Source organism: Bombus bifarius, unplaced genomic scaffold (assembly GCF_011952205.1).
Source record: "Bombus bifarius isolate JDL3187 unplaced genomic scaffold, Bbif_JDL3187 scf7180000007970, whole genome shotgun sequence".
In the NCBI taxonomy this organism is placed as follows: domain Eukaryota; kingdom Metazoa; phylum Arthropoda; class Insecta; order Hymenoptera; family Apidae; genus Bombus; species Bombus bifarius.
In genome coordinates this window covers 7009589-7081677 of record NW_022884356.1, presented here as the reverse complement: position 1 = coordinate 7081677, position 72089 = coordinate 7009589, and the positions used below count along the sequence as shown (strand labels likewise).

The window sequence follows — 72089 nt, the reverse complement described above, 5'->3', positions numbered from 1 at the left end:
AAATTTCCTTTCTGGTCGAAAATACGAATGTGTGTAAGAACTCGTATAGGAAAAGACGGTCAATATTTTAGCGATCCCGAAAGAAAGCTAGGCCAAGCTGCACAAGTGGCCCGTATTTTCTTTTCTCTCAAAAGGGCTGCATATAGCTGTCTCTTTTTAGAATCAAACCGTTGCTCGCCATACTTTTCTTCAAATCTGAGAACTATACGTACGAATATGTACGCTATAAAAGAATATTTGTATTCCTGTTATAACATTTTGTTTCTTTTGTGCACGCAAATATATCGAGACTTTCTTAACTTGTAACTACAGACGTCGATATTTTTCTCGATACTTATGTTAATATCAATGGATAATGTTAAATCGTAAATCAAAGCTGCCTGGGAAAATTATCCCATTTCGTAAAAATATTTCAATGCAACCTAAACATATCTACTATGAAAATTTGCATTGTTTAAGAACAAAAGCATCAACGGTACGTGATAGTTGAAAATCAACTTACCACACTTGGCAGCAATCCCCCAATCTCGTGATCCGATGAGCGACTTTTTTCTTCTGCAGGCAGTTAAAAGTTGAATAGTGAGGAGCGTAATTCGCAGGGGATGGCTGTCCCCAAACTCGTGTAATATCCACGTACTTATCGACCCACCTATCCTTGTGTCCTACGCTTTCAAATTCTTCCCTAGCAGACGCTCAAAATGGTCGCAAGTCGACGAAAACTAGTCGTGCGAAGGATGTTTTATGAAAGTTTTTCCTCTCATAATCTCGAGCTACCTTCCCACCTCCCTTTTTCACGCCCGATGTCCAACACTTGTCAACTTCGCGATTTTTCCTTCGTAAAATATTCCTTCGTTTGAGCTACTTCCTTTCACTATAGGAACCCTCTTCCTTACGTTTCACCAATAATCGGCGGCGATTCGACGCTTGCTGGATAAAGACCGGATCGTTCTTGACACCTAGGATTTGCACACTTTAATCGTTGAGTTTATTCAAACTGTTGAGTCGAATTAAACGGAAACCTCGATGAAGGATTTAAAACACACTTGGTATATTTTAGGAAAAAGCGATTTTCAAATTAGACTGTTCCACAAGTTTCAAAGACCACAAAGAAAGAAGATTGTGTCCATAGAGAGCGCAAAGTTTGAAACATTCTTTTCACGAGAAATCATTAAACAATTTGAAGACTATAAAAATAAAAGCGTTTTTAAAAATTCTTCTTATAATAGGAAAAACGTAGTACGTACAATATATAGGTTTGTGTAGTGCCAAATGAAGTAAATGAGATACAATTTGCGATAACAGTTGTTACAAGCTTTCAGGTATTTGCGTATCTTACTATAAAAAGGCATTACACAGAAATGATTTGTATATTATATATGAAATAACATTTCATGACAGAAACAGACACTATAAGTACATTCCCGTTACATCGCTGTATTCCTGACTTTCTACGATCCAAGTACGAGAAAATATTAAAAAGATAAAGAGAAAGATTCTTTGTTCAAACAAAGTTCTGGAAACCTCTCTTGACCGCTTCTCTGTTTCATTTCAAAAATATTACCGGCATAAAAGTTTCCCGATAAAAAGGATCCACGCAAGGGCTGTTTGATCAACTTAAAACGAATGAAATTTTTATTGTAAAGAAAGTTTGCCGAAGATCGAAATAAATGTCGAGGGAATATAGTTGCCGAAGTCTCGTACCCCTGTTCCTTTTATTCCCTGTTCGATGTTGATTGCAGCAGAATATCGCAAGAACCGCAGAAACATGGAATCGAAAGGACGAGAAGATCAAAGAAGAGAAAACTTACACTCTTTTACGGCATGAATAACTCGAAAAATATTTTTCACTTGGTGAAAGTGCCGTACAATTTCCCAAGCCGGATTAAGGAAAGTCGACACGCGTTTACTCGAAGTCGAATCCGATTCAAACAGAATATTCGTGGTCCGTGAAACGAGAGTGGCTCGAATCGCAATTCCGAGCGCAAATTCAACCGCTTTCCCGAAACGTGCGAATACGAAATAGCCACGTACATCGAATTTGTCATTTTCGATTTCCTGAAATCTTTATGATGTATATAGATATCGTGTACATCCCTCAGGCTGCTGGTTGGTGCACGATTTTCGGTGGATTTCGATTGGCGCGAAGATTGATCGCAAAACGTCAAGGATTTCAACTGGCAAAGATATTCAGCTCGGTGAAAATGTCCAGATCCAATTTATTGGAATACGCTGAAATTAGATTGTAATTTTGCAAGTCAATCTTAATCTATCTGACTGACATCACCAAGTTTTTTAATCGCTTTGAATAATCCGCGAAAATTCTTACGAAGTCTGCGCCGATTTGCGCGAATCGAGCATAAAACGTATCGATTCGTGATCCGCTTAGTGAATATAGAGAGTTTTTGAATTGAAAATATGATATGTTCGCTTTTTAAAACAAAACGTTAAAAATTTGTTTGTTGATTGGAAAAGTGTCCCGAAGAAACCATAAATCGGAATAACACGTTTGAAAGTGGAAATTCGCGTTAGATATGAACAAATCACATGGAGTTTAGAATATCACTGACCATAATATCTCGTTCGTCTTCGAACACGACTGGCTGCCAATTTGTTGCCTCCGCTGCAAGGGCCTAACTGGCGCATAAATATTCCATAAGGTGGATCGGTTGTAGCACGAACAGGTTAAAAACAGGCTGTACATACGAAGGACGGAACGAAACAAATTGCAGCTCGCCCGGCACTGAGCGAGATATTCCGGGTCGAATGTAAATTTTCAGCTGTGCTCTGGAACCGCGTGTCGCGAGAGTCAAGGAAGAAAAAGACGCACCGAGATCCTAGGCGAAAGAGGAAATACAGAGAATAGAAAGAGAAAGAGAGAGAGAGAGAGAGAGAGGAGAAACGGTGAAAAGCGGGAGGAGATTCGAGAAAGACAAACACTTGCGACAACGCGGAGGACGCAAGTTAGACGAGGAAAAAGACGAGGCAGAGTTAGAGGGTTGAAGTTAAGGCAACAGCCGTGTGAGGTATAAGGTATCCGGAGAGTTATGTGGCGACAAGCCGACAACCCCTTAGCACCCAGTGACAAATACGAGGCGCGCCGTGCCTTTTCTGCCTTTTCGCGACACTACGCTCGCTTGTCCATGGTAAGAGGCGGAAAAGGAAAGAAAGGGCGATAGGACGTTCACTTTTTTCCACGCGCGGTGAGTCACTCAACCAACGAGTTAGAGCTGCGACTGACAGACCCTCCTCTAACTTGTCTATAACCGATCCACGAATATTTTTTCGTAGCCTGCCCGCTTTCGAGGCTGCTTATTCTTTTTCCCTCGTAACTCTTGCCATTTGCATTTCTTTGTAAGCATTTCGTAGGGTAGGCATAATACGAGCTATAATTCAGCCTGAGAGAAGTTTGCGAAGTTGCGCTCTCTTTCGTTTCGGACGAAACGGATTCGTAGACGTTATTCTTATTATTTATCTGGACGATTTTTCCAGCAGAAGACGTACGACTGGTTATTACGCTCAGACGCGAATATTCGTGACTTTGAAACTGAATAAGCACGGATCGAAGAGAATGGAGGAATATTTCGTGGCGAACAAAGGTGAAAATTTGAGGGAAACAGGACAGAGATATCTAGTAACGCTACTGCTGCTGCTGCTGCTGCTGCTGCTACGGTTTATGGGGCTGAAAGATTTTAGAAGGGTTCTTTGGGATCGCCCAAGCAGATGCATAATAAAGGAAAATCAGGATATACATGGCACGGTGCCTGGGTTAGGTTCCAAGTTATAGCGATATTGTAGCATTCTACATTCTACCTAGCCGCTTGCCAAGAGGTTTCCTTACTTCACGTTCGAGGAAAATAAACCTAATAGTTGTGAGGGCGTATGTTGGCATTGAGACGGTTGAATCAAATCAGATTATGATAGGTGTATAATATATCGAGTTATTTGTGAAAATTCGAATTTGTGAGATTCGAAGACGTAGTCGACTCCAAACTATATTCTTTCGAATGGTACAAAAATCGCTCACGCTCGACTTCCAAATCCAATAAACAGGGAGTAGATAACGTGAAAATTATTCATCCCTAAAGCCACGCTCGATTTCAAAAGCTCCGTCTCTCCTCTGTCGTATTTAATATTTAAAAAGCAAGCGAGCGTACGTGATGTATATACATACGTAGGTTCTTACAAAAGTAAACACGATGGAAGAGGAACGAGAGACAGCCCTACTTCTCGAAAAATAAACCCAAAAAGGATGTATTAAGAACCTAGGGGCGACGGAGGTAGGCAGTACGATCGAGTATTCGCCGCTATAATTTCGACGAACGAAAGAATGAAGAGGTGGTGTGGTTGAAACCGGAGCTCTTGCCGAACGAAGCGTTCCATTTATTTGCGCGATGATTTTGACAACGAACGTGCATCTTTTCTGTCCGTAAACAATTTAATTGTCGTGTAAGATTAATTGCTGACGCCGGAATTAATAAGAGGAATACGTTTATTTCTGGTAGGAAGCGGAGCACGTAATTAATGAGAAGGACGGGGCTTAACGTGTTCTGACAAACCGTGCCTGTCCACCACACTTATGACGACCACGGCCACGACCACGACCACGACCACGACCACGATCACGCGCATGGGAATCCTAGGGGCAGGGACAAAGGAAACTCCGTAGTCAGCCAGAGACAACGTTAGGGGTGATTACGCAAAATGCTTAATAATAGTGCGACTAAGCCGTTTTCTCCGCGTTGCGTCACCGCCATTACTTCTACCCTGATTCTTCTGGTATGCGATAAAATTCGTACCAGGATGATAGTTTGTTTCGCGAAAATGCCGTGTCATTGCTGGAATGTATTGTACATAGATGCAATGTGGTAGACACTGTCTTGTCAGCTTATTGTCAGATGTCTCTAATCTAGTAGTATCGTAAAATTGTATAGGAGGTTTGTTTGTTATCCTTCGAGGTAAATGCAACTGTTAATGTATTTATTACAGGCGTGATAGCTTAACTTGTCGATTTCAGTGACGGTAGGCTGTGAAATTTATGCGTCTCTAATAATATTATCAATCTGTAGCGATATACATACTCGTATACGCGTTTTCAGATAATATATGAAATTTCAACTGCAGACATTTCAGATTTGTCACTTACTGATTGGATCGTGTCTAAAAATGTATCATCTGCTTGCAATATGTTTCGTATAAAATTGAACACCGATTTATGCTCTTTCGTTTCATGTTGTCCTTCTTTTGTTAGGAACGAGGATTATCAAAATATTGATTCAAGTGTTACGCGTTGGAGTAAGAAGTAAAACAGACAAATACCAATTGTACAGGATTATATGCATCTGAGTTATGAAATTTAAAAAAACGCAAATAACGTACACAAATATTCGTGCACGATATTCTAGTTGAAGTATCGCGAGCCATTTTTTCCGAGATAGCGGTAAAACTTTTATTTATTTATGGTCTGTTGCATTTTTTCATACTACTGATAGAGTATTACTCTTAAATCCTATTAATGTGAACGACTGTATACGAAAGTGAACCCTGCATCCTTTTTAGGATGAAACGATGAACGTAAACTATCACAATTTCGAGTGATTAATTGAAATTATATTAAGAAATTAATTGATTGCTACCGTTTACTTATTGAGTATCAAAAATAATACTTTAACAGTATTATTGGCACTGCTATAACCGATAACTTGTTGATATAATATTGATAAGGATATTCCTGACGAAATAATGAAAGTTGACATTTTAGATTACAGTATAATTTGATGAAGATAATATAGTATTATAGTTATAGCTAATCTAGTTTACTTTCAATCTATCAGCCATAAAAGAAAATTGGTTTACAGTTACCCCCTCTATTGCCTTGCATTCACATTTATCCACATTCATACGTACACTCACATATCCAATCTTATTTTACGCTTCTTTTCTATTATACATATTTATATACTGTCTGTCGACTTTTCAGTTTGGTTCGGGGCGAAGGTAACACGCGGACGGTGAGCTCTGGAGAAAAAGGGAAGCGCGAAGGGAAAAAGAGGAGGAAATACAAAGTGACACGAAGAAGGGAAAATAAAGGGTGAGAATACGAGGAGAGAGTGAAAGAAAAGCGAAAAGAAGTCTGGAACGAGAGAGAGGTACGAATTAGAAAACTAGAGGAGAAGAGGTTAGGAAGACAAAGGAACACGGGCAAGTCTGGAGACAAGGATGACTTCAAAAACATATACTGTCTGTCATCTATTTATGTCAGTTTCAACTATTATATACATATTATCTGTCATCCATTGCGTTATATATACATACATCTTTACCTATTAGACTTATTTACCTATTTAGCTAGGTAACCCCTCTCCATGCAGATAATGTAATAAAATGGATATTAATTCACTTCAATGGGCGAAATAAAATAGGTTAAGCATGATTTTCAGAATAGAATTCATAATTTCGTTTAGCATGGGATCATACATTTCGATAGGTCTCGGTAATATTAAAAAAATTGTAACGATCCAGCAGACGTTTTAAAAGTTCTTTGGCAACGTACTATTTAGAACCATTATAGCTGGATAGCGTCAAAAAGAAACACGAAAAGAACCAGCTTAGTAAAGTATAATTCGTAAAATGTGAACCTAATAGATATAAGAAAATGGTGTACTAAAAGTTGCTGCTAATAATCAATCTTGATTAAAAATATCTCTGTACGAAAAGAAAACTTAATTGAAAGTATACGGTATCGCGATCACAACACGTCTGATATACAGACAATTATACTAAAAGCACCGATGCATTGTCATCATCTTCTTTTCTTTCGTTTGAAAAAACATCCAAGTAGATATTATCAAGAATGCTTCTTACGGGTGATGGTAACATCGAGATTCAAGCGAAGATTAATCGAATGACAATGGAACAAAAACGCGAAAAGGATCGTTGAGAAAGAGATACAATTGAATTAACGCATTCTCACTGCGAAGATTTCTCGTGTTGAAAACGACGGACGGTCTTGAGAGTCCGTAACATTTTCTGTAACGATCGTTGAAAAGAATTTAATCCCGTTTCTTCGGTTGTCGTCCACTTCGACGAGCGACGAACGAGCAAGAAATTAGGGCAGAGCTTTCGGCATCGATCTCTTTCTCATTTTTTGTCTTTCTCCGTGTCAACTCCGTAAAGACAATTTACCGGTCGACAAGATGGCGACCAGGACTTGGCCGATCGACACTCAACGAAAGGTCAAGTGAATACAGTTAATACTTTTCGCTAGGGGCACAAGCTATTCGCATTTACCTCCTTTCGAGTATGTTTACGTGGGTAATCTTAATCGGTGGAAGAAGGAAGCCGGCTCAACTGGAGAGGTCGAAAGCAGGTTGAGTGCGAGACAAAGCAGGGACAGAAGGGAGAAAACTTAGCGGGAGGTTGAAAAGCACTAGACCAGCTATTGGCCACTCGAGCTTGATTCGTCGCATGCTGTACAATCAATTTTTTAAGCGAATAAACGTCGATGGCAGAGATGTTTCGGTGTCCACGCTGAAAAACGGATAGCTCGTTCTAGTTTCAGTAAAACGGAGAGCGTTTTAATATTTTCAGAGAAACTTCAGCACGAGATTAGAATTTGAAATATTTCTTCTATTCTCTCTAAGACATTCAAATATAAATGCAAACAATTCTTTTATTACGAACTCGCATTTTATTCGTTAAAATACGGACAACAGATATCTGCTGAAAAATGATATATATATGTATATATGTCTAGTGTAATCGATCGACGCAAAACATGGAGAAGATAACTTTAAGGTTTTTAAAAAATTAATTTCACAGGAGAAGTTGATAGAACATAGCTAACAGTACTCGCTTGTGACGCGTCACTGTATCATCACTATCAAACTCACTCCCGTTTGGTCCTATGGCACGGTATTCAGAGAGCACACCTGACCTATAATATCGATCAGTGACCACCTCGTGTATGAACGCTGCGCGATAACTTTTCTCGTCCACTATTTATCATTTTAACGGTGGTAGAAGGGGTGGGTACAGAGCGAACAGCGACATACAAGCGCTGGAAATCAAGCTGAAATAACGAGAATAGTTTTTCGTGCGCCACTACATAGAAACAGTTCTGTAACTAGAGACAATTATATAATACGTATTTTGAACGGTGTTATGTATCGTTGCATGTCTAACAATAAATATTGTCTGAATTAAATTCCAGATGGAAGATGTTTCATGAAATAAATTGAGAATCGCTCAGGATATCGTAAATGTGAAAGTGTTTTTGAAAGTGACTTTTCGTTCGTGTAGTAATTCACGTTTAGATAAATGGTTTTAATCTGCAAATGTTCGTTAAGTCGAGCAGTAATTAAAACTCTACAAATAAAAAACGGAGTTGAGACAAGTGGAATTACATCGTAAGGTAACAATTAACCAATATCAATACGCAAAAGATGTTGTACTATATTGACAATGCAAAATCTTCTTTGAATAAGTCACCTAACGTGTTGTGGAAAACCATTAAAATAAATATGAGAAGAGGACAAGCGATGAATTAAACAAAGCTTTCTCGTCATTGTTACGACGTGAAAAAATGGATGACAACTTGAAGGGTGTGGTGAATAGTTTGCACGCAAATTGAACGTGAAATATTTAAATACACCCTGAGAAGAGACGATATATCGATGGTTGGCAGAAAGAAATATTCAACCGTCGCGATTTATAACCCAGCACTCGAACTCGCTCGCATCCGATTAGCCGCGAAACAGTTGCCTAGCTGTTTCACGGTTTTTTTTTTTTTATTCTGTCTGTCGTCGATCAAACGTATGCAAATGATCGAGCGTTATCGAATAAACGATGTTTAATTTGGGTAAATTGTGTCATTTAATGCGACACTTTATGCGATCGTGTGTCTTGGAATAAAGGATAACACGAGCATAATCGATATAATCTCGAATTAGCATGAGCTACACAATGGTATCGCGCGTATCTGTTACTGAATATTCGAATCCCCGTGCGCGATTGTTGCGGTACTAAAACATGAATAACATATTAAAATAATCCGATTCAGTCAACAGAACAGTTCGACGTTATCGGTGGTAATAACGTGGAACTTGTGATTACAAATTTAACGGAGCCGACAAAGTGTAATTACCCGGTATGTCGCTCGGCTGATACATTGTTCAACGGTTTCGGTCATTATTATTAATGTATTGGAGTCGAAATACATACCATAGAAACGATAAAAGTGATCCGTAATCGATCGCACTCCATTTTACGATAGAGGACGCATTCGCAAGATTATAAATAATAGATGAAGTTACGATGAAATTAAAGATCTCTAAAATTCATGAATCTTATTCATAGCGTATTTTTATAGAAACTTGTATGAAATAATAATTGAACAGAGTCGCTACGAAATTTCTTTATGCTTTGACAGTAAATGGATAATAATATTGATATTAATATTTATTCAATAATAAATTATTCGTCTGTTTTTTTCGTAGTTTATTTTTAGGAATATTTCAAAATCTGCAATAATAATATGTTTCTTTAAAAAATTAACTAATACTAACTGATATCGATACAGATATTCATAGAAGAATGAATGTTCAGCTATTTGATTAATACACATCGTCAAGCAGATACTTTGATTCTCACGCATTTGCTACGGATGAATCGATGCATCATAAAATTATTTGTTTTAGAATAACAAAATTTCTCGACGAAATTTTTCTGTTTATTTCGATGGAAGGTTAATACTGCCTGCTTGTACGTAGTATACCAAATCTTTCAAATTCGACTGTTTTATGGTCCCAATTATAGTTAAAGAAGTGCGTTGTACACCATAAAGTCGTCGAAAATGTACATTTTTCCTTTCCTACAGTTTTAATTATTACCCGGATTAAATCGTCAACATTGTATTATGTGAATATTCTAAACTGATCAGCTATTGTCATTTGACTGTCCCACGGTCTTAGTCGCCACTAGAAAATTGCACTGCGCTCGATAAAATCATCAAAGGTTTTGCTACATTGTTACGAAAACCAATTGTCATTTCGGAATTATATTTATGCTTTGATCTATTATAGTACATTAACTTTGAAGAACTTCACTATGGTTGAACATTTCTTCGTTTCTCTTCCATAAACGTTTCACGAAAATAATCACGAATCATAACTAACGACACATTTCACGCGTGGACTGTTATTTCGAGCAAGGAAAGAAAAATAACAGAAAACGAAGATGACAATAAATGTTAAGCACATGGACGTGCATTATTGTCGATATAACTGTTGATTTTCATTGATAATTATACAGGAAGATGCGAACATGGATACTTGCGCGTGCAATTACTCGTTGCGGGCGCATTTTCGCTGATTTTATCGTTTGCACAGCGGGCAGGGACAGTGGACCCACATTATTAGCTCGACAAATAATCCCTGTGGATTTCGCAGTGACAAATTATCTAGGACGAGAAGCAGTTTATTCGAATAGGTACACCGTGTCCGTTGGTATTTGCAAACGCGTTATCCCCAGCATTCCCATAACGATCACGAACTCGAATGGACTATTGAGATCTTTCTGTTTGCGGTGAATCGATAATCGGTGTCTCTCTGACTTTTCCAACTTTTTTCCTGTCGCCCTTCTATTTTTTCATACACCAAATACCCGATAAAACCATACAGAAGCCCTCTATCTCTCTCGCCCCTTCTTTCTCTCTGTTACACGTGTTTTGCGCTCACACGGATTACGCTTCATTTTATTTGCAATAAATAAAGTAAAATCCAATACAGATTATTTGCATCGAAAGGCACAATAGAAAATAATGTCTCTTTGATCTGTTTGGGATAGGCTTTAGTGGATATCTGCTGGAATATTTCGAAATATCGAATACCATGGTACGTGTGTGCGCATATGCATGAAAACGTGTAATGGTAACATAATTCTCGCAATGATCATAAAATAGAAAGATTTCAAAAGCATACAATCCTTCAATATGACCAAAACGAAACCAAGGGAACCAATTACACAGAGGGATACGAGAGAGATTAAAAATATTCTTTGTGATAAGGGCACCATACCGCGAAACTGGCTGTTTAATAAACGAATTAAAAACATATTTGTTAACATTGAATATATTTGACAAACATAACAAAAATAATGAAAAGGATTACGCGAAGAATTACGAGCATTATTTGATGCTGTTCGTTGTCGTGTAAGGACAGATCATTTTCAATAAACCATGGCGAAAACCACATTAACTAGATTCTTTGGCGCGTAGCCACATCGTGCGAGTCGAAGCAAAAATTTAGGCCACGGGCATGCTGACATAAACGTAAACCAAATCATGTACGGGCGAACGAACCGAATGGAAAGTGGACACCGCTATTTCCAGGTGTATTCTTCATTGTCTCGGTCGATAAATCCGATTATCTGTGCGCGCGTTCATCGACTCGGAATAATTCTCGCCATGGATTAAGAAAAAAGTAGAAGCCAATAGGAAAACGACAAACGAGAGAAAGGAGAAAAATAGGAAGAGGCCATGAACGACAAAGAATAGCGACAAAGAGACACAGAAAGAGAGAGAAAATCAACAGAAACGAGATAGAATGACTCGCGAGGGAATTAACTCGCAACGTTTATTTCCCATGACCGGTCCTGTATCGCATTAATTAAACAGGTGAACATCTTGTGACATGTGGAAACTCGTCGGTACTCGAGAGCTTTCTCGTCTCTTCATCTTAAAGCTAATTTTTCAACTATTTTCTATCTTTCTTACATCAACGATTAGGTTCTCGCTTCGTAAAAACACGCGACTCTTTGAAGAAAATCGTTCTTGACAGAGTTAGTCCACGCAACAACGCTCGCAAAGAAATTGCGAACACTTTATGGCAGAGCGCTAGCTTAAACGACGAAGAAATTTCATGAAATTTGTGCTCCTGTCGCGACGTACGACTCGAGAATTTTTCTTCTCCTCTGGGATGATATACAATGAAAGCAGTTAGTTCGTGGCTTTTCAGTTTCTACTATTAATAAATATTGTTCAAATAACAAATAATTCATATTTATATAGTTCATATACAAATAATTTTGTATTAACGATTAATTTTCTACAAATATAAATATTTGTATAATAAAATGTTTCGTTTCCTAAATAATCTTCTTTCTGCAGAATTTTATGGAGATTAGTATCCTATCTAACTTGGAGACTAAGAAACAGCCTGGATAAAGTGGCGTACGAAAGATACTGCGAGAAAACAGTAAATTGACTGAAAGAACTAGAAAAGAAAGAGGAAGGCAAAGAAAACCGAAGGTAGGTAGGTTAGTTAGTAATAAAATAGTAGTAATGAAGTAGTAATGTAAGTAATGGAATAGAAGAAATTAAGTAAATAAGCAATTAATTAAGGAGCGATTGTAAGACAGGTAGTATAAGTACGGAAAGACGAATGAAAAGTATTGTAAGCCATACCCATTACTAGGCAGATGAGACCGAAATTAAATAAGATAATGATAATATTCTATCTAACTTTAGTTCGTAACGCATATACACACGCACACACGCATACACAATATTTTCAGATTCAGGAGATATTTCAAAACAAACCCAAAAATCGGTCTGTCGAAAACGTAAAAAATAATCTAATGTTGTTTCGTAAACGCCGTCACCATGTAACACAGTTTGTTACGTTTAATTCACTTTTTACTATATTTTTACCAATTTCTGTCGATGGAGTTGAATGTACTGCAATCCGATGACCCACTTCCCGTCGAACCGAACTCGCCACGATTTCCCGGTAGCGAAAAAAAAGGCGAAGAGCGAAACAAAAAGAAAAAAAGGAAAAACCGATGGCATGTGACTTGCGCGCATATACCTATGTCAAAAAATTGCCGGTGCTTTTTCAGGAAGGATTATCGTCGATTTTTCAACGCGACTTCGATACAAACGCGCTTACAACGGACCGACTCGTTAGCAGAGATGATATATACACACGAGAGAGACGGTTTCCCGCGAAAGGAACTCGTAATTACGCGGTGGTACGATCACTTTGAAAGAAGCTGGTTCCCCATACAAAGGGGAAACTATAACGAGAACCGAGAAATGGATTGACACACGTGCACGAAGTCCGGTTGGAAGAAGATAATCTTGGAAACTCGTTAAGCCCTTTGAACCTCACCACGATAAGAATTGTGTTTCCTTGCACTTGAAGTAGCACCGACGATTCTTCTATCTTTGCAGAAAAATCATTTTCGAACGTCTTGTAGGAAACGTTATCTTGTGAGTTATTTATTTCGCAGGTTCGATTACTTTTTATTGGAAATCATGTTTCTCTGCTTTTAATCTTTCATAATTTTCTCATCGTGAAATAGATAATAGAATCTTTTATTGTACGCGTTTCGATCGTTCTCGAAACTTACCTATGTTGTTACCCAATTAATTGCTATTCATGTCGCTCGAATCTAATCACTGTGCCTGAAAAAGAGGCTCATTATCCGAACAGCGTATCCCTGAATTACTTCCAACAATCGAGACCCCGCAGCGCTTCACTGAATCCGTCGGTCGCTCCTAAACAATCGCCAGCGTGAAATCTGATTTGTACGCGTTCGAAAATTTATGCAGATATAAACGATCGTTAATCGGATACAAACGACGGATTAACGAGCGATCGCGTGCGCGTTCTCACGGTTCGATCGCGCTGCCCAAAAATCCACCGATAATTACAACCTACTCGACCCGAATGCCTTAGCCCTGTCAGCGATTTTTCTATCGTCACTGAGCTGAGACACGGGCAAAATTAGGTAATCGTCCGTTCTACTATTAGTAAAATTACTATTAAATACAAAATATTCATAAATTTGTTAGATTCTTTGTATAAATAAAAACTTTTCTAGCGTTCGATAAGAAAAGGTTCATATTTTATGAAAACGTGATTTCTATATCTTTGCGAACATTCCAAGAGGATACAGGTAGTTTGAAAATGAAATTACAACCTGTACGTAGATATATAGCCGCCAATAGAAGCCAATAGAAGGAATGTACGAAAAAAGAAAATAGAACGAACCCACAAAAATTATGTATGTCATGTATACGTATCTACAATACGTACATAAAAGTTTTCTATGGTTGTAAGTAAATATTTTTGTGAGGCAGTGTACATTACTCTGTTTCAATTTCCACTCGCTGCAGAAAATTCCATCGCTCCTACGATATTGCTTGTTGTTCGAATTTTAATTTCCAAAGCAACTTTTCACTGTGGCCTCCGACACCCTTAACAATACCTGTCTCTCTCTCTTTCTTTCTTTCTCTCTCTCTCTCTCTCTCTCTCTCTCCCTCTCTTTCTCCGTTCTACCGCCAACTACAGACACCGTTTTGGCTTACTGTTGTCATCTGCCACCTCGGTCGCGAGGTCAGCTACCTCCACCCATTTGAAACTTCCGTTTCACGCTCCTCCTTCGACAATTGCCACCAACTCCGTCCCTCTCATAGCGCAACCCTGCTTGCGTTTCCGTTTATGTTTATGCTTTATGGAAGTTCCATATTAAATTTATGACGTCGCTCCGAGTTTTATGATTTCGTGGTTGTAAACACCCTTACAGATTTACGTCCGAAATTGGAATTAAAATCCGCGGACTGACATCGAACAGCCCTCTGCGTTGTTTATCGTCGATATTGGGCAGGGGTGAGACTGGAGAGTCGAAAGGTTTTCCGTAGGGTGAGGTAGAATAAGGTCGAAACGGAAGGACCAGACTCTGATCGAACCCGAGGACCATTGTCCAACTAGAAATTAGATCGCCGTTGGTCCAACCGAAATAATGCCGCTTTTAAACAATCCCGCCCGATAGATCTTTTGCGAATCGATGGTAGAATGGAAAACGATAGCTCCGAACAGTGAATTGAAACTGCGATGTCACGTCGAACCTTTTATAAATCAATGTGCCTGTTTAATAAAAATTTATACGTGTTTCGTACGAGTGAAATAGTAGAATACAAGTTCGTTTGTGAACTTGTATAGTATTCTTAAAGGCTATGAACATTAAAATTAAATTAGAAATTAAGGTATTGTATATAAATATATACCTTTTGTCTTCTTTTATAAGACTAGTGTCTTAATACTGTCAGAGCTTCTACTTCGTAATTTATAAGTAGCTTAGAAGGTACTAAATATATTCTAAAGAAATAAAAAGGATTAAATATTAAATTTCTGAGAAGTATATCGATTAAAAAGGATCTTCGTGAAGTTCAAATACTATTTTAAGTGAAATGAAACTCACTAAATTTTTTTTTATTTTACTCTTATTGAACATATACACAAAAAGTGTTTATTGAATAAACACACATAAACCTCGGCAAATTAAAGAATTCTGTCAATAAATATTAGAAATAAGAGGATACTATTTTCCAATCCCAAGTAGCTTTATTTATAATTCCCAACGCCTAACACATAAATCCTTGTTTCTTCTGTTAACTCTATGTCTCTTAAAGTTTTGCGATTGTCGTCACGAATCCAACGTGAGACAAGTTTATAGCCTCATAAAATTTTCCAAGATCATAGTGTCCATAGTTTCCAAGATCATATTTTCCATAATAGAATTTACGAATCACGAATAGGAAGCAAATAGAAACGGATGGATGATAATATTGATTTAACCAAAAATATAATAAGTACTCGATATTAGATGAGTGCAAACATCCTGTTATGAGTTATCTATCAATAGAATTGCTTTCTCATTCACGTCACGATGAACTTAAATACGAAATTAATTTGAAAAAAAGAATAAAACTAATAAAAAATAAAGAACATATCAACGATGGTTTATTCGTTTTCGTCCTGATATATTTCGCTTAAACATCCACCACCATTCAATCTCCGAAAACATTCATAAATGAGGATCAAGTCAAACTTGAACTATCGATGACTTTACATAGACTTTAAGAATCGTCGCGGAAGATGTAAATTAATTAAGAAATAAACGGAGGAGTGTTATAGAATCAAACTGTCCATACGCAGACGCATGAAAATATTTAAAATATTATACTTATATTACGTAATAAATTCTACGTGACAGTTCTTTCTTATACTCATGTTAACGAAAAACTTCTAAGAGGAAGGAACTTCCAAGAAAAGATGCGAAAACGAGAATGAGAAATATTCGTGTTAGAAAAAATTGAGAAAGTTTGTTCTGAAATTGAATCCAAATCGTCGGAACACGCATGCTTTTCAATGAAAGCTATTGGAACGTTAACATCGTTATTGTTCGCGAGAACACGAATTGTTCCATGGATTGAACGAATACTAATTGGGCAGTATCGAAACATTTGAAAAAAAAGAGAAAGAGAAAAACACTATGCGTGAAATGGGCGAAAACGCGATTGTTCCAAAACCACCTGACCTTTTTGCGTCGTCACATGTCGACCGGAGCTTGTTAACATTGTTGTTTTGAGCCCTAGCCGAGCGAAAGCCGCGGCTATCAGGTATTTAAAACGAATTTAACCGGGATCCGAGTCGTTCATTAGTACGAACGTTCCGGATAAAACGAACAAGCTACGGCCACAATGGACGAGCTGCAGGAAATGATGGTGATGAGTTTTAAAATGCTCCAATTACCATTCATTTTCGCGGCCGTTCCTCTCTCTGTCTACCAAACCCATTTCCCACAGTTTCAGTCCAAACGATTTAACTCTACAAGAACAGGCGATAAGTCTCCTGCATCTTTATTGTATTTCACTTATCTCGATACGAGATATTCACGCTTGACGCGTAATTACGTTAAATGATTCGGCGAGAACACGTTGTGTCTGCAGTATGCGTAATTCCGAAATGTAATATAAGTACATGGCAGTCCGTTTTGTAAATTTACTTGTCGGTTTATGTTTTCGTTTTAAAATAGAATCCAATGGAAATTTGATTTTTGTTACGTTGAGAAAGTTGTTATCGAACAAATTTACGTCTACAACATGACCTATTGCGACATATACAGTTGTTGTGTTTTTTAGCGTAGTATAAACGTTCGTGAAATTAATTTCTTTCTCTACATTCTCATTTTTATACCTATATACGTATATGACAATTTTTACAAACTTTCTCAAACGTAAAACGCGTCACAATCTTTTTTCCTCATTCTTACCTTTCAATATCAATTCTTTACAAACGACCATCTGGAAGCATCCGTTATCTCCTCTTTAGTCATTTGTTCAGCGTTCGTCGCTAAAGACTGGCTAAAGTTGCAAGAAGTTTAAGGAAGTAGAATGAGAAAGGACGTTGTTAGATTGATAGAGCAATATCCGACATTGTCTGGCTTGATTACACCAGACAGCTTAAAACAGCCTCGTTCGAGTTTGTCATAATGAGCTGATGTTGCTCATTATAAAAACAAAAGCTGCTGTGCTTCTCAATTTCGCGACCTTTCAATAATTAAAACTAATAGAATTGTCGCACATAAAAATGTTGTCGTTGATTTTCTTTCCTTCGGAATCGATCGAACAAAATTACGGCAGGGCAACGAGTTTAAATTTGACGTGTTCTCTTAATCGGTCAGCGTGGTTGTGCACGGTGATACACGAACGTTCGCGTTGGAAATTACGGTAATGCAACCAGCCTTATGGGAATTTGAATATTTAATTACGGAGTTATTACGAAGCCAATCCTTATCGGATAAATTGGCTCTTTATAGAACGATTTCGTTATTCGTATAGAATAATTCTTTATGTCTGTTAAGAGCACTTTTTAGACTTTGATAGGATAAAGGTTTCGAACTATACTAATTTTCAGTTGAAAAGACAAACTTCAAATAAAAGCATTTTATTGTATCGCGTTTAATCAATTTTTCTATATGAAATCAGCTTCTATCCATTTAGATCTTTCAGTCGCTGAAACTATTCGACTGACCTTATGTCAAACCTTTTACGTATCGATATTCAGCGACATTGTGTTATGAATATCTTCATTGTATAATAATTCCACGTTTAATACGCGCATTGCCCAACTAAACATTTGCCGTGTACTTTATGCAATTTACCGCGGTGACGCGACGGAGAAGAAAGGAAGAGGGTGGCGCAGGTAAAAGGAGAGGAAGTCTAAACTGTTGGGACTTTACATGACCCCGTGTGCACCAGTATCCATGTGCACCTGCATCCATGTGCACGTACATCGAGTGACTTTGTAGCCGAGCCGAGAAAGTGCTTGCATCCGTACTAAAGAGCGCCAACAGCAGCCACGGCTGTTGGAACAGTTTAGTTATGCAAATAGTAAACTTGGACCAGGGATATGGTAGGATGAAATGAGGTAGTGGCAAGAAGCAGTTTGATTCCCCTGTGTGTTCATCCTAAGGATCGAACGTTTACTCCCACGCGTCATGATTCCTCCTCCTGATCAAAGTTTCAGATATCAGGTACCGAAATATTGAATTAGGTGTATCGAACAAAGTTTTCAAAGTATTCAAAAATTTCCTGTAGTTGTGGAAGATTTGTTGTGCCTAAGAAGTATGTACGTGTAAGTATGTTCTTTTTAACGTAGCTAGCTATTTATGGTTACGAAGTTACCAAATAAAAATAAATTAGTACTTTCCATCAAACTACTTGCAAATAGGGAAACTCGAATATATATATATATATATATATACATTTTCTCTTCTAAATATAAACGGCCTGTTAACTTTCTCACGATGAATCATAGCAATGACTCACCAATACAGATATTGTTTACCCAAATAAACTATGTTTCCACTGAACGAAGTGGGCGTTTCGCTTGGCTCTTGATAGCGACCCTTGTTCAGAGGGAGGTTCTTCAATCTCTAAGGACTAACCCCTGTGAGAAGCTTCCCTGTCGATACTATTTTCGCTAGGACGCTGCTACGAATTCCATCTGTTTGTTAAATCGAACAACCCTCGGGATGTTTCGTGTCGTCTTTTGTAACTGGACTTGAAGAATTGTCGAACGTTTATCGTGCTCCCTATATAGAAACTGTTAGGATTTTGCTTAAGACTGCATTCCCGTACCGTACCGAAGAAACTTCGACAATGTCTATTTGTCTGTTTATTATTTGTCTATTTGTTTTTATTTGTAATATATGTGTAAGCGTGTTTATAGGGTGGAAATAAAATTATAATGTTAGTGTGTTATATGTAAGAAATGTAATGAAATTTAAAAATGAAAATGTTGATAGAATATTAGAATCAATATAGCGTTTTGATGCAATATTACTCGAGAATCTTACAGCGACCAAAACTTTCTTTGATTATCCGTGCATAAGCACTTATATTGTTTCCACCTACGGTATAATACATGGGCGTTATTCGTTATAATACTCGTAATACTGATTTGTAAATCAGTGGCAGCGGAACAAGACAGTGATCGAGTCCTAGCCGACAAAAAGTGAAATTATTTCAGCTACGAACGAAACCATGGTAAATCATAAAAGATGGTAGAAATGAGACGAAACGGGGGGAAGAAAGGGGAGAAAGATAGGCGGACTCTGGAAAAAACCAAAGAATAGAAGGATAGAAGACAGAACGAAAACCAGTGGGTGCTGGCTCATAGCCGACTGTAGTTTACTTTAAATCTCCTAAATGGTTCCTCGTACGCCTTCCCAGTTTAAGATAAGCTACAGGGTCCGCCCGGAAAACGGAAGTAATGGTTTACCAGATATTATCAACTGCTACACGGTGCATCGTAAAGGGGTGGCGCTGCACATTGGAGAACCACTCCCTATATCCTACGTTACTTTTAAGGCACTGCTGTACCGAAACTAGCAGACACCGTAAACTTTTCCGCGTGGCTTACCGCATTACGTGCCGGAATAAGCGGCTTATTGAATTCCGGGGCGCTGAACCAAAAGGGGTGGCCTCGGTGGCCTTGCTGAAAGCTTCCTCCTGTTTAACTGTATCGACCTCCTTTTGTATACTACACGTTGGTTTTACATGTTTCCAGTTGGTCACTGGTCAACGTTAAGGGGTCATAGGAAATTACGTGTCTCAAATTCTTAGGGAGATCGATCTTTTGGTACTGTAATAAAGCGACCATTGATCATTGAAACCATTCCGTTTAATAATTCTTGTACTATCTACTTAAATTGAGTCAACAAATATTGGTCATTCGACTTATTTCAAAAAGTACAGTTTAAAAATTTCATCGGAGAGGATTGGAGCATTCAATTTCGTTAAAAAGCGTAGACACGGCAATGGACCGTGTGCTTTACACAAAAATGTAATAATTCGTCGGTACTTTCGGGTTTTCCATTTATTGCATTCTCCGATCTTCATCCCAGAAAGAATCCGGTTCGATTACGTTATACAGAGTGGTAGAAAAGTGAGCGATATTTATAAGACGCAATGAAATTGCATACACGAAGACAGTGAAACAGTGACAGTATTTTTCAAGTAGTAGACAATGTAATTTTACGCTAGTAGTGCAAATCAATATATCAAATGACAGATCTTTGTTCTATTCGCGTTTCGTGTTCTTCACCCTGAGAATGCCTACGAAAACAAATAACACTGGAAATTTGGTAATAAAATTTAATCGCCTTATGTCTTTTTGCTCATTATCGACCCAATTAAACTTTTCTAACGTTAAAAAATATCTTCAGCTTAGACACAATATGAAAGACACCTTATGGGTATGCTTGATTCCATTATTTCAAATTACATTTTATAAACATCGTCCGCTATTTCTTTAACACATTGTACAGCCAGAAGTAGAACAAATCCCTTTTGTATAAATTAATATTACGAAAGCTTCTAGCGAAACCTGTCTGACGTTTCGTACAAACGAAAAGAATCGAAATAAATCTTGAGTATCGAGAGATTTATTGAAACAGCTAGATTGGATCCAATAATTGATTCTTTTGCTATAGAAAAAATGGAAACTTGACATTTGAGTTATTAATCGAAGGTCGAGGGATGGTTTTTTTTGTATTAAGAGTCATGGATTGTCGTTAAGCGCGTCAAACACAAGCGAAGGTAGATGAAAGATTAGAAAAGGGTGAAGAAGAAGGTTCACTTAATGAGCAAGAGCAAACTGCGGTACAACTTTAATGGTTTGTTAACAAAGATGGAGATATCAGAGACCGTTTGCCTGCCGGAAGCAGACTCGGATGAGAAGTCATAGAAACTCTTGGGAACGCAGACATTTCCTGTTTGCCGAATAGCTTCCCATCTTTATTCCATCTGCAAAGGGGGTGCTTCTTCGACTTCATCTGAGGCTGGGAATTATGATTTGAGATAGAGCGCAGTTATACAACGTTTAAAGGAAGCTGCATCATCTGATAAGAGAAGGAATATTCGACGGAGAAGGGAGTATTTACCGATGGCTTTAGCTCGAGTGTACTACTTGCCTCTGAGCACCGTGCCTGAACCGTTGCGGCGGCGTCATTGATATATTGGATTTTTTTAATCCTTTCTTAAGAATATTTAGTTTATTCGAGATGCACGAAGCAACGAAAAGAAATGAATGAATTTATTAGCTTATACGGGATTGGATTACGAATTATATTATAATTGTAATATATGACTCTTTTATGAGAATAGGCTTATTAATCCTAATAGCACAAAATACTAGGTAACTAGAATAGATCAACAAGTTGTTGTCTGTACTCAGCGAAAGGCTGAGGAGAAAGATGAAGAAATATCGCAACTTATTTAAAGATATAAAAATCGTAAAATTATGCAGAATTAGAATTAAACAATTAAATTATCATGGGAAAATCTGTTTAATACGGATGGAAAGAATCTGTATAATTACCTTTTCACAGATTTTATTTCTCACGATTCTGTCATAAAGCATTTTTGTTTTTTCAATGAAGCAAACAAATTTCCACGTATTACTATTTTTCACAGTTGTCGAAATGTGATTTCATGTTGCGAACCAAGTTGAGATATATTCGCGTCATAGGTGGCTCGAATTTTGGAGAGAATTCGGGTGGATCCAGCCTCTAAATCTCTGTGGAATGGAACAAACTTTGTATCTTGCTGTTTTGTCTCAAATCACTCAAAAACAGATCGAATTTCCACGGTAGATTTCGTTAGCTCAGCAACAAGCCGACAGTGAATTTTGTCTCGTTTCGCGGGAAATATCGTAATTTAGATTGGACGGTCGCTTTCCAGGCCACGATATTCCAAACTGAATCATTTTCAGTTTTCACGATGTTCTTTGTCAACGACGACATCTCGAACGTTGTTAACTTTATAATGGCATTCCCAAATACTTAATTAGCGGTTATTAACACGTTATATAACAGTCGTGAGATACCTTGAGCGGACTAATTGCCCTGAAAATGTTATTAACGGCCTGGAATGCTGATAATATAATTCTACTGGGTTAGCAGTTTGACTTAAGCGAGATAACAATGCCTTTGTGCGTGTTTACCTGAATTGGAATTGTATTTTACGAATGGAATAAACGACCGAAAAATTACTTCATTTGTAATAAACCAAAGCTGTATAACTATATCATTTTAAGAATTTGTAAGAGTAGCTTACATTTTATTCGATACACTATATCTATAATACAGCGAAAAAAGAAAACAGAAAATCGAGGTAAGTTAAAGTGAAATTGTTTCTTTTTTCTAAAATTACTGTAAACATTGATTTCAAATTTTTGTTCATTCCAGATAAAGGAAATTTTTTCTGACTGATGTAGATATTTTTTGCAAAATTAAGGTTGCCTCAACTAGTTTATTTATACATCGTAATTTTTATATAGTGTAAATATTTCGATACACGTCAGAAATTGATTATTCCAAACGTTAAGCAGCTAATCTTTTTTTGAATCATGAACATTGATAATAATATAATATTTGACGTACGATTAGAAGATCTCGAAACATAATTCTATAATTTCTGCGACTGGTGTATAGTTAGTCGGACAAAGTATCGTCAACTTTGAACGAAACTCAGGTCAAACCTAACTTTCCTAAGAGTTACAGGCACGATCGTTAATCATGATTCTTAATTGCCTCACGGCCACCTACATCAAGGTGAACGAACAATTTAGGAACCACCCCATTGATTTATCAAATAAATCGCGATATCGACCATCGCCGAGATTATGGAGTGGATTCTTCGTCGTCGTCGTCGTCGTCGTTGTCGTCGTCGTCGTCGTCGTCGTCGTCGTCGTCGTCGTCGTCGTCGTCGTGAAAACGATTTAATCCTCCTTAACGATCCCGATTCCGTTGAATTAATTCCATTCAGTTCTCCGTTGGCGAAAAGCTCCGGTCGGGTTGTTCGTACAACGCAATCACAACGGAGTTTTCAGCTCGTTGTGGAATGAGTTATTTGACTCTGCATTTGCGGCAGCACCGCTATTAAATTTATCCATTCGAGGAAGTTTTTCCGCATCCTGATCTCATCTATCATACAGGAATACCACGTTTGGGGATTTCTAACTGGTTACGCTTATATGGACAGTATCCCGTTTAGTTTGATCATGATAAATATGTTTAGCTTTAAATAAATCAAACAATATGATAAACAAAATTTATCATAAACTTGTAATAAAATTATGACAAATTCGTTAAAGTAGTCTGATACATATGGAAGATAGTGAACAACATTCATCGGTCATCGATGGATATGATATACTCTGATATAAAGATCCAAGAAATCTCGGAACTCTTTCAAACTGGCCTCGTACACGTTTCCGTTCAGAGAATTCTTTCACCTGTATGAAACGAAAAGTAATCACTTCGAAACGCTTTAAGCGAACATGTTCGTGGAACATGTACTTCGTACTCCATCGATCTTGCGTTCGAATCGGCAAGAGCCAGGGGAGCCAGAAAAAGGCAACGATCTCTCAGAGGGACACGGCTTTCGAATCAAAGTTGAAGCATCCATGTGCGATTTCTCTTCGGTTGGCATACATACACTCTTTCTCTTTCTAAAGATATCCGAGAATTCGCATTAATCATTAACGGTGCACAGGCGGAAAAGCATTCGGAGGGCACACGAGAAGACACGTGAATACGAAGCGTTCGTTCGGTTGGTCGGTCGGTCGTATAGAGAGGAAGGGCGTGCATTTAAGACGCGGTGAAAGACTCGGAGGAAATGGTATGGCGCGAGAAGCAAAGAAAAAGAGAGACGAGCAGGATGAAGAAGAGGAGGAGACGCAAACGATTCACGCGATTCCGTGCGTCCGTTTATGAAAACGAGGCATTTGAAGGTTAGGAGAGGGTTTCTGGAAAAAGAAGGATATCAGCGAATCTATTTGCCGGTCTCTCGCGAGCTACTCTCCCTGGCAGTGGTGTCTCATTAAAATGCTAGCCTCGTTTTCTTTGAAACGAGCCCGGCTCCTGTACCCGTTCCGTTGGTCCAACCTGTAGTATGCCTCCTCGGAGCGTTCAGCTTCGCTCTAGCTTTGCTCATCGTCTTCGTAGTTCAACAAAGTGGGAAATGAAGCGAAGCAAACGTCACAAAGAGAGATGGCAAATACGACAAGCTCCATTCCAGCCGGCCAGGTGAGCAGAGAGGGGCCCCTGTCTTCCCAGCCGAGCAAACTAAATGACGGACAAACGTCCCCGCGTTGAATCGTCCGCGGGCCCTGCAATTACACATTCTATGAATAACCAGGCGAGCTTGAACATCCAGCTAACTAGCAGCTATCTCTAGCTGGGAAGATGATTGGTTGGTTGGACGTTGGTCGAGGCCTCGAGCTTCCATTCGTTCGTAGCCTAGAGGCTAGGGTTGGAAAACAGGCAAATGAATTACTATCAGACTCTGGCTACGATTCAGTGTTCTCAGACACGAGTCAGTGGCCGATGAAAGTCCTCGATATAATATGACCGAGGTTGAACAGCCAGATTGAATAATAATAATCGATTTGCAAAAGCTATGACGTAGATACGTGCGTTCTGATATAAGCACCAATTTTATGACAGGATTGGGGCATTTTCTTGAATAAAATGAAATATGAAAGATGTTTCGTAGCCTGGGTATATTTAGCTTCGGGGTAAAGCGATGTATTGTAAGATGATGATGGGTAAAGTGTTAGCGATGTATCGATTATTTACTGATTTTTTTATGTATGTATTCGAGATATGGTACGATTTGAAACAACAATTTAAGTACTGTGAATAATTATAATTCAATTAATTAACAATATTTGTACATTTTCTATAACGTTAAATTAAATGGAAGATAATTATCCTATTCTGGGTACTGAAAACTGGTATATAATTTTAATAAATAGCGAGCTTTATATTTATTAATACATTAATTTCTAGCACGTATCTTTTCCTCAATGTAATTTAGAACTTAATTAATCTTCTTTTTAATTAAAACTGAAAACATGTGTCATATAAGATACATTAATAGCGAGATATAAAATAGTGTACTTTACTGCATACGACATTCCTAAACATTTAATATTTATAATTTTCGATATAAGAGAAACATTGTTTCGTGCAATGTGAAGTAAAAAGGGAATGAAAGGGAAGAACGAGTAATTAATGGAAGAACCACGAGGAACCAGAACGGAGTGCAAAGAATATAACTCGTTCTGTTTCCTATTTGCATACAGATCCTTCTGGAACTGGGCGCATCTCGGTAATAGAAAAGAAATGAAAAATTCGAGCGAGGAACGCTCAGAAAAGGAACATTAACAAGATACTTACGGTTTCTATTTCGCGTGGCTGAGCTAAACTTTAATTTCTCTCTCAGTTCACGTAATTTTAGCGAGCAATTCGCAATTACAACGAACCTTTAAACTTTCGTCTAAATGGTGCACGTTCTTTGAAATTGTTTATCATTAATATCTTATAAAATTATTTACTTAATGAGATGATATAATCTTAGGAACGATATAAAAAAGCTTCCATTCAAACATCATCATTATTTTTGTTACTAACAGATATTGTAGAAGAATTTTCTTCTTTACCAGCTGTGACCAGTTTGAAACAAAATATTAGATTGTTCAGAAAGTTTCAAGCATTCGTGACAATCGATACAAACGTCTGATTTGCATTTATCGAGATTCGACGAAATAAGTAGATTTTCAAGGGAAAATTCATTAAATTTCTTGATAAATACGATCTTGAATCGTTGATACAGTGCAACTATAAAGATAGCCACTTTTAACTTACCGCATCGTCCAGTTGTTGGGATATTTACTTTCAAGAAGTCAAATCGCTTGTCGCAGGGGACTGGAAACAGAGATAGTCTGAGAACATTTGCCAGCGAATCGTTCAGACTCACAGAGCTTACTACGAGTTCTTCGGTTTCTCATCCCTTGTCTAAAAGCATACAACTTGATAAAACACTTCGTATCGCTGTACAAGCGTGTTTTCCGCCTACTCCTTTTTCCCATTTATGCGAACATTAATCTTGCAGCCCGTAAATTTTTCAACGCCTCCGCGTCGGTTCGAGGTGTTCCTAACCATAACGAGTTACCTACGTGTTCAAATAATTATTCAGCCCGTGTAAATTATCCATACATACCTTTATTGTGATATTTCCGACGTTCTTGATGCGTTATACGAGCTTCGCATGAATTAGTGTATAAATCGTATTCGTTAAAACTATTTATTTTATTCAAGTATATTTATACAACACTATGACATCGATACAACACTAGTCTTACTTCTACTTCCGTCATTTCTTTCTCTATTTCTAATTTTATTTCTATTTCTGCTTCTCGTGCACTTAAACACTTTCGCTAGCATATGGCAAGTAACAAAAATAGAAGACATAAACCTGCAAATTTCACGCAACCTAAAAGCGAAAAGGCTTAATACGCTTACTGAAAATTTATGCTGAGCGAAGGCATGCGGCGGTTCGTTGAAAAAAATATTCCGACAAAAAAGCTTCGTCTGTGCAACGATGATGGCTCCGCATTGGGCGATAGGCGCGGTAGGATGAAGAAAAGGAGATTGCAAGAGTAGGATGACGTAGAGGAGAGTATGAGGCTCGTGAAGGGGACCGTTATAGGAGCACTTCCGGCGTGTTGACACTGCAACCAGTTGACCCGGTTGGTTCAAAGAGAAACAAGCAACCCTGATCGCCGGTCCTGATAGTAGCAATAGAGTCTAGATTACCTCAGCGGTGCTCACGCGTACCCGCCATTGTTAAGGCGAATTGAAGCCACAGAAAATGTCGCCCATCATGGATGAAGATGAGTCATGGAAGCACCTCTGTGCCGACGATCGCTGGCAGCGTTGCAGCGGAGTGCATAATCTGAAATGCATGCATCTAGACGGACTCAAAATGACGCAGTAGCCCCATTCGTTTGATCTACTCTCCTCGCGGATTCGACGTGGTTCAGCGAGCGCGTGAACGAGCCGCTCCGTGCGTTGAATCGCGCCACAATTAGCGTCGTTGACAATTTTTTGACGACAACGAGGGTTCATCGAACAGTTTCAGTAAAAAGAGTTTGCCAGGAAACTCTAGTCGAGGTAGACTCATCTTAAAGCATGTACATGATGTTATAAATGGAAAATGAGTAGATACTCTAAAGTTCATAAATATACGATAGAAGTTTGTTTAATTTTAGTAAGATGTCGTTTAGTTAGAAAATTGCGAATAAAAAGATCGACAGAGAATATTCTTTTTGTTATCGTTAAAGTTCATTTTTCAAAGCTGTCGTGCAATCACGTAAGAGATAAACTTTGGTGGGATCGTTTTATTTTAGAAATATTGGCTTAATATCGGCTTTCGTAATTTTTAGGAAAGTCTTTTCAAATATACAGAAGGATTATCGTAATTAATTCTAGTAATAATATTTAATGGATGAAACGTATCAACGAGTCGAATATTTAATTTCAATACACTATTGACAAGTTTCTTCGAGTTTTTCCTATTAATGACTTGCTTTAAATAATAATATTTAAAGTGATTTTCTAACTTTGACACAGAGAAAAGTACAATTTCGTTCTAGTAAAGTGCGAAACGTATGTTATATATTTTTACCTTGTAGTACAGGGAAACTCTTTCGGGGCGATCTTGCTTCATAAACTTGTTGAAAGTGGCACGTTAATCTTCGAACAACCGGTGTTGCATACAGTACGAAATCTTCTCCAACGTTTAAATTTCATTCGTCGTATGTAAATAATTTTCGAATTACAAATAGAGAAAATGGTAGCTAGCGGCGATAAAAGGACTGACAAAATTTTAGTGAATATTTATTGTTCTAACTATAATTACTATATTTCGTTGGAGTTTACGATATTTCGTATTATCTGATGACAAATACTATTCATATTGGGATATCAATTATTTCAGTATTTAGAAAATTTTGTCCGCAAATAATCGTTATTTAATTTAACGGATTTAAAAATATATGTATGCATATTGGATTTTTCATCTAGTAAAAAAATCAAACTTTTGGAGGCGATGGAATAAAAAGTTACTCGGTCCATTTGCAGAGGATAATAGAACAAAATAATGTATACATGGTTGATTGAATAAATCATACGAAAGTGACGCTCTTCTAAAGAAATACAAATAAGATCCTTACACTTAATATAATGTAAAAGAAATTATAAAAAATATACTAGTATTTTTATTATCTGAATTCTATCTATTTATGTTTTCGTAATTGATATCTTCTGCGACACCAACTAATTCCACATCTAGAATTTCAATGCTTTCTGTATACTAAAATCACAGCCAAGACGAGAATTCGTTGCGAATAAAAGTAAAACCAAAACGCTTCTTCGTTGGTTCACGTTGCTCGTACATTTCGCATCTATCAAATTCCTGAACGAATATCTTGCTCGTGGTACATTTTGTCGACACAGAGGGAAGAAGGAATTTCGTACCAGAGGAAAATGAATCGTGCACAGGCCGCAGCATGGAGAAATCGTGTTGAAAAACAAATGAGAAATCTGAATGCGATTCTTTCTACTTTCATTTCTAGACCCGCTTGCCATTCCTTTAATTTGTTCTTGATGGTAACGTACATCATTCTTCTACACATACTGATCGGAATCAGTAAATAGATGCACGACAATCGTAAAATAGCCGTTTTCGTATACCATAGCCTGTTTGACGTGCAGAGTGTAAGGAAGAGATATTTTTAGAAAAAATCAAGTAGTTGGATCTTCTTATGATACCTTGTCGTTGTTCATAATTTATTGGAGGAATTTTGGTAAATTACGCGCGACTGTTCTTCTATAGAGTATGACTTATCGTTTAAATAAAAGTCGATACAATGGACTTAAAGAAAGAAGAATCATTTAGAAGTACTGTAATGAGGAATGAAATCAATTGTATGGCGTAATTGTTGCATCGATTGTCGTGATTTCTAAAAATACATCGGAACTTTTTATTTTCCACTTTTTATTAAGAATATATAATATAGCGCGTATTCTTATGATATAACGGAGAAAATCAGATTGTAAATGAGCGAAATAAATTGGAATAATCGTTTATTTAAATTTAGTAGCCACCATTATTCAACAGTTACACTTCATTTACATTAATCGTCTCTCATTTAAGCTCCATTTCTAATTATCATATCAAAGAGAAAGGAAGACACAAAAACACAATAGCTATCATTAAGATCAAGTGACTTTAACAATCTTTGACTTCCTCTCGACGAAAGAAATTCCAACGAAAAATAGTCGATGGTCCCAAGGAGAGGCTATTCAGCCAACAACTGTGCGAGGAATGATTTCTTCGATGAACTCGCACGATGCTCGAGTCGAGAAAGGAAAACTCGAGAGAAACATGTTGCGAGTTCGTTCCGTCGCTCGAGCCAACTGGCATAAATCTTTGCTCAACCTCGAAACTTCGTCTTATGAGTTAGCAGCGGAAAGATGATGTATCGTAGTGGCGCGTAGGTATGGCTCTGTCCGATAAAGATGTAATTGGAGACTCCGGAGTGAGCGACGGTTGCTCAACAACGCATGATAATCGATCATTTCATCCAGCCTGGTCTTCCTTCAATTATATCTCTTCCGTGCACGTCCTGGACACGTGTATTTCGTAATTGAAAAACTTGACCAAGACTCGGTCGTCGTGTTTGAAATATCTTTCGTCCTACCAGACGCTACGTGGAATAATTTTCCATGATCTCGACCTCGGAACATCGTACGACCTTTTGTTTCTACTTAGGATCGATTATTCCTCCGAGACAAATTTCGTTCTGTGATGCTCATCCTGCTTTGTCGTTTAACTTGAACCAGAGGATCGCACGAGCTTTTTCAATCATGGTTTCATCGTTTAGATTTCTTTCATCCTATAGAAATATAGAAAATTAAGGATCGCAATGTATGATGGAATATGTGAAAATATAGAATTAAAATGATAATTTTAATTTAAAAAAAAACACAATGACCTGCAAATATCTGTTGCAGGCAATATATAACTGATATAATTGTGGAAAATGTGTCGTTGAGATTTTCATTACAAGTCCAGATAACAAAAGTTGAAAATACTATTTTTACTTCTTTCTTCGCGTTTCCGACCAATTGCAATTTTTAGAAAATTGTCTTATACGTCGTCTAGTAAATTAATGCTTCCAACTTCTCAAAAAAAAAAGACCGAAGTCACGCGGTTCAATTTTTAAGAAACTGTTCAGTTTCAAACGATGTTGCAACAATTTTGAAAGTCACTGCATACGATGACTACGAATGTTATTTAAGACAGAGTTGATTTCTTCTATTTTTACTTAATGCAATGTTTTCTTGAATTTAATGTAATCATTATTCAAGTAGTTTTATTGGGCACTCAAATCATTTATAAAGAAAGATGTGCGAAGATATCCTCGAATTGTCGGACTAATTGAATTTCATTGAAAAATTCCCTCCTTTGTCAGCGTTTCTTAGGTTTTTCAATAGTCGGACTTCGACGATCATTCGTCTTCCACGTCTAGCAAGATCAATTATTCTCGCGGCAAAAGTTTCTTCTCAGTCGTACTGAAGTTCCTCTATCCCATACAGTTCTTACAGGCGTATCTGTGAAATCTCTTGTCGTAATTAATTGAATCAAAGCAAACGTAGATTTTCTAAACTTTCCGATTATACAGAAAATAATAAAAGCATCATCGGTATAATAATAATAATAATAATAATAATAATAAAAGATCTCGTATCATACAGAATCTGCGTAATACTTGACTTCAATATTTTTCTTTTAATCAACGAAATATTCGTCTTCTGCGATCTTTTATTTATGAAAACGAAACTACATTCTAATATTGAATTGTCTATTAACATCAACAAGATTCCACTTCCATTCGTTTATGTTAAGATCGGAGCAAATAGATTGCTGACAAAGCTTCGTTTCCCTGACGTTTCTCGTTACCCTACCGGTAAAGTTCAGATATGCATTAGTGGAAGGCTAAGACCTTTGGGAATCACACCAACTTGACGCGTTTGCTTTGTACGCACAATAAAAGTGTGTTCGCGTTTACGATCACTTTGTCAAACGAACGACAGTGCGTGTATTCGACGTGGGAACAGACACGGTGGGAATGTTCCTATCTTCGGTTACTTTATCGCGTGGAACGCGTGTATTTTCAAAACAGCACACGATACCTACATTCGAAACAATTAACATGGAAAAAGCTTTGCGTGAAACGAATCGACCTTTGGGAATACATTTTTCCACGTGTTCTAACATGAACACTGCACCGCAGAATAACCTTATTTCACAGCAGTATTAACTGTTAACTATTCGAAGTCTGTAATTGTAAGTGGAAACGGTGTAGCCAATATATGTATATCACAGCCATGAATTAATGTGTTAAACGGCGACAGCCATTGGATATAGTCGCGCTTATGATTACGGCAGTACGCTTAAAAGCCATTTGAATCGTAGGTTCGCTAAAATTGTTACAGTCTTTCATTAAAGTTCTATGGCATTAAATCTTTGCCATATCTGACATATTAAAATCAATGTCCTCGTACTTTTATGTGTACTACGTGTATACTAAATTATAATATTATATTATTATATTATTTATATTTTGTGATACGAAAATAAATCAGATGAAAAAAAAAAATAAAATTTGCAGATAAGTATAAAAATGTATCGACTATACGCTATATGTCTACTAATGACCCGCTATAAGCGAAAGCAATTATAAGATTTGTTGGTTCCATGATAAATCAATGGCTCGGAAACCTTAACAAGGTAAGCACTTGTGTTTACATTTTGAGCAAACTTCAGTACAATACAATTTAGTTAAGGCTATCTTCCTCGAAACAAATCATGTAAATTGATTGACCTACTGGCGAAATTGGATTGTTCAGGGAGCTATTCAGTAAGATACATACGCCAGTTGGACGAATTGGGTAATAAATCTTGAAACAAACTCTTATATCGTGCAATGGTAATTGAATGATTAGATAATAGAATTATTGTTTGTTTTTATTGTTATTATCCGAATAAAGTAAAGCTTTCCTCGATGGAAATACGGAGAAAGCTTATAAAAACTCAAAATATTGATTTCGAAAAACGTTTTAGGAGGCAAAATAGGAATAAGGAAATTACAATGACTCAAGTAAGACACATAGATGTACTTTACTTCGCATAATTTTCTGATCACCTCTATGGTTTTTGATAAATCAAAAAATATTTTCCTTGTAGACGATATAGTTTGAGAGAATCTTCAAGACGATGTGATTAGATTTCTTCGATGTTTGCTCTCAAAATAAATGTTCAAAATTATTTTCGTTTCTTTTATATGATTTAAAAGATATTACTAAATCGATCTGTTCTCAATGTCTGAATTAATAACGATAGAAAATATTACCAGTCTTGGATCAATCCGAAATACCCAACTACTTAAATCCTTCGACCCGTGCCAGTAGCTATTCCGACAACATTATTAGCCTGCTCGACGGAATAGAAGCGGCTTGCCCCGAAATTCCTTCATGGCCAGGCCATTGCTCGTTGTTCCGATATGGCGACCTTTTAAAAAGACAATTGCGCGATTTATCGTGATAATCGGGGTTGCCGGCATCTGGTATCACGAATTGCGTGGCATTTCGAAGGTTTACCAGAGGAATCTGCCATTTATGCGAAGACAATATGAAGACGAAGACCACGATTAAGCGGCAAAGTGGCGGTATTCAGCAGCGGCAGCCTCGAAACAAGAACATCAGCTGGATTCGCGGTCTTTGGTTCCGTTTGGGCTAGTCGTGTCAAGCTGCTCGTACGACGACCCTATATCTCAGTCTATTGGTCCTGCCATCCGAGGAATGGGACACAATGGGACTGGGCAAAGCCAACGGAAACAGCGGGATGGAAGGACGATGGCTGCAAACGGAGTCGGAGATCCACGAGTTCGCGGAGTTTCGAGCTGTTGGAACAATGGCAACTTGTCCGCTTCTCTCGTGTTCCCTGCTGGATTACGCAGAGGACGCCTGTCCCAGTATACGTGCCTGATAAATAGTTCCTCCTTCTTCGTATAATTCCGGGGATCCACGGTATTGGACTGCACTGCGGAATAGCCGAGCCGAACCCGTCGAGAGAGGCGCCGGTCCCTCAACCGCGTAAATCGGTGTAAAGCCCTGCCTGAAATTGTTTCGTCGACAAGAGAGAAAAAAAAAGGAATACGGTCGCTACTACACCGTCTTGAAGAGAGTAGCGCAATGAAAGGACAAAATTGCACCCGCAGACTAACAAATTGCGGGCTTATGTGCGATGAATGAAACCGCAGAAGACAGCCAGATGAAAACTGTGGCGTGCTTTTTATTACGTGATGCAATGTGGTTCAATCGTGCACAGAGATACAGTAGTATTCAAAAGTGCCTGGACACATACTTAATTTCGTCAAGATGTATTTCTATCGTAAAACAAATACTGCAGTACGACGATTTATTATTTATCTATAATTTCTGATATACTTAAACATTTTAATTACAAAAGTGATAACTAAACCGCGGATTTTTATACGTTTATGAGAAATTTAAATGTACGAAATATACAAAGCGTACGTGATACATAACATATATAAAATTTCCAATGCTCTCATTATGGTATTCAAAGAGTGAAAGAAATCTCGATTTTGGTTCCATTTGAATTCTATTCGCGGCTATATTTTAATATAAATGATACTACGAAGCCTACTGTGAGTATATAGAGACATAAAACAGATTTAATTATCCCGTCATAACGGAAAGACTGACAAAACGTTGTTATCAGAATCTGACGTATTTATGCTTGAACAGAAAATTAAAAATCCCATGTAGTTTCATACCGACGACCATAACTTACCTTCTTTCTTTTTTAACTCGTTCGTCGGGTTATTTAGGTCTGGCAACCGAATAGCGAAAGACGATATCGAATCAAAAGATAAAGGCCGATAAATAGCCGAACCGGGGCAAAGTAATATTTTTTCGAACATCAATAACGAAGAATCGGTGGAAAAAATGACTACATTTCGAGGGACACGGTATCTTATCGTAAGAAGATCAACGTTCGTCAGGCCTCTATAAATTCTGAAAAGGCAGACTAGCCAATACCGAGAGCTCGAGTCGCAAGCTCTGAGCTTGCGAAATGCCGTTTGCGACCTGATTAATGGACCAGGCTTATGTACCGCAGGCCTTCATCCACTTCAACATCGAGGGCCATCGACTCGAACATTCATCCTCTCGAGCATCTTCGTAATGCGCGTTGCTAGAAGACGATAAGTTAAAAGAAGTGGAAAAAGACCGATAACGATGCTATTGCCTGATCCTCTGTCGATATATTAAAAAATAAACGAACGCTGTGTTTGAACTTCTGAGAAAGCTCGTCTTTCCCATTATAAAATACAAATCTACTTGACGGGATTGCAAAATATTAATTCAACAAAGCGATGTATAGTAGAGGCATTCGTTACAGTATTGCTGGTTTAAGATTAATCAAGATCAAGTATATTTTCTTGAAGGGAAAGTTTGGTACTTTATTCATAATTAAAGGAAAAAGTAGAAAAACGAAGAGAAAGAAAATTTTATTGGTGGAAGGCTCGTGACACGTGTAACGACATTATGAAACAAAATTTCTTAGAAGAAAATATTGGATTGAAATAAAATGTGCATTGTACAATAGAACGACATCTATTGTTTGATCAAATACGATATATTCCATATATATACTGCAGATATGTCGTATCATTGAACATAAAATTAATGCTCTCCGATACGATTATAATTAAGAACAACAAAAGCTTCTTAAATGATATTATCATCTAACGCCTGACCAAACACGATACGTTCTACTTTCGGCATCCACGCGAAATATACGTATTACTAATTTAATACACGTTCAGAATAAATATAGTTATAATTAAAAATATGTGTAGCAATATTATCAGACATTAAATTCTAATCCGTCATGTCCGTGTTACTTATCCAAATTAATATCAATTTCCCTCTCCGTTGGAAAATCTCAAACATACGATGCGTTAAATATAGTCTGACTAACCGTGGGGCGTTTTCACTTGGTCCATAATCCGACACGACAACGAAACGATCAAGGGAAAGAAGGAAAAATGAAATTTCGGATTATCGTCTGTTCTTGGATGTACTGTGGAGTGGCCGTGAGCGAAACAATTTCCTCACTCTCGCGACTGGCGCAAAAAGAGACGATAGTGGCGCTCGACGTCGGCAGGACATCCGGACATAACTCGGGCGTAATCGTACCCTGGATAACTGGCTATCCGCTAGAAACCAGATAATTCCACGCTCTTCCTGCATTTCGTCCCAGACCACTTTCTCGTTCGAGAGGCGAATTGGCTGGTTTAAAAGGGGCGTAAGGGATGGGAACAAAGTGGAAGATAAAAACTACGCGAGAATGATCCTCTTACGTGAGGACAGTGACGAGATGCGGAGGAAAAAATAAAAAAGAAAAAAGGGGAAAAGGTAAAGAGGAAGGAGATAGGGTTTACAGAGGAAGGGAAATGAGGGAAATGCAAAGGGAAGAACATTTGTTGCCAACAATAAAGATTTAATGTTGTGTGTCCGGATCGAGCGAAGAAACAGCTATGATCCTGCTTCTTGGCTCCTCTCTCTCTCTCTCTCTCTCTCTGTTACAAGCAAATCCGGATACGACGAAACGAATTCTAAAAACGTTTACGTGACACATGGAATGCACTTTATTGTGGTTTATTTGCTCATTTTTTAAATTCCGTCTATAAAAAAAAAATAGCACGAGAAAATAAAACATGGATACATTTATGACACAGGATACGTACACAAAAGTATTTAGACACTTATGTAGGAAATTTTATATCGCAGTTTTCTGCGTACATGTCTACTTTAATTAATTGTCACATTATCGTAAGAAATTAATAACATTTACTTCAAATTTAAGACAAATCAGTGTAATTACCTAAAGTGAAGTTGTATCCATTTAAACAAACATAGCCTTATTGGACGGTTTAGTATTCAATAAATAATGTTGTCACTGAAATATTGAAATAAAGACATTTTTTTAGGAAAAGGACTGGTTCGCGTGACACCAAGAAGCTGATGATAAAGGACCAAGGTCAAAGAAGATCGGTGGGAAAAGATGCTACAACCGCTGGCACGATCGACGGGACCAGCAACGTCAGAGGGTCGGTAATTGGCTGTTACATTTTAAACAACCTGCCACCTGTACTTTAATTTACCTTTATTTCCGTCCGGGGAATTTTCGTTTCCATTTTTACAGAGGTTCATAACTAGCCACGACTCCTGACCGGAAAAATGGTCTTTCGCAGATCCGCTACTCGACTATCCTTTGTTTTATTCTCAATGTCGCAGCAAGCAGCGCAGTCGTCCGCGCCGTCACACTTATAAAATACAAAGCGTACCGAGTTAGTCAATAAAAAGAAAGTGAAAAAAGAAAACCGAACTTTTGTAGGTAGTTCCAAGAACATTACCAAAGTGATTGCGAATAAAGTGTAAGAGAAACGCGTCGACTAGTATCAGAAAAAGGGATGGAAGAAGGGAACGAAATTTCAATTTAGTAAATCTAATTTTTTTATTTAGTAAATCTAATTAGTTTTTCGGAGAATATCTAACAACTAGAGCTATCAAAGCCCTTTTTGATATTACTAAAGAACTGTTGTGAACAAATGTGAAGTGATACTATAATTAAATAATTGCGGTAATTTACTATAATTAGGGTGAAATAAATCAATATACAAAATAATATTTATTGCCTATATATTTAAAAAGATATTTAGGTATACAATTTCATTTTGTGACCTTTTCGATACAGTCAAAGTTTCTTGAATAAATCTCTTGTTTTTCCCCTTTGGAATTTTTAAATTTACAGCCTGGCTTGCAAAACAACCCTCGACTTCTTTAAAAATTCATAGACATCATTTTATGACAGCTTCTAAAAATTTCATTGAACAAGACAGTGTTAGCTTTAAGCGGATAGAGGAGGTCATAAACAAAAGTCTTTCCTCCGGCTTTTATTTCACGTTTCAACAGTGTCTCTTTTTATTGCTCGTTGGTCAGCGCGCGGCTCGTTTACGTCGCTGAACGATTCAATTCATAAAATAGCGGAGAGCCGTGCAAAGATGAGCGAAAATAGACGGCGAAAGCGCGACTTAACCGGATTTGGAGTATCCTCGACGAGGATCTCATCAAAACATAGTTGAACAAACTATGCTCATCTCCGTGTAAACTTTCGCTTCTTTTACGGCAGGGGTCGTGATGAACTTATGCTCTACTATCGAAGAAGGGCAGCATAAATATTACTTAGACCATAAATAACTCTTCCTTGTCTAGACGCGAGATGCTTAAGAAAGAGGAGATATGATACGAAACGAAGTACTATCGTAAACGTTCGTTTCAAAATCTGAAAATTACGAATTCGTTCAAATCAAAGGCAGCGTGGAGTAAATCGAGATATTAAGAATTTGGATTTAGCCACGTGCTTCGACTTCTAAAACAGTTTGATCTTCTTAAGTTCATAATTATAATAATCATGATATAACTTTGTTCTTTGTAGCGATACGTTTTTATTATCTGATCAAATACAATGGAATTTTCATAACAATAAACGTAGAATACTCTTTCGTGGAAACCAATACTGCATTGACTTACATTTCTATGCTTCTCAGCCTTCCAATTAACCCTTATTATGTAAGTTGAAATTGTACAGCACATATTCAGATCTGCTGGCTTCAAGAATTCAAAATTTCTCTGTTTTCGCTTCAACAGATATTTTTCTCGATTTAATGTGTCTTCATTGGTGCATGAGAAACCATTGAAGTGTTATCAAAATGTAAAAATATAAACAAATCTACTTCTCCATAATAATTATAATAAACTAAACGTTGTACCATAAATTCAATAGAAAATCGCAGAATTTTACTGCGTCACAAGTTTATGGAATATACAAAGTGTGAAAATTCTCTAACAAGGTATGTTTCAAATATTTCCACTTATTTTAAATTATTAAATTTGGGTTATTGTAGCTAAAAAAAAAAAAAAGAAATCTGATGGTTTGGCCGTTCTTCGAACTTCCAGAGTTTCATCCAAATCGGAGCCTCGTGATCTTCTTTTATCAGTTGAAAGGCCAGTTCCGTAAAGATCTCGGTTGAAATCGATGTTAAACGTGCAGTTGATCGGAAAAACGATATTCCTTTTTGTCCCACGAAGCTTAACCGACGTCGTATGAACCAAAGGAATAGCGAGAGGGACGAAATCGAGGCATCTCCATAAATATTAATTGAGTCTCCATTGGTGTCGTCGTACGAAGGCGCGGAATTTCCAACAACGATCGTGCGGTATTCGGTAGAAAACGAAAATCCGCAAGCCACAGGGCCATAAATTCTCAAGTTTCTGCGGCTGTCTCTGGCAACCCATGGAATGACGAAGAGGGAGTAGAGAAACTGGATGGCCGCTTCCTACCTTCAACTCCCCTCTGTTCGCTTCAGTTGCTGCAACTCGTCGCTTCCTTCCGTTTTCTATTATGTTACGTATACGTATCGTTTTGAAGCGTTCAAAGCGAGCTGTCTTACGTCTAGAAAGAACCCGTTATCCAACTATACCAGTTAGTCTCGTTGGTTGTTTAACTGAATAATCGAGAATTATCGATTGTTGCGATGTTCGTGTGACATTTAATTTTTTTGGTTCATTAATGATGGGTAAATGTAAATGAAAGGATCGAGAAATTGAATAGGAAAGATTCGATGTAGATGGTGTAATTTGATAAATTATTATTACGCTAAGTTTACGGCTAAAGACAAAAAGTAGGAGAAAGGGTGAGATTAACAATTGTTATTGTATTCTTCTTGTATTTACGTATTACTTATATATCACGTATCGTATGTATTTTAAACCATAATCTTACACGAATGATCGCTTTGTTAAGATGATTTCGATTAATCGAGAAAATAACGACCGTAGATATCCTTAAATAATAATTTTACGTACGAATAGGAGTGTATGATTAAAGTAATGGTCAATTTCTAGGTAGTATAAAATTCACGAAATTCTAGAATTAATACGATATAATTTTCCAATATATATAAAACGTCATACATCATCCAACATATAAAAAATGATTCACTATAATGGTAAGGAATTACCGTCGAGCTCAATGTCTCTGACCATGAATGACCGGATTACGAAAGTGAATAAAAATTTCAAACAAACGTGGAAGGTCGCTTTAAAAGGTCTCGGTTGCTTAAATCGGGCTGCGGAACGGTCGGACAATTTTTCTTCTGCCGTATGACGGGAAAAGTTGCTTTCCCACGGCCCTGAGAACGATTGATCGGGGCACACGTGAACTCACAATCGCTGATCGTTGTGCCGCATTTTCTGATCGCGCGTCGCATGGAGAATTTTTCCCAGAAGATTACCAGCCCGGCAAATAGCCGAAGCTTTCAAGAATAGCGTAACACCTTGACCGACTATTTCACCTCCTTGCATAGAAGTATTAAATTTACCGATTGCTATAGAGAATGACGTTTCGCGTATTGCTCACAAGCCGCATTCCGTGCGACGTTAAATGAGGAATAGACTAGCTCAATTTCCCAAGTGCATTCTTTTGCGGCTGATAACTAAACTGGCTTGGCACACCGTTCCTTTCGAATGCAATTGGAAAACAGAACGGAAAAGTAAATAACACGAAATAAGGTAAAGCGTTCCTCGACATGGGAGAATTAATCTTTCGCGTATACGGGATTGTTTTCAATCGATCGAATTACAGTTATCAAATTATCAGTTATCAAATTACGATATAAAGTTTTCTATGATAAGTGTTCAAATATCGTGATTCTTCGTATATACAGACTTTACACAATTTCCTTGCTATTAAAACGATTTTCTTTCTTTATATTTTTATTTCTTTGTATTTTATTTCTATTATTCTTAAATAAAATACAAATTCTCGGTCGTGCCACTGTAAACATACAGTGAAATACAATAAAACATACAGAATATACAGTGAAATTTTAAGCAAGTAACTTTTCATTCGGATGAATAGCGTACGCAGTGGAAACAAACCGAAATAAGTCAGACATCGTATATTCCGTATATTGTTGGACGAACAGCCGGATGGATTTCCACGTTATCATAAACGACATACTCCAAAAAATCTACAGGCTTAAAATCATAAAGCTATCGCGAGCAGACAAAAAATCTACAGGAACGCAAATATTCCGAATGATTGTTCTTCTTTCTTTGGGAAAGTGGGGGAGAATTTACGAGAAGGAGGTTATAGGCTTTGGAAATTTTTCATCGCAAAACGCAGAAACAAATCATCGGGTTAGAATGCAACGAGAGAGCGTACCGTTCCCAACAGCGTTTCCATAGTCACACACACTCGACGCATGCATATTCATCCAAAGAATTTCCGTTGCAAGCGACTCTCGACTATTCTTTCACACTCTAGTCATTACTGTCGTTATTACTCCGGTTTTATTAAACGAAACGTGTCGCTTACTTAATGAGTAGCAAGGCACATAGGCTTTGTATTTTTCTGAGAAATGAGAAATTTTTTATCTTTCTAGAAGAATAATTAAATAATTTTTTTAAATGCTAATCAATCGATGCTGACTATCATTTATATTATTATAGGTATAATATTAAGATAATAATATTATAATAATATAATTTATATCAGTATTATTATTATTACAAATATAATAATATTTACAGAATTGGATAATCAAATATTGGATATAAATAGAACTTGCGTTGTATTCTTGATAATAATAAATTGATGAAATGAAAAGATATGTTGCAGTTTTTTTAGTTGTACAAAATAACGATTATTATCATGAAAACCTGGAAATGCTACGTTTGTTTAATCGGCGACTCTACTAGGAAACTTGCGATTCGAGGATCTATCTTGGTTCGAGCAAAGAAAGATGAAAAGAGGACGCGACGTGTACGGACGACAAAAGAATAAGTGGCTATGGTCTAGCAGAGGCAGAGGAAAACGATGTTGGTGTAAAGAAGAGCACGGTTGGCTGATGACAATAAAGCGCTATCTGACTTCCACTCCGAGTCACTTAACGTCTGTAAGGACATTTAAAATCCTTAAGCGTGCGGACCATTTGACTTATAAAACACTACCATACCATCTACGGCGCAACTACTTATTATAACGACATTATCCTGGCTGTTCTTCATTAGCTACCCCATCAGCGACACTTCCTTCCACCTCTTTCCCATTTTGATGCCAGTCGCCCGTTACAAACAACGAACAGCGCCCCGGATAAGGGGAGAATCTTTCTTCTTTTCCCCTCCGCTATCGTCCTTCTTCCTTTTTCTTACGGCCAATTCCAACGCGCTTTTACTCTCTTTCTTTCTCCTCGACGTCGCGTCATGGCTATAACCGAATTAATTTCGGTTCGATGCACGCAGGCACGTGTAATCCGGTTATCGTGCGCACAGGTTGTTACGTTATAATTCGGCTGCTGGAGAAACCACGACCGATCGTGCAATGATTGAAATACAATGGGACAACTTTATGATACAGCGAAGCGTCGTGTATTTTTAATTCGTCAATCGACAAATTTCCTTAGCAAGCCGGTCTACAACCCACATGCGGCACTTAGTGAAAATTCGTTGGTTACAGGTCAGTCGTTGTTCGGTTCCATGCTAGCGAACTATCATAAAGTCATATCCCAAAGGACCTTCTGAAATCTAGATCCTTGGTACCGAGCCTAACGGTTTTCGATATTTTGTAATATCCAGTCTTGTCCTGTAGGGATCATTGTCGAGCCGTCGTCCACCAGAGCCCAGCTCCTTTATCCTTTTATTAGTGGGAGAGGTCGACTGCGAGTTGATCGCGCTTAGCAAGAACCTAATAGTTAGTTGTAATCCTTAGTTGTTACTCATCGTTTTGTCGTTACTTGTCATCTCCAAGAACTTGGTTCTCGTCATCGATAGTTTATTTTATCATTTTTAGTTCTTAGCAATCGGTCTATTCTATTTATTTCCCACAGTTGTGAGTGGTCTTTTATTAATATTAATAATAGCTATATGTAAACTCTAACCAACCCCGAACGAACACAACATTTGACCAAGCAATCTCAGTAGTCGAATAACCAATCAGCTTGTTATTAATGTTTCTTCGCCATATTTTTACATTCATCGCGAAGTACGAACTTATCTTTAGTCGAATGAAATTATCGAAAGTTTTCATCTTACGCACAACATTCCTAATTTTGTATCCGATCTATCTACCTCGAAGCGATATCGGGTATGTTCTCTGACAAAGTAAAAAGCTATTCGTTTGTCAGGGGTACGGGTAACAATGTTACCTTATCAAAGTTTATCCGAAGCTCCGGTCCAGACCGAAACTTTGAACTGAAAGAGAGAACACCCTAACGAAGTCGGTCGTCCACTTCTTGCAGATTGAACTTTCTCATCGTACTTTACTGATGAATATTCAGGGTTCTGTGTGTAAAAGTCGACGCGAAAAAATGTGAGGAAGTTCGCCTAACCGAATGATGTTTTATTCCGTCGCATATTAAAAGGACAATGTGTCTGTTTCTAACCACGAGAGGAAACGACCAGGCTGCTGCATGAAAGAATTAATTCCATGTTTGTGTTCGTTAGAATTACAAAACCGTTCTGTATAAATTGTACACAATCTGCATAAGAAACTAAAGAATCTTCCCTCTTTGCGTTCTAGGAAATTTAACTTGGAATTTTCTACCTCTCGAGTGACTCTTTAGGATTCTCGACTCAATTTCCTTAAACCTAACTTTCCTGAAATAAATGCTTATAATTTTCGAGAAAACGTAGTTTGTAAAAGTAGAATATGGAATTGTTAATATCTTTTTCTATCGATCGTACGTTTCTTATTGCAGGAATTCGATAAATCGTTTTCAATTTTATTCTTTTACTTTCGCATTCGTTCAAGTCCATTAATCGTCCAAAGCAATTTCTAGGGAAATAATTTAGTAACCAATTCCATTTCTCATTTGAGCAATTGTTTGATAAATAGTAATATTATAGAGAATTCATGTTTTTACTTGAGTTTCCTAATTCACGTAAGAAAACCTACGATAATTTACTTACGTTTCTCCTTTCGAAATTTAATTTAAACTTCCGTTATCCGGTTCCAGCGTTTCTTTCGCAAAAAAATAGTCCTCAGTGAGATTTTTCTAGCCGCACGCGCTCACCTCGAACATTCGCTCTCTCGCTCTTTCTCGTTCCTCCCTCACCTTAAAACGTGCTGGAATTTCATCGATATTCGCTAATAAATTTTAAAGGTTGCCCCCTTGAACGTCGGAACGCGCCCTATCTGTAAATATTCAAAGTTTTCCTTGGCATCGGTTCTCCGCTTCCTTCTTTTCCGCGGACGAGCAATCACACGGAGGAACGCGCGCAAGAGGGAAGAACAAAACTGAAAGTTTTCCACGAGATGAATTCCTCCGCGTGGAAAATGGGAGGAGCCTGAGTGGAGCCGGGAAAAACGAGGAAAAAGTTCTTTCGAGAGGGTCTTCGATATCCCAACGAGCTAAGTGGAACGAACGAGATACGAATCGTTTCTGGAAATTCACGCGGGGACGTAGCACACCTCGACACAGCCTTCGCGAGAAATGATTTACATCCCAAGTAAATCATTCGAGGTTAGACGCGCTTCAAACTTTCCTTTGGCCCACCTTCGATGTTTCGAAACATAAAATCGAGCAGTGAAATGTATTGTGAAGCTTTATAGCGGCAATTTGTTCGTAGAAAACAATTTTTCTGTGTCGAATGATTGTTAGACTACGATTAATTCTGCAAATTTATGGTTCTATAATTACAATTAAAGAATGGAATTTAAACAAAAATTTATTTCATTCGTTAAATATCATAACGATCGTAATTTAGATGTTTTATATATTCTAACGTAGTATCATGCGTGTGATTTGTTCTCTGCATTTCTACGTGTTTAAATTTTCCATAAATGCACGAACATTCGCGTTCTAACGATAATTTTTAACACGATGTAACTTCTCGTGTTAGAGCATCGTTGCGGACAGACGTAATATTTAAAAAAAGTTTGTCCATAGAATTCCGATAGTTTTATCCGTAACCGATATTTTTCCCAACAATTTCTCGGTAATATTTCAATCGTGGAAATCCACGATCATCAAAATTTATCGATACTGGATTCGGAATAGTTGGAATTTAAATGTTTACAATCCTTATTGCACAGCCTCTTTCCTCGAACTTCACCAGCAAGCAATTACATTCTGAAACTTAAGGAAGAGTAATTGCAGTTGCAGGAAGGGATTTTATTGTTCTCGGATGCTGGAAAGTTTAAATTTTCTGTAAATCGCTGTCTAGAAGAATAATACGATAGAATTATAGATGACAAACTGCAAGAGACGGTTCTTGGATAAATAATTCCAGCTACATTTATAATAAAAATGAAGCAGATCTTTTTTCTTTCTAATATCATATATAATGGATGCTATCTTAAATGTTCGAGAGAAGAGGGAAAACAAACAAACAAACAAACAACAAGCACGCTCTGAGGAAATCAATTTTACTGGTCGTGTATCTCAAAAGCATTAATTTTAAAATAACTGTTTCACGATTTTGTGAGACGTAAATTCGAAGAATAGCAACAAACAAACAACAAAATGACGAACTAAAAAGATAAAATTACGCGATTGTACAAATTTTACAAAATCAATGTTTTCTCTATAAATGTTCATCGATATTGATGCCTATAATTTTCTATGTACGATAATGCTTCTATTCGTTCAAAAGATTTTCAAAGACGAGAAAAGACACGCGTGTCTATGTGCAGAACGAAAGAGACCAGACGAGGGCGTGAGGAAAATTAAATTAAATTTAAATTAAGCTCAATTAATTAAGCCGCTTCCCCCATGGGAACACGGCTTCTGTGCCCGGTTGCTGGCCCCTGAAATTCACCCCAGGACGAAAGCAGGGGGTCGGCTGAGAGAGCAGTGATCCTTGTCTAGAGCCGGATACGGAACTAATCTCTTTTAAATTAGTATTAAATTCTAAACGGATTCAAGTCGGTGCTTGGTGGTTATTAAATTTCAGTATGCTATCGCGAACCATGCTTTTGTTCGAGCCACCTCGCAGTAATCTATGGTTTCGCATCCTGTCGTAAATGTCACCATCTACTCTATTACGTCTCGCTTATAACTATAATCATCGAAAATCCGCGTTCCTGTGACCGATACTATATTCTGAAACTGTAGTAAATATCTTGTAACGAAACTTGTGTACAGGATTTACAAATTACAAGACAGGATCGCACAAAAGTATCCCAACGTCTGCGGACATCTTTTATGAATACATTAACCGCGTTATAGGAAATATTTGGAAATTTCACTAGTACTATAATTCCGCTCGACTGTCATGATTATGCTATTTTTTTTTTTTTTTTATAGGATATTAACTTTTAAAGATACGTAAAAATATTTGTATCGAGTGTTATCGAGCTAAATTTAATGTAATGATATTTCACGACGACGCTAATGGAGAATAAAACCGTCTTGAATCCTCCTGTTTGTAATCTTGCAAGTAGATTATCTTCTGTGAAAATTAATCAAACATTCATATACTTTTGCGCGGTACTGTACTTCTAAATTCGAGACGGTAGAGTAATCGCCGTGCGAAAGAAACAGCGCTATAAACAACAAAGGAATATATTATATTTAATATATTCTTTCCTTGACAACGAAAGCCTGTTTCATGGGGTGTGCCATAATTATCCAAGAGTGGAAGTGGCGGCCTGGCACGGTAAGAGATATACGATTACGGCGGGCGATTCGAACGAGCTTTCGAATCGTCGTATCGTGCCAAAGGACCGGAAGTTGGCCGCGCTCTGACTCGTTGTATCCGCCAGACGTATGTATGCGTTTGGTCGGTATTTAAGCAAGCAGTTACGTCGCACAGTGTGGCCCCGCAATATGGTAGCGGCACACTGTCTTATAAATTTCGCGATATTGGCGCCGCTGCAAAAGAATCACGACCACGCGCGTCCCGCCAGTAATGAGAGTCCGAAAAGAAAATTAAAATTTTCGAACGATAAAAAATGACGCCGTTTCTAGGCTGCGCGATGCAATTGCACGGCAGCTGGTCTCATGGCTGGATGATTTATATTCTGTGAAAAATGGAAGTGAAAAACGATGATGCTTATGGTAATGATACTTTTAACGAAAGAACGGCTAATCGATGATACGAAGATTTAACGCGAACGTGAAATATTTCTGGAATCTAAAGCTTGTGAAATCGTGTTTTCGATGATAGATTCTCGGTTTTATAAAAACAAAGGGGAAAACTATGAAATTATAAAGTATAACTTGCTCACTTGACGTAGAAGAACTTAGAAATTTGTAATATTCCTAAAAATATACTGCATCTCATGCATAAAGCGCATAGCAGATGCGAATGCCTGAAAAGAAGCGGAGGTCACTTGGGTGGGTGACGTCACACCCAGAAAATAAATGGCATATTACTTATTTCAGCCATATATGTATATACATACATAAGTTTGTAACTGCAGGAACGAGCAACACCTGCGAACTAAAATATGTAGCGTGTCCGTAAAAATGAATAGATATTAATTTTATAAAATACGAAGATTGGTTATCATTTTCTAGAATGGTATGAACGAGGATCAAGAAGATTATTTTTTGAAAAAAAAAAAACGCAAATAAATCTTCCATAATCGTGCATCCCTGTAAATTCTATGCTTTGTTTTTTATTCTATACATTTTGGAGGATTTAAATGATCTTTTGCAAAATATATGCGTCGATAAAGATTTATTTTCCCCTTGCATTATATATTTTTTCATACACGTATATACTTATCTTCCATTTTGACTTAGTACAAGTTCCATGTAGCGGTTATCGATAGTTTTAACGGTGGAACAATTTTAAATATTAAAATTTGAAACATTTTGTAAAAAGCATGGTCCATCCTTTTCGGCATTATAAATTGTATAACAACAGTTTGCCATCACCAGCATTAAACTTTTACTATAAATATACATTTATATATAATATATATTTGTGTATAAATGTTATACATTACGAAGAAAAATCTGTAAGCTGAATTTTTTAATTTCAAGCGAAAATTTCTACTAGTTCGTCGTTTCTCTTATAATCACGGTGATTTTTAAATATTAAAATGGCACAGAAATTACACGACGCGAACAGCTAACTGACATTAAACTAGCAAGCTTCTGTTTCCAAATGAAAAAACACCGTAATGATCGAGAGACTTGGCCGAAGCAACAATGAGGAGGTCTACCCAGATTTTGTGTTTAGTTTTTTGGAAAATGAGAACCGTGCAGATTTTCCGTCGTCATTCAAACGCAATAAAAATGAAGCATTTGGAAACGGTTAAAAGCATATCAAAAAGAGGAATGGATACTGTCATTCGTAATGAAAGACAAAATGGAGAACTTTCTGAATAAATATAATACAAAATTTTGTCAATCTTCCATCTATTTGAATCCAACGAATTGTTTTCATTTCTAATTATATTAAATAAAAATTCTCCTCTTGTTTAATCATACGATTACATTAAATTCAGAGAATCAACAAAGATATACTCATCGTGTTTTCCTTCCGTGATGTTCATATTCGTGTGAATATAAAGATATACAGAATGTCTTATATTTATGCGTTGAGTATTTGTAACAAAAATTCAAAAATTACTTGAAATTATAAAACTATTCCTCGACGTCAGCTCGCTATACGGAACTCGCCAATATTTTCCGTAGAAAAGAGGATGGTTCCTGTGACTGCTTGAAATTTGCAAATCGCAGAAGTTGTGGCACGACAAAAGCTTCACAGTGTCGGACATGAACAAACCTCACGAGGTCTAAAAAATAAATTCATGGAGTAAAGGCGAGGTAGCTGGTTGCGCGGTCACACATTTCAGACGAAAGGATTTGCCCCTTTCTCTTTCATAGTTATAAGTATTGCATGCCACCACGAAGGACCACGCACGCACCCGCGTTTAATACTTCACAGCAAAAGTAATGCATTCGCGGCTCTTTGATATTATTAATTCAGTAAAAGGAATAGCGATTCTCTGTTAAAACATTACAAAGTGGAATAGAATGAAAAAAAAACGTAATTTTGCTTATGCTGTATGACATCGCTCTTTCTGCTTTTATTTATAAAGCAATTTATTCGATTAGTTTCCTAAAGAAATTATTTAATTTAGTATATTTCATTTAATATGACTTTGTTGAAAATTTCGAAATATTGTGCAGTTCTATTTCCGTAAAAGATTTTAATGGCCGGTATATTTAGAGTTTTATTAAAAAGCTAGAAAAAAGGAAAATAGGAAATATGAAGAGAATAATACTCGAACTTTTTGTTAGACCTACAATATCGCCCGATTTCATACTACATCGAACGTTTACGTATGGCTAAAAAAAAAAAAAAAATGTACGAAATAGATCACTAATGCATGTTATAAATGGATACGAATAGTTGATCCATTTTTATGCAGATAGAAACAAGTCAAAATGATCTTTATGGAATTCAATTTTCATTGCTGTCAACTTTCTACCTATTATTCTTTATCCACTATCAAAGAAATTGTTGATCGAAATAGTCCATCGCCTTTAATAAATTTGATTTTTATAATCGTTTCTAACACGGGATACTGAATCAGCTTACCCTAAATCTGGTGAGAGAAAGTCGAGGGTAGGATATAGGGTTTCGGGCCGGTCAAAATTGCAAGATAAACACAGCCGGCGTTAATAAACTCTTATCGGCGTGCAACCATGCGTGTCGACTTTAAGCCACAGACGCGCTAATCCTCTATGCTAATTTTGGTCGAACAGGAAAACGACGGCTGTAATACCATCCCCTTAAACACGCGTGTCCATCAGAGGGAACGCAGCCGTATACGAGAGCGATGCGTATAACTTTTCACGAAAAGAGACATACAGGGTGATACATACACTTGAATATCTACGTTGTTTTTCGAGATAAAAGTTGTATATTAATAAAAGTTGTTCAGTATAGAGGGAATTAATATGGCAGTAATAATATTTTCACATCTGGAGCAGTTTCGGAGATTTTAAGGTCATCTTCACTTTTTTAACTGAAATTATACATTGATCGTGAATGGTTCATCGTAATGATTAAAAAAAAAAAGGAAAAGATACAATTAGTTAACGAAAAACAAGTTTGAAAAAAGTAATTATTGGAAATATGTTATTACATAGTCTTGTGTCTATATTATTTCTTAATTATTATTAATAAATTGTCATTATCAAAATATTATACCGTCGATCTATTTGTTAACGTATTTATAGGTAATTAATATTAACTTTTAAAGGCTGTTGTTAAAGGAAATCACGTTTATGCTATCATGAACGAAATTTCACTTCAGTGCTGTTTTTTAATCGTGAAAACCAATAAAATCAACAAATACAAGTGTTTTATTATTATTCGGTATTAAACGAAATAGTAAAGAGTGGTATTATTTGGGATAATTACAAATAACATCGCTATAGTCTTACAATGGGACGATAATGCTAAAAGAAAATTTACATAGCCTTTAAGGCTCAATAATGATTAAGATATAATATGAAAAATTATATCATAGTTTCAATTTTCACATACGATTACGAAAGTTGCTTATTAAAAGTTGATTGATAACACTGCGTTAGTAGTACTGGGCCATTCGTTAAACTTTCTAGTGGCATGGAGAAGTAGTTGAATTACTGCAAGGGATAAAGAAAAGTTTCTATTTCCCGAAGGAATGAATTAAAAGTTATTTGAGCAATTTACATGATATTGTTTCCGAGAAATTTTATATTTTCTTATTAAGTTAAGTAACTTTTAATCGAAACATGCGTTCAACTCGTTAGACTTGTTAAAACTTCAGAAGTTATAGCTCTCGTTATTTGATTACAGGTTACGTCTGACAATTGGTAGTCTGTCCCTACTTGCTCATCTACGTCGTATCTTTGTCTTACACTTTGATATAAATTGATGGGAACTTCCTATACCTTGATCAATTTTTTGGTGTGTCTGTTCGTTTAAAAATAATGTCAAATAATTAAGCTTTAATTAATTGAAACATCCATAAGTAATTTTATTTCTAACAAAGCCGAGCAGCGTCGTTTATATCAATCTCTTTGTACCCAACAATATTATAAACACAAATCCTTCCATACACGTTCTGTATTTAGTTTGTTGTTTTTGAAAACGAAAAACGTAATTAAAAATCTGTGTATATACTCGAATCGTACATTTAACAACTAGTTAGATAATTTACTTTTCGACGTGTCTACTTGCTCGCCCTTCATCAAGTGGAAACAAAAATAAAATGTTTAGATATCGTTCATTTTTTTATTGAAAAACTGCATACTACTAGTAAAATCCATCTATGTTTGACTAATTATAACAATTAGCATAAGTGATTATTAAAAATTTTGTATATTTTAAATTCTTTGTGTCTACATATTTCATTAAACCTCTTCAAAAAGAATTCGATATATTGAAAGATTCATTTAAAATACGTACGATTTAAAATATTAATTTTGATGATAATTAATCATTTTCGCAGTAAGCAGTATACATATTTGTAAAGCAACATTTAAGACAAAGAATTTTGATCTTATATCGTATCCTGTGCTAATATATTCTGTCTAATACGTTCCACCAGTGCGGTATATCAAACGTAATCGTCCGTGATTGTTTCATTTTAATTATCCATGAAATTATGTTTATGCAGAGACGCCTCTTCGATGATGAATTCTACGATTTTGAAGGAAGCATTCGAACAGCGTGTAATCCGAAATCACCTGCCGGCATAAAAGGCAGCTATTCAAATGAAATGGTCATTATGGTACATGCGTATGAATTTATTGTGGCGATTAATTGATATCAAATTGATACTCTAGCAAAATTAAAACACCGTAATCGATACATTGGTGGTAATGAAATAATTGTAAGAGTTACAGGATAATCGATATATGGAGTAATAATTGGCAAATTTGGTGAAAATTTATTGCCATAATAACGATTGGAATATCATTTTCGAATAATTATAATTCTATGCTTAATTGAGTCGTAATACAGGCACGTGAAACAAAGGCTGAATAATGTAAATATGTTTCTGGTTGACTAAGAATATTCGATTGAAACGGTATTCCTGTATAATTACTGAAACGATCCTATTAAAACCAATTATTTTCAGCAATGAATACAATTCTCTAAAATATATTGTTGTATTAAGACAGATATATAAAATTTGTAAATGATACAATTTGAGAAATTTATGTAAATGCTCGATAGTTTGTTGATGCAAAAAATTTTAATGGAGGAATAATTCTGTTTAGAAAGAAAAAAGAAATACGTATTATACGATATATCGTAACTTACCCCAACTTTTGTGTCACTCTAAATCTCTATTCCGTCTTTTTTCGCAGATATGATTTCTTGTAATAATCGCAAAACATGCAAAACATGACAAGAATCTGCGACATGTAGATATAAGCTATTGGTTTCCGATTTGGCTCGCAAGTAGGTAACAAAGTTTGGAACATATGACATATCATGATTATGAACTGCAACTGAAATCATAAAAGAAAACGTTTTTTACTTTTGACGTGATACACATAATTAAGGATTATATACAGGGTGCGACAAAATATGGAATAAAATTTGTTCATTTAAGGTTTAGTTAATGGCTAATATATTTATTGTATCTAATATTTAGTAGATGAAACGTGTCTCTTTATCTTTGTAGTCTACCGCAGCCTACTTATCACTGTGTTCATAAACTATATTAGATATATAAATTAGATGTGTAAACTATATGAAGATATCACGTATATGTATTAGCATCACGACACGAATGTGTAGGACGATCTAATATCGAAGATTTTTGCTAAAAGTTTTCTATTCAAGTAAAATATAAAATTTGGAATGTAAAGAGCGGCAAAGGAAGAAAAGAAGGAATCCTACGATAGGATCGCAACGAATGGTCGCTTCGAAGTAGTAGCGTGAAACAAAAACAACGTTGTTCATGCACGACAAAGCTTAATAAGGCCTCTCATCGTGTTGTAAGTAAAATGACACTCTAGTCTGTCTTTATTCGTAGCTGCAGTTCCACTCGTCGCAGCATGAAACGTTTTCAACTGGAAATTAAATGACCGCGTAACCCGATAAATCGTCGTGTAGATATCTCGCGGAGAAATAAAAGTTACTCACCAACGGATTATTTAATTAAAAAGCCCCAACAGTCGCCCCTTTTCCCGTGCGCCTAACCCGTTGTTTCCTGCCGGGACTCGAAACGCAAATCGAATCACCGCCAGTACACGTGTAATTCCACATCGGGCACTTACAACCCTTTCAACTCCCAGTGCAAAAACCCGGTTATCGAGTTAGGCAAGCCAAATGCGAGCCAATATACGGACTAAACGCGAAACATACATACAGGTTACGTCAAAAATGTTGGACAGAAACGTTCAACGCTAGAACTATATAAGAACGATTAAGATCTCGTTAAGATCAATTTCTAATTTTTCATGACAATTGTATAATCTTGCTAAGATATTTTTTAAGGGATCTGAATGATCTTCTTGCAAAATATATCGGTAAAAGCATGTTTCTTTTCTGGCATTATTTAGTTTTTCGTATACTTGTTATTGTGACAGGACACTGTCACTCTGATAGGAATTTTATGAGTACTTTATTATCGACTATTTATAAAAATATTAAATTAATTTTCGAATTGTGATATTCTTCTTGCTGAATATTATAATTTTCTCGGATATCAAAATTATCGACGTTAGAATCTATAATGTGAAAATTTCTTATTTTCTTTCCGTCTAACATTCCGTATTCTAATTTTTGCTTAACTATTTTGATACACCCTATACATACGTATACCTAGTTCGACAACCTGTTCGTAACGAATACCTACGTTTTTTTCTTTTTTCGTTCTCGTCCACGAAAACATATTGCATCTCTTAACAATGGAGATTCGGTGGTCGAAGGCGTGGCCGCGTTTTATTGTTTCCCAAAGTACTCGAACGGAGTTCGAACAGCTTTTTATCCATTTTTCCACGATTTCTGGTTTAATCGGTGACTCGAATGAAATTTTCAATTGCGCAATCACTTTAGCTAAGAGCACGCCGATAACAGATAACAACGCGGTATTTGACTATCGGTATTGTTCGATTAAGATGTCTAGGAATTTTTCTTTTTACAACTTCGTCGAAAATAATGATGTTATCAGTGAAAAATCTGACAGCTGTCGTCTCTTTATCTTTGACAAGTATCGTCACTAACAATAAATGAGAATTAAATCAGTTTTTGAATTTTAAAATATTATAATGATATTATAAATTCCTGTACGATTCAACTAACATAATACTGTTAACAAAATTTGATAATTCATAAGTTACAAGTTATTAATAAATTGTAATTGTATCATAGTGACTTTATTAATCAAGCACGTGAAATTGTACAAGCTGCAAATTAAGGAGTAAAATTATTGTAGAATAGAATACTGTAACGAATAATTTGTATTATAACTCTTCAATTCACTAATATTATTGCTTAATAAATTACTGTGAAAGAGGACCCTGAAAATATTTTAACCTTTTGCGATTTAACGGTACCGTATAGGTAGCACCATTATTAAAATTCTATAGTAAAAGATATATCCTTAGAACCTATCCAACGTTTATAAATATTACTTCTTGCATTATTCAAAATAAATTGGTCTAAAATGTTTAAAAGCGCAAAGATATTTCATTTTTTTAAAACAGTTCGTACGGTTTGCCAATATATTACGAAAGAATTTGACCAAAATCATGGAACACCGAATTTAATGGATGGAAATAGAAATCGCTGGAAATATCGACGACTAGAAAACCAACTGGATGCATTATTACAAAGTCTTTAGAAATAGACTCACGTGCTGACGAAACTGATGCCTTATCAGGAAACCGCAGGAGGATGAAACTTCGTGAACGAACATGATAAATTTGGAATAAAATTTATTGAATAAATCAACCCAATGGGTTAAGAAAATCTTCTAATGTAAGTGCGAACGAACCCGATGTGAAATTAGAAAATTGCAGGAAATTAAAACTCGTAATTGTTTATTTAAAGTTGATATAATTGAAAAGAATTACTGTAACTAAAAGGGTTAGTAGATAAAATTATGCGTTTGCATAATAATTCACTCGATCTTAAACGGATATTGATTCACGCATTACAAATTTAATTGAAATGTGAATTTATCAAATTCATTTTTAAATATCGCTCGATAACTAAGAAACGGAACGATCGATAATCTCAATCATATCGAACGATGACTTGTGGCTGATTTTCGAGACTTTAATAAAAAAAAAAAAAACAGTCATTTTAGTCGCATTATTTTCGCATATATTCCATTTACAAAAACTGATTTAATGGACAAGCAAACGAAGAGGAATTCTTGCAAAGAGAGTTGCTCGTTACGAAATGATCCTGCCTTTTTTATTCAAAAATCAAAATCTGTGATATGAAACGTTAGAACTATTATACAAAATTGCTTTCGTCGAACTCATGCTACGTGATATTCAGATGAATTCCAGATAAAACAAAAAGGTTTGCACAGAAACGTGATTTATTTCCGATACTTCCTTACTCTGCAAGCGTTGTAAACCTTTTTGACATTTATATCTTATGACTATATGCATTTCGTCTATGATTCTTGGCACGTCAGTGAAAATATAAAGAATAATTTCAGTGCAACTATAACGATTGCTTTGGGTAGAGCATATTGAATTCTCGACCATTCAACCGGTTGATCAATCTTTTTTTAAGACTGTTATACATCTCTGAACGAATATATCGTTTCTCGTATAAATATTACACTGAAAGTAATTGTTTTTACGTTATACCGACGCGACGTGAATAATAATTTTATGCGTTAAATAATTAAGCAGTGTTTAGAGATGTGTATAACACGTAGAATACGTGACAATGGTAACATTAAATATTCATTAAAATTTTAATCAAAGTTTACTTCAAAAGAATGCAATATTGTATTATAATACAATGTATAATAATAAGAATATATAGAGAAGAAATATAGGAAGTCGAATAAAAGTTGGCTAATAAATATTAAAGGCGTGAGTTAAGGTACAACTACGTACAATTAATACGTACGTCTTTATCTTCATAAATGCACGATAACAAGAGGGATAACAAATAGTAAAAGATTAAAAAATGATTTCTGACAAGATAATGGCGTAATGATCGGGTAAAGTAGAAAAAGTACGGAAAAATGTAAGGAAAGAGACGCGAAGGAAATGTAACGTTCGTAAATAAGAAAAATAGAGAATCGTTTGCAGCTTCGACATAAGCGAAATATAAATTAGAATTTCAAATAAGGTCGAGATACAACGCGCTTTTTCATAAAAACTATTCCGAATCATAAAATTCTAACTAACATCGAATCCCTCGAATGACACGGATTCGCAGCTTCTCGACGCATCATAAATTCCACCCCCTGTTCTCATTGACTCGCCGTCGCACCGACGCCAACTCTATACTATTACCATTATCCAATCGACCAGTTTCGCAAACAGTTTCACCAATCGATCAACGAATTGTCCACGGTGGATCGGGATTTTCTACACCGCGTTATTCGCTTATATAGATTAATTTACTTAGCCAGTTGCGTATAACCGGTCGCGACGGTCGAACATCAATAGCAATTTCACGTTTAAAAAATTCGCTGCAGGACAGCGAATGTAATTTTGCGATTACGCGATACGCGACGGTGCGCGGTGAAATGAGCGAATAACGCTTCCAGCAGGGCAATTCAGCGAGCGCAACGAAACACCGCCGACGATATATGCATTGCGGGCCATGTGTACGTAGCATGGCAGATAGCGGAGTCAGATAGAAAATGGGAACGTACCATTTGTAACCCCGTAATATATTGTTTCCAAGGCGCGATCCTCTTTTGCACTTGTGGGCCCAAGCAGGCGAGCAGATAATAGGTGTACATAATCACGTGCACGATGCAGTTTGGCATAATCGTGAACGTCCACATGCCGCCTGTAAATAACAAGGAGCGTTTAACACGTTCGGAAGAAAGGGATGGAAAATAGTTGGAAGCCTGTAACAAAGTTACATGGTCGCGCAATGAATTTTTTGCAAGAGGAGAATTTTATTTACGACTGTTGGAAATTCGCTCGTACATGTTCCTCTGTGTTTTATACCATGGCCATTTTGCATCGGCTTAATAGGTAAATTTGATACGTCGTGGCGCAATTTAATTTCCACTCATACGAGTCTTTTTCGGGTAGCTCGGTGTGCTGTAATAGTTGAAATGAAATTGTTTGCGCGAACCATTTACAAAGCTATGAGAGATAACTACGGGAACCGTAATATTTGCAAATATAATGAGATCTTTTGAAATCGGCGATTATACAGTAGCAACGATAATAAAGAAATTACGATGACTAGAAGGAATATTCGTTAGCTTTCTTTAGAATCGACAAATAATATATAGTTAGAAGAATTAAGATACGCTTGCGTAATAATTTCTCACCTAACGATATACAGGGTGGTTGGTAACTGGTGGTACAAGCGAAAAGGGGGTGATTCTAGGCGAAAAAAGAAGTCGAAAATATAGAATAACAATTTTTCGTTCGAGGCTTTGTTTTCGAGAAAATCGACTTTGAATTTTTGCTCGGTACGCGTGCAGTACGTTATAACGTAGATCTAGAACGTATCACTGTAGATCGTTGTCTCGATGGAAAAATTAAAAAGAAAAAAATTTTTTTTTAATTTTTATTCTGTTTTCGACTTCTTTTTTCGCGTAGAATCACCCCCTTTCCGCTTGTACCACCAGTTACCAACCACCCTGTATAATGAGTTGACGAGTTGCAAATTGCAAATTATAGATTTCTTGTTTACAAATAGAGTAGTCGGATGACTCGTAATTTATACAATTTACTTATAATACTTCGTCTGCTTTATTACTAACTTTGTTACTGTTACGAGATTTGAGGAAAAACCAACATTGACAGGATCGCTTTTGTCGCGAACCCTTCAATTGTTATACGTATATTTAAGGAGCACAATCATTTGTATGAAATTGAAATTACAGGTAAATTTACGCGTATGTCTAAAGATTTACCTGGGACAAATTTGCAGGCTATCCACGAAAGGAAAGCGGTCGACGTGTGATGGTAAACGTGAAGAAAAGACGCTTGGTTGTATTTTTTTCTGAGAATGAAGATAACGGTGTCGCTCAACTCGAGGACTTTCAACATTAAGAGCCTCCACACCCATCGAGCCGTCTATTAAATACGACATAACTTTCGTAATATCGAAATTCGCGTTTGTTTAATGACTGTGGTACTTACGCGATAAGAGTCAGGGTCGTTTGAAATGACATGAGTCTCGCATCCGAGAGAGAATTTAGTGGTGAAGCCCGAGGTAAGTAGCTTTAAATATAAAAATATATTAATCGGTTTGAAGAATAGTAATGGTAACGTAACGACGATAAGGAATAAGTTATTTTTCCAAATTATATGAAAATTATTAATTAACAACAATTAACTATTACATTAGACTATTTCGGATGAATAGAACGTGATATAGTAAGTTATTTCGGATGAACTCACCCCGTAAAATACAGTTGCGCTCGCGATGGCCATAGAGATGTTATAACAAATCATAAACTTATTTAGATTGTATGGTTTTCGATTTTTCATAAATAAAGGCCCAAAACGAAGAACAAAGAGCAGATAAAGAAATATAATTCCTAGCAATGGAAATGGACTGCCCATTAAGAACCAATCTGCTACTCTGGAATCTAAAACGGAGGATTCAAAAAGGCTATAAAATATAATATACAGTGCTATTTAATTATAGAATGTATATATCATAAAATACAGATCTAATAAATTGAAATTATCAACTTGAGATTTCAACCCTACATTCGCTATTCAGCTACATTTAATAATAAGTTAGAAATAATTACAAACCAAAAAGGAGCCCCCATTGAGCGGAGGTCACAAAATTATTTAAATAATTATTCATTCAATTATCCACTTCGTTAGTATTACTCGATATCTAATGGAGGCATTTTTTAACATTAGCTATATGTTTAAAATAATTATTCATACCGTATATACTAATTTTTTGCCAAGTACATGTCTAAAATAAATGTCTTGTAAGTTTTACATATAAATTTTGTCACTATAATCACGACAACCGTGTTTTATTATAATGCTAGTGAAATTTCATAAAATGAAGAACACTCGTGGCAATTTTCTAGCATATCCAGGCGATATCCAGGTTACTTTGGTCTCGAGTCAAGCCAAGTCGGTCAAACGAGATCCCACGGTATTTAAAATATTCTATGTTTTCAATTAAATCGAAGGAAGCTAACCTGCTGCATCTTCCATGATGTAACGATACGTTTCTAAGAATCCCACTTTCTGCAAATAACAAAGAAAATGTCCCAGACGATCTTACAAATAATTAGAAAAATCAAGTACAATCCTGTAGAACGAAAAAATTACGAGCTAGTTTATTAATCGAAAAACAATCAACAACATCACAGAAATAAGAAAAGTACGAGCTTAGAGACATTAAATAGAGTAATGACTTTGTATTGTACTATGATATATTTGTATGTATATGATTGTACTTGATGTAGTTAAATGTCAATGATCGAATAACCTACTATCACCACTGCTATCACCATATTGAATTAATCATATCGAATTATACTTTCCTTTAAAATGAAAATATATTCGAAAATCACAGTAATAAATACAAAACTAAATACGTTGTTGTCCCAACAACGATAATTAAATTCGCCACGATTCCCAACGTTTTACTTATAATCCGAATAATAACACTTCGTTCGAACGATTGATTTCTTAAAAATCGGCACGCAACTTTTATCCAAAATTATACGATATTATTTCACTCGAAATAAATTTGAAATTTTCGACAACTACTACTTTTGACAAGTGTAACTGGCTTTGACAAATTTTTACTGTCGATTAGACTTCAGAAATAAGAGAAAAAAAGCAATACCTGTGGCACATGAATTGGGAGAGCCTTCCCATCTTGGCCGTCGAGTTTGAAGATATCGACTGACATTCGGGTTACTGAACGATTCGAATAGTGACTGACTATCGACGTTAACACCGTCTTTCGTGGCGGCAACCTACTGTCTAAGTTCATCCGCAGGGCAAGCACCCCTAGCAGTGACTCGGGAACAGGAACGTAACACACAAGCACAGTTCCCTGCAAAGGGTTTCTCGGACACCCTATTTTAATACGATAAAGAAACGCATTCAAGACTAGTAGAACAGGAAATATTGCTTACAAATAGATCATTAAAATAAAATGTTGAAACTACGAAAGAACTAAATTTAAACAAACATTTAGTAAGTTATATGGAAGTTATGGTTCAAAGAAATCTCTCCTACATTTTTTTTTCTTTTGTTAGAATTATAATAACATAACGATAGTTTTATGTTTTGTAGCTAATCTAAAATAGATGAATATGTGAAACAAATGATTTAAAAATGCATTCGTAATGAATACTTTAATAACAATATTAAGTTAATAACGTTGGTAGTATTTGTAATGTAAAAGGATAAAGATGGATTACGATTATACGTATATTAGGTAAATTTATTTCTGTTATATCATATGGTTCCTTGGAAATGAAATGATAAATTAAAGAACGAACCAGCGTTGACACGTGTAATAGGCTTTTGTCAGTATTATGTTAACACAAGTTCGTTTAATCTTACAATTTATAAGTTACCGCGGTTTTGCAAAATTTCATGACTATTAATCGTTGCACATGCTTTTATAATTAATTATGCATACAGATATTTTATACTGTTTGCTAAAATTGCCCAATATGATTCAATGATACTGGTAATTAAACATTATTTCATTAACACGGCTTATTGCGAATCAAACGCAAATATGAACAATGAAAACGCACTTGAAATAAAACGATAATGATGTTGTACGCCAAGGAATTAATGGAATTACCGGTCCATTTCTTTCCCTAAGATGATATAGTAAAGCATTTACTATACATGAAACATTACATGACATACTATACAACATTACATGAAAATATCATTAGAAAAGTTTTGCAGTACTAATAATCGTTCCATTTCGACAAGATCAAGCGTCAAAGGATTCTGTTGATTTCAAACGAAAAAACTGTGCTACGATGGTTGCAAACAGTAGTTTGTATGCTCCACATAGTACAAACTTAGTATTATAGATACACATAGGGCTTCTCGATATGCTGTCACTTGAATCAGGATTAGTCGGTAAGTCGCTGTTCTACGATCTACAACGAAGGCAGTCACCAATTAACTTCGTATCTTGATATTAGAAATTTAGTAGCAGTCCCTTCCTTAATCAGATCGACCTGCTGCCAGGTTTCGCCTATTTAACCGAGACGAATTGATTTTCGTGGCTGGAATTCATTAGTTCTTTCGGAGGCAACCTGATAAAGTTCTGTCGCCGGAATATTTGTCAAACACGATACAACATTTTTAATTACAGCGTACAAAGAATCAATTTTTTAGCTTTATAGCGAACCGTATTATAGAAACGCAAATTGACAGGTGAAATGGAAATAAAAATATGACGGCACAACCTTTTGTTTGAATTGCAATATAATTAAATAAGAACTATATATAAACCATTTAGAAGATCATAACATTGAGTTATGCATATACCGTAAATTATCACATAGATTCTCCAAGGTTTTCCATTTCGTCAAAGACGTAGAGAATATCCTCTATATTTACGCCTGAATTCTGAATAACAAAACGGAAGAAATTCGGTTTTTCGTGCAGTGGTTGATAATTGATCATCAAACTACCCCTTTTGATCATTTTTTCTTTTAACTTTGGTGCAACCTATTAAAATAAATAAATTTTTATTAAATATATCTTTGTGACATATTATCCTTGTAATATTTTAAGCTTTATGCATTGATTTAACTTCGAGAATAAACATTGTTCGATAGGAGTGGTAATCAATATTAGATACATACATATTTCTAGGTTGTCAGTTATTAACTGCTAGTAAAAGCGAAATGATTGTTATAAAATGAAATTCTTATCTCTTATCTGATAAGGATAAGACTGCTTATCTACCATAGAAGGTACAGATTTCTATTGTACCTATCATCGATATCATACTTTTTAATTAACTTATAAAAATACGAAATATGTACTTAATGATCTCATACAACATAATTGCAATTTAACTGTTCTTATAAACATATCACTAATACAATATATATAAAAAAAAAGTATTAATTCCATTTTGTAGAAAGTGATTTGCAAACTGTATGTAAAATTGAAAAATTCATTTTACGATTCATTTATATAAATAATTAAAGTTTGTTAACATTATTTATTGTCGGCCACTTAATTTATATATTATAAAAAAAGGTTTAGAACTTAGATGAAATGCACATTTAAAGTAATTCTAAACTTTCTTAAAACATTAAGTATATTTTAAAAAACTGTTTAAATGTATTACAAATATGTATATATGTATAACAATTTTCTATACATTATATTTGAATATTTCATCGTTCTAAGACATCCCATTTTTTAGTATTTAAATATTACGATGAAAATATAAAAAATTTAATCAACTTACTTCGTTTAATCGTTTCTTGTAATCGTTAACTGAATTCTGAATTCTTAGATATGGTGGAATAAACCAGAAACACACATTTATAAAACACGGTTCCGTCACTAATTTAAAGCCATCTCTTTTCTCAACTTCTTCTTTAAAGAGAGCTGAAAGTTTCATTAAATGATCAACATGCTTTTCAAATCCTGAAGTACCCTGAAACAAATTTCCTATTAGTTCTGTAATATATTCAATTCTCAAGAAATAAATAAATGATGACAGAAATTATTTCGACTTTATATAATATAAAAAATATCAAGAAAGCAAGAATTACTGAGTTATTAAACTTTTCTTCTTTGATTATATTAGAAAACATTAATGTTTCCTAAGCATGGTACTTTTAAATCATAACTACTATTAATACGTAACTACTAATACCATAACGTAACTACTATTAATAACAAATTCGTATTATTACTAATAAATTTCTGATAATTACATAGATGTATTGATGAATCACAATTCATTTAATTCTTGTGGCGTGTCAAAAGAAGGAACTATGCACATATCTCGAAATAACTAACGAAATAAAATATATATTTTCTAGTAATTATCATTAGTAATATTCTATTAACAAATAAAAAGTAATAATAAAATTTTTACGTGTTTCCAACAAAGAAGAAACGAGAGTATAGATACACGTTAGTTTTTCTATTGACATGTATGTTGGTGAATGTCATAGCAGTCAGTAAAACAACTTCATTTGTGAATAAGTACAAAATACTAGTAGTCAAAACTCTGTTACACTAAACTATAGTAACATTCTGTCTTAGTCTTATCTGTGATTCAATTAAGACATGTTAAATTTGATAGAATCACTGAGAATAAAATCTGAATTATAATACAGATTGGAATGCTACTTGTTAAGCATTTATCAAACATCAGTATTATGATTTAATAATTTATTATTCAAATCTTTAATATATATATATGTATATTAAGAATATTATAATATGTATATGTGTGAGTGAGGGATGAAAACTTTGAAAGTTACTCGTCTAAATCCACTGCTATCGTCAGACTCTCTTGAGAATTTCAGGAGATTCTTTTATGATCTTGAAAATGCACTGAGATAGATGCAATATGAACATTCTTCGTTCCTAACAGGGGAAGTTAATATATGCACAAGTATACTGGTAAACACTTGAAACATAGCATACAGACCCTTATCTCATACGGAGTGCATCGTAGCACTTGCTTAAACCACAAAGTACAAGATGCACAATTATAGGAAGACCGGGGGAAAAAGTGCTACCAAGGCTAGTTTTTCACATATTTGCATAAGTGGTTAACACTTAAAGATTAATAAGGGAAGAACAGGTACCTATGTATCATACAAGTAGGACTTATGTTGTGTTCGGTGCATGTGAAACCTTGCATGGAGTTCGAAGAAAGAGTATCTCTGAACAGAAATTATCTACTAGATATAAACTGAATGATTTTATAAAAACAAAGATAAGTTAAACCAAATATTTCATTCCTGAATTACCTTAGCCTGCCACATGAACCAAAATTTCAACACATCTGGTCTGCGTCCACACTGCAAATACTTATCCCCAACATCTAGATCTCTAGAATAAAATTTATCTTTTTGAAAAAGATAAGGAGCCTCTTTAGAGTGAGCTTCCTTAAAAATGCTTTTGTGTTTAGACAAAAGTAAGGAGCATTGTTGAGGAACGGCCAACAGTTTGTGCGGATTAAATAGAATAGAATCTGCTCTTTGTATTCCTCTTAAAAGTACACTGTGCTTTTTGCTAAATACCAAACCGCCTCCCCAGGCTGCATCTACATGTAACCACATACCGAATTCCTGGCAAGTATCTGCAATCTCGATCAATGGATCGAACGCGCCCAAAACCGTCGTTCCTAAAAATAAACATACTTATTAGCGATTGAACCCGTGTATTTATATGACATATCTCTGTTACATTATCGTTCAACGAACCTGCAGTAGCAGTAACACAAAATGGATAATTTCTCTTTTTTTGTACCTCCAATATATTAAATCTCAAATCGCTGACATCCATTCTGCCATAATCATCAGTCTTTATGAGAACAACTTCTATATCGCAAACGTTTCCCCACTTTGAAATCGAGTAATGCGCGTCTTCGGACGTGAAAAGCACTAGCTTCATAGATGGTATATTTTTGTTCTAAAACACACAAAAAAATAATGAATATTAGTTATTACAGAGTATAGATATTAAATCCGAAATGTTAGTTACAAAGCTTCATAAATACGTAAAAAAATTTCAGAATATGTACTTTATGTTATTTTTTATTGCATTAAAGCCATTAATTGTAATTATTAAACGTTGTTATAGCTTACATGTATTGAAGATAAAAATTCTAAATTATATAAAATAAGTGAAACGTCGAAGATAAAAATACATATACAGGGTGTCTCGTTTTTGTATTCTCTATATTTTATATTCCGCGTTTTTTGTATTCCCTGTACAAGAAGATTAAGGTACCTGTGTCTGAAATGCTTACTATAAAAGTTATTTTAGTTCTAATTTCACCAAATTTGAAAGACAGCGAGACATAATAAACTACTCAGTATCTTTCCTTGTCTCTCATATGCGAAACTTTATAAGATTAAAGTATTTGTTAAATTAAGCATTTGCAAACATAAATACATAATACTTAATGAAGAATATGATCATGAAAAAGAATGTCTCGCATCAGCGAACGTGTTCTCTTCGAACCAACTAATTAATTCATCATTGCAAGTAACGGAGATATGGTTTTGTAGCAGAATTATTGAGACACTCTGTACATCTTTCACTCTGTACAAAAAAATTATAATTTTTAAGAACTATTATTACAAAATTAGTGACTATCACGGACGTGAAAAAACCTGTTCCATTTATTCCGCCTTATCATACAATCTTATGACCAATAATCTGCATCTCCAATGGATACCACGGTTATTATCAGGCAATACTGTTAAATAATTTAGAATATGGTTTTATTGCTACATTAACCAAACGATGCGATATCAGCGCTGTTTATTATGGTAATAATTACTCACATATTGAACTTTCTTCCTGAACCAAAATCGAGCTAAGTTAATGGCGGTACCGTTAGCGAAGGAACCTCCTGGACAGAAAAGACCGTCTCCGATAGTAGTACCATTTTCGTCCTTGTAAAACATGCTTAATAATTTTGTAATCACGGTGCTTTCCATTAATGTCAAGACCGGTGCCACCTCGTAAGTATACATTGAACAGTTCAACGCGTCTGTGAGCCATTGTCCGGCTAAACCGTATGGATCCAATCTAAATCAATTTTTATCCAATAACGCGTATACATTACATTTTCTAATTTCAACAGCAAGTAACAAAGTTACGTTCAAAATTGTTTAATTATTCATGTTAATAATTAAACCTTAGCAAAAAATGTCATTCGAAGTCTTAATCACATTTTATAAGAAATAAAACAAATCGTAATATTAATGTTCAAATACATAAAATTATTTTACACATCGATTTGTTACGTGCTTTTGCGAATATTAAAAGTAAAATTCAAAGTATCGTTAACATACATGCAATATGGAAGTAGATATACTTAAAAATCATTGACCATAACTTTCTGTTTCTCTAGTATACAGTCTTAATATACAAAAGGCACAGATTTTAATTAATACTAAAAATTAATTTATTATTTGCACCTGAACTTTTATTAGGAAAAAAGAAAATTTCATAAATGTAATATAATTGAACACTTTATAAAAGGTGCTAGATTTTGTTTATTCAGATCTGACTCATAAATTTTTCAGATTTAAAATAATACAAATAATAATATGTACTATTAAAGAATTTCAGACGTTAGAATATATGTTTCATAAGCATTTGATCAAATTATCCAATTCTTTGCAAATTATAAATAATTTTTAAAATGATTTCTATTCGAAACGAGACTTATGCTCTTATCGATATCTCACCCAGAAAATAACTGATTCATAAAATAAGGATGGCCTGTCTTAACGCTATACTTAAAAACCTTAGTCGCGACCTCCAGAAGGCAATCTTGATTACGGGGCTCTTCCTGCAAATTAAGATTTATAATATCCCGCAGATGACCCGGTTCTCTCCATCTCGATACAGGATTTTCACGGGACACACTTTCGAAGGTGCAATCGATCAAGGTTGTGATAAGATTCTCGAGAAATTCTTTGTGCCTTTCGATGCATGGTGTGCTCCGCCAATCAGACATTAAAATGAACGCTTCACGCCAAAAAACGTAGTGAAATGAGAAAACAAAGTTGAAGCGAAAAACGTACTGATTCGCTCGCGATTGGCCCCTATCATATATAAGCGAGGCACAAGGTCCTCGCAAATTTACGCAATTGCGCTTAACAAGGAAACAAAAGAGTGGTATTCGGGGTACGAAGTTGATGGGACATAGCGAACGATTTGCATTGGATTAAATGCGCGAATACGTTATGCAAACTAGCCTCGCTGTGATTGACTAACGTCATCGATCTTGGAAATGAAGAGTTTCAAAAAATAGAATAAGTGTTTCAATGTCGTTTGACATTTATTTAAAGCTTCAATATGTACAAAAATTAGTAGAGAAATATGTATACATGAAAGATCATAAAATTACACAGTACAAAATATGCTTTGTACTCAGTCATCAAACCCTTGCAATTCTCTAATGCCTAGGAGAATTAGTTTGATATGAGCGTTTGTATTGGCTATCTCTTTATGGAAATGTTTAATTTGCTGTTCCAGTAGTTTAATTCGAACATTGATAACAGCCAGAGCATCGTGTAAAGAAAATTCCATATAATGCCCTAAACCAATATCCAATAGAATTGTAGAAGCATCGGGAATGTGTGCTTCAATAAAGAAACCTTGTCCAATATCTACTTGAGTTTTAAAGCCACTTTTATCAAAGCCATTGTTTCGAATGGTAGTTATCATACCCTTTAACTGAAGAAACTCTGCAATTTCTCCATTCTTAGTATCGAGTTTCTGCTCTAATATAGCAAGATCCTTCTTCAACACATCATTGACAAACGTTTCAAACTTGAAAATCTTTTCCTGAATATCAGGATTCATAATTGAGCAACCTGGACGACATAAAAATTACAAAAATGTTCCATTTTCATCCTATATTATTATAAACTTCATAATATCAAAAAAACTAAATAGTGTAAGTATATAGAATATAGGTTATGATAATTTCATAGAATATCATTATGCACAAAAAGTGCAATTTATTATCAGATACACTTACTACAAATAAATATAAATAATAGATCCTTTCAAAACACTCACTTTGTGCTATTTATGTCCAATTAATCGCATACAGAAATAAAATATCGACGAGTATTGAGGTTAATATACACATAATCAACTAGCAGCTTTTATTCTAACATTGTAAACAATTGCGAATTATATTACGCGCACACAATGCAGTATTTTATACCAAAAATTCCGGAGACACAAAAATTATATAAATACACACTATTCGAATAAAATACACTATTATATTATTTACAAAGCACATCTAATTATACGCTCGTGAAAGTGCGCCAAATGTGCTTCTAGCGGAAGATGTCGGGAACTCTTACAGTCTCAATGGTAAAACAGGTCCCTATCACAAAAAGAGAAAATTATATTTAAAAAAATTATACAAAATACTTCTTGTAACTTTTACAGAAAAGATTAAGATAAATTAAAGTAGAAAATGGTTATTTTTAATAACATTAGAATTATTCATGCTGCACATCGTATTAATCCTGTTATTCATAATTGAATTTGTAATTAGAATTATCCATATAGAAATTATTTTGCAGTACATTAAATTACGAATATTTACAAATTAGACGATTTCAATGTTTCCAATGATTAAATTTGTTAAATATAATATTTATCAGGATTCTATATGCCACACTTGTCGTCGAATTAGGAAATAGAAAAATCGCCGGGAAATCCTCGATGCGTATTATCGTCCCATTAAAGACACTATCATCGTGAAATAAAGGCACAAGTAGACGTTATAGTGCGCGCATATCTGGGTTGCATTAAAATGTATGAATTGACTGGAACGAAGGTTTAATAATTCGGATTCGACCTCCAAAGAGAAACTACCACCATTACACCATATTAGTATTTTATTAATTGACTCGATAATTCGATAATCTGGGAGTGCCATGGCCGTATGGTGTCATTGCGCGATAGCACGTGATGTAAATTAACATAGTTGCCGGTGATCGCGCTGCGATCACGCTTACCTTTGCCCATCTGATCGTACTATAAATTCAGTCACGCGCAGATAATTCCTACAATCAGCAATTCAGAAAACACTATGGAGGAGCAATGAAAGAAGCTGTTCATTTCCATATTCCGTGTACTGTTAAAAGTAGTCTGATTTATGTATATTGTTCTTAGACTCATTTTCATCGGAAGAATCTTAGCAACTTTAAAATAAAATGAACATTCGTGTAGAAATTATTAGTAATTATTCAAAAAGCTTCGCCGCCTTCTTGCAACTTCTTAAATAATTACAACAACCCTACACGTATCTATAGTACTTGTTATGATATTTAATGTGTTAAATAAATATTTGCATAACATCTATTTCTCCAGTTGTATCCATGAGCATATAAAATTGCATAAATTCGCAACGGTCTTGGCGACCAAACTTATTAGTAGAGAAATAGAGCACGAGCAGACATATATTTCACTTATTAAATATCAGAACGAGTATTCTACATTGAATATTTAATAATAATATCATACAATATTTTTGTATCATACGTGCATTCTGTACATTTCTGTACCTTTAGATTGTGCATAAATGCATACAAATCCACAGTCTACTCATCACGCAAAATATTTCTTTCAGTTAGTTCTTTAAAACTTCAAACGACAGAAGAATGGTCTCTTTCCTTCTGCAACAATCTTGATAGGGGAAGAATCATAATAAATAATAAATAGCATTCCGCAACGATGATTGATACGAAGAATTGCACGCTATAATACTTCTGAGATTCTTCAAGGCTATCGAGATTCGAAATACTCAAATTAATCTTACAACAGTATCAGTATAAGATTGGTAAGCGTTGGTGCGTATCCACAGCCACGGATTTCATCTAGGAATCCTATACGTATGTATGTTGGCAGTTGTTGCACGTGTTGGTTAGCCATAATCTAGTGATTTCGTATAATATCGGCTCGAGAACAGAGATACTGCAATATAATAGAGTAAAAACATTTCTTAATTTCGAAGATGCACATTATAAAATGCTTTGTTTGATCTTGTTTAATCTTAAACGGTATTCCTACGTTACTTAGCCTTCATCGAGGCGAACAAGCATCGATTCTCGAGAAATTCCATCAACTTAATAGCGTGCTAAGCTGAACCAGCTTGCATGGATCTTGATCACCTTCGGGTGAAATAAGGACCATTTATGCATATTGATAACTTTACCCCTTGTTCACTTTTTGTATCAGGATATGTATCCATTTTTGTCGACAAGTCAAGCGGTAATTCACCGGGGTCGGAGTTTTCGAAAATTCAGACCAAGGATATATGATTGCAATGTACTTTTTATTATTTAGCCTATGCACAGGACGAATGTGCGAGTCTAAATTGTAGATGAACAGGATTTTGAACTGTAAAATCGAGGACTTATGGAATTTTCAATCGTACAATTACATACTCGAAAAATTCTGAATGATAATGCTATAGAATTACAGAATTACATTTTGAATTATACGTAGAATTAGAATTCGAACATATTTGTTGTATTGACAAAAAGGACGAAGTAGCGTAATATATATTTAAAGATAATAATTTGGCATTCACGATAAAAGGTCTGTTGTGAGTTCTGGTTTGAAGGCCAATCAAGCAGCTTCAAGTAAATTAATTAATTCACGAAGCAATTTGCTAGCATGACAAATAAATTTTAAACGAAGTCTCCGTTATATCGTGGTGAGATTGCTGTTTCCTTTTTAAATAAGCGATGCGTATATTGTGTTGAATTTGACCGTGACTATAAGATACTCACAATGGTAAAAGAATGAATCGTTTTATTGACAATGTCGAGGATGAGGGTCGGTTAAATAGCAAGCTATAGAGGAGTTTCAAAACATCGCGTTCGGCGTACTATAGGGTGAATCATAATACGTAATAAGAAAACCGAATTTGGAACGTACAATATTTTTAAATATGCGATGTAATTTTATCCTATTGCATGTAATTTTGTTATTTAATCTTGGATTATTCAAAGTATATGGAGTACCGTTAAATTCATTAATGAATGGATTTGTCTGCTTTCGCATATTTAATAACGTTACCACTTTCGATATTTTATTTATATTTAAATAACTCTAAGTGCAGGTGTACACTGCATACGCGTTACAGGCAAAGTGTACGCTGTAAAATCGCGTCCGGTATATCAGAGGATGAATTAGCAATATGTACTGGTCTCCATGGTACATTTTACAGGCAGTGTACTTTTGACAGCTAATTTAATGGGAATGAGCATCGAGCGATGTAATTATAAGGCGATAGAAACGAAAAGAAAATTAAGATAATAACCAGGTTGAAGGGCTACTTTCCTTAGAGATGACATTATCGTTTAGGGATATGAAATCGTAGACAAGAAAGATTGATCTTATTGGTAACTAACTATTTAGAAGAATTGATAACAGCCATTTAATATTTTTCTCTCCTTCTTTACGTAGGATATACTGACACGTATTTGTTAATTGTAACTTGTCACTTGTCAATTCGCTGACATTATTAATTAGTAAATTATTGTACAAATTAGAAGTTATGTACCGTAATGATCAATAATGTCGTGAATTGCGATAACCAGATTGCGGATATTTACTCGTTTATAGAACATTTAAATCTTCAGAACTCTACAAGATATAGGTAATATAAAAAAATGTACGAAATATTCTTAAGAAATGTAATTTCAGAGCTTTTAGTATCTCTATTATAATGGCTACATTGTATAGTATACTATACTATACTATGTTATATTACGTAGTTTATATAATAGTAACGTTATACTATACTAAACAGGAACAACACGAAAAATGAAGCAACGAAAAGTGCTTCTCGTAGATGTAACATTCACAGTCAGATCTTAAGACAATTCTCAAGATTCAAGACAATATGCATATAGCATTCGCATACGCGAGTCACCGATTCTAGTAAAATATCGTAATATATTATGCATAGAAACTTGATAAAATCTATATTTATAACTACGGATACGGAAATCAATTAATTATCATAAAGTATACCATGACAGATGATGTGGATGGTAGATAGCAGCGATTCTGGCCGCTATAGTGAATGAACTAGAAAAAGGAAAATTTGTTAATACATTTCGCATACATTTATCACGACACGAGAAGCCATTAATTCAGATAAAATACGAAACGACATTCTGAAAGATGGAATAATGCAAATTGTTCGAAAAATCGACGTGTAGATATTTAAACAACTATAGATAATTACTAGGAACGCTATTTTCTGCGTAGATGTATTCATTTTCTAAAGGAGTCGGAGAACGAATATCAGGCATTCAGTTTTTGATAAAACTTCGATGTTTTATAGTTGGAGGGGAACGGAGATATTACGCGATACTGAAAATCAAATGACTCTTTATCAAGATAACAACGTGGGAATCCGAGGTTTGGTCGTCATAAAAAATATATGCTACCGGTGAAGGGTTAACACTTCGTTATCCGACACCGAGCAATCACCTATCTCACAGCGAATATGTTTCCCATCGAAGCTGACAAGAAACGACGACACAAGGACGCACGTGTATAAATGTGTATATCTGCGTCGAAGAGGAAACACGCCAGGCGTTGTAACCGGTATATGCACGAGAATATTCACGTATAGGCCTATAAAAGTCTTCGCAACGTTTAACTGCGGCGTCCCAGGTATAAACTAAGGACTATATTGCTTATATAATGCAGAAATATACTGCGGCTAAGGCGATGCAACGCTTTCATACGTCTCGTACCGACCGACCAACTCTCATGGTTTTCCTGCACTGAAATTTC

General features: G+C 35.7%; 3 protein-coding genes and 2 long non-coding RNA genes across 6 annotated transcripts; 1 reads left to right on the top strand and 4 right to left on the bottom strand.

Moving 5' to 3' along the window:
• The first annotated feature begins 4295 nt into the window (after window positions 1–4295).
• Window positions 4296–6291, top strand: LOC117214220. Its single transcript, XR_004488815.1, has 2 exons — window positions 4296–4688; window positions 5978–6291. It is a non-coding gene; the product is annotated as an uncharacterized LOC117214220 (long non-coding RNA).
• Window positions 6292–29237: 22946 nt separating this feature from the next.
• Window positions 29238–30073, bottom strand: LOC117214216. The gene is made up of 2 exons (XR_004488812.1): window positions 29961–30073; window positions 29238–29885 (listed from the first exon to the last, which is right to left on the bottom strand). It is a non-coding gene; the product is annotated as an uncharacterized LOC117214216 (long non-coding RNA).
• Window positions 30074–50853: 20780 nt separating this feature from the next.
• LOC117214169 (elongation of very long chain fatty acids protein 1-like) lies at window positions 50854–59707 on the bottom strand. The gene is made up of 8 exons (XM_033460027.1): window positions 59386–59707; window positions 58730–58778; window positions 57960–58150; window positions 57699–57779; window positions 57470–57632; window positions 56243–56382; window positions 51700–51890; window positions 50854–51119 (listed from the first exon to the last, which is right to left on the bottom strand). Exons 1-7 carry the CDS (start codon window positions 59533–59535, stop codon window positions 51726–51728), a joined length of 939 nt encoding a protein of 312 aa, XP_033315918.1. The 5' UTR covers window positions 59536–59707; the 3' UTR covers window positions 50854–51119; window positions 51700–51725.
• A 1278-nt stretch (window positions 59708–60985) lies between these two features.
• LOC117214136 (cysteine sulfinic acid decarboxylase-like) lies at window positions 60986–66340 on the bottom strand. Its single transcript, XM_033459971.1, has 6 exons — window positions 65987–66340; window positions 65075–65321; window positions 63986–64193; window positions 63530–63906; window positions 62005–62196; window positions 60986–61250 (listed from the first exon to the last, which is right to left on the bottom strand). The coding sequence occupies exons 1-6, from the start codon at window positions 66256–66258 to the stop codon at window positions 61077–61079; spliced, it is 1470 nt and encodes a 489-aa protein (XP_033315862.1). The 5' UTR covers window positions 66259–66340; the 3' UTR covers window positions 60986–61076.
• A 217-nt stretch (window positions 66341–66557) lies between these two features.
• Window positions 66558–67614, bottom strand: LOC117214177 (protein UXT homolog). Of its 2 annotated transcripts, none has more exons than XM_033460049.1 (2): window positions 67288–67614; window positions 66558–67120 (listed from the first exon to the last, which is right to left on the bottom strand). In XM_033460049.1, exon 2 carries the CDS (start codon window positions 67107–67109, stop codon window positions 66675–66677), a length of 435 nt encoding a protein of 144 aa, XP_033315940.1. In that variant the 5' UTR covers window positions 67110–67120; window positions 67288–67614; the 3' UTR covers window positions 66558–66674. The 2 variants fall into 2 exon arrangements, with proteins under 2 accessions (XP_033315940.1, XP_033315930.1); XM_033460039.1 differs by having other exon boundaries at window positions 67329–67612.
• Between the last annotated feature and the right edge of the window lie 4475 nt (window positions 67615–72089).

What these genes read in the sequence shown, in the direction of transcription:
- LOC117214177 (XM_033460049.1), bottom strand. Translation starts at nt 67,109, where the DNA reads ATGAATCCTGATATTCAGGAAAAGATTTTCAAGTTTGAAACGTTTGTC.
- LOC117214136 (XM_033459971.1), bottom strand. Translation starts at nt 66,258, where the DNA reads ATGTCTGATTGGCGGAGCACACCATGCATCGAAAGGCACAAAGAATTT. An exon ending in ATGAATCAGTTATTTTCTGG is followed by an intron (nt 65,322 to 65,986) that starts GTGAGATATCGA and finishes AAATTGATTTAG; the next exon opens with ATTGGATCCATACGGTTTAG. An exon ending in ACAAGAAACGATTAAACGAA is followed by an intron (nt 61,251 to 62,004) that starts GTAAGTTGATTA and finishes TTATTTTAATAG; the next exon opens with GTTGCACCAAAGTTAAAAGA.
- LOC117214169 (XM_033460027.1), bottom strand. Translation starts at nt 59,535, where the DNA reads ATGAACTTAGACAGTAGGTTGCCGCCACGAAAGACGGTGTTAACGTCG. An exon ending in TCCCAATTCATGTGCCACAG is followed by an intron (nt 58,779 to 59,385) that starts GTATTGCTTTTT and finishes TGTTATTTGCAG; the next exon opens with AAAGTGGGATTCTTAGAAAC. An exon ending in CATCATGGAAGATGCAGCAG is followed by an intron (nt 58,151 to 58,729) that starts GTTAGCTTCCTT and finishes CCTCCGTTTTAG; the next exon opens with ATTCCAGAGTAGCAGATTGG.